The sequence below is a fragment of the Hyperolius riggenbachi genome, chromosome 7 (genome assembly GCF_040937935.1).
Source record: "Hyperolius riggenbachi isolate aHypRig1 chromosome 7, aHypRig1.pri, whole genome shotgun sequence".
NCBI classification, from domain to species: domain Eukaryota; kingdom Metazoa; phylum Chordata; class Amphibia; order Anura; family Hyperoliidae; genus Hyperolius; species Hyperolius riggenbachi.
Genome location: NC_090652.1, coordinates 68,549,002 through 68,621,090, shown reverse-complemented (window position 1 = coordinate 68,621,090; position 72,089 = coordinate 68,549,002). Strand labels below are relative to the sequence as shown.

The 72,089-nt window shown below is 43.7% G+C and overlaps 1 protein-coding gene across 1 annotated transcript; it reads right to left on the bottom strand.

Moving 5' to 3' along the window:
- Positions 1-14,517: 14,517 nt before the first annotated feature.
- Positions 14,518-66,792, bottom strand: LOC137525547 (uncharacterized). The gene is made up of 12 exons (XM_068246676.1): positions 66,735-66,792; positions 62,132-62,415; positions 54,758-55,030; positions 49,978-50,028; positions 49,025-49,072; positions 34,261-34,299; positions 31,008-31,058; positions 26,505-26,521; positions 26,293-26,343; positions 25,922-25,957; positions 23,016-23,051; positions 14,518-15,085 (listed from the first exon to the last, which is right to left on the bottom strand). The coding sequence occupies exons 2-12, from the start codon at positions 62,406-62,408 to the stop codon at positions 15,008-15,010; spliced, it is 957 nt and encodes a 318-aa protein (XP_068102777.1). The 5' UTR covers positions 62,409-62,415; positions 66,735-66,792; the 3' UTR covers positions 14,518-15,007.
- Between the last annotated feature and the right edge of the window lie 5,297 nt (positions 66,793-72,089).

The following is a 72,089-nucleotide window of genomic DNA, read 5'->3' as shown; positions in this document are numbered from 1 at the left end:
AGCCAGACTATATAGCATTGTGTGTACTGTCACTCTGTGTACACCGCTCAGCCAGACTATATAGCATTGTGTGTACTGCCACTCTGTGTACACCGCTCAGCCAGACTATATAGCATTGTGTGTACTGCCACTCTGTGTACACCGCTCAGCCAGACTATATAGCATTGTGTGTACTGCCACTCTGTGTACACCGCTCAGCCAGACTATATAGCATTGCGTACTCTGCCAGTCAGTGTGTATATTGCTGGGATCAGTAATACTCCACTCACCGCCAACCACTATATGAGCTCACCATGAGTTCCTCAGAGACCTCCGCTGTGAGCAGAACTCCCAACAACAGCAACAGCCAACGCCCCACGCAAGCTATAACATCCACTACAGCAGCCAGTGGTCAGCAGCAGCCCTCTCCGGAGGAGAATGTTGTGTCCATCGGTCCGTCGCCAGAACGATTAATGAGGGCTGCCATTGAGGAGATGATGGGGCCTGATGTGGAGGAGGAGGTTGGGCTCAGGCCAGCATCCCAAGTTAATGTTGAGGACGATGAGGGGTCTGTGTCTGGGGATGTTGGGGTCCAATTAGTCAAGTAGTAGGAGCACCAATGTATCAAAGCGGTGTGCCCAGACCCCAACCCCAGTGCCTCTTGGGGTCCTCTGTAGTCAAAGATGCAAGTTTGAGAAAAGGCTATTGAGCCTGAAACAGCGTCTGTCACTGCTTACATGGAATAAAGAGCTTTATACCACTTAGGTGGTGCCGACCCACATTGCATCTTTGGGGATGTTGGGGTGGCAGAGGTGGTGGGTGGGTCAGACTCAGGAGAAGAGTTGTATGATGAGGAAGATGATCGGGACCATCTGTATGTGCCTCAGAGTCCGACCCCGGAAAACATGTTGTATCGTGTGTTTAGGTACTAAAATCTGCGTTCCCACTTCCCAGTACTGCCTGCAGTGCCCGGGTCCACGGATCCATATAATTTTTTGGGCAGCACTATCAAACTGTGGTACTATGAGTGAGTTGCCATGGTCCTTCTGTGCTGCCTGTCACACTCACCGTCTGTCTGCAGATGGATTGTTCAACACAGCTACGCCATCTGACATGTAGTCCTGGACCTTGACCATCTTCTCTAGGCGATTGGTGTTGGAGGATGTGGAACTGCCCGATTGCTGTTCTGTGGGCTGCTGCATGGGTGTCAGAAAATGTTCCCACTCCAAGGACACTGCCAATACCATTCCCTTTTGGGCACTAGCAGCAGCTTGTGTTCTTTGCTGCCCTCCTGGTCCTCCTGGGTTTGCTGAAGTCAGTCTGTCGGCATACAACTGGCTAGAGAAGGAGGAGGATGTCAATCTCCTCTCTAAAGTCTCCATCCTCAAGGGCCTGCTGGAATTGTTCCATTTTTGACCTGTCTGACACTTTCTTCAATCAGTTTTTTAACATTGTGTTTGTATAAACTGGGTATAAACCCAGTAATTGGTGTTGTCCAGATTCCAGAATAATGAATAATAATGAATAGTGAATAATGCGCGGGCCGCGTTCAATGCAGTCTAGCATGAATTGAGCCATGTGTGCCAGAGAGTCCTGCCAGACTCCTCTATCTTCATGTTCTTGTAAGCGTTGTGATTGTTGTGATGCACCATATTCGTCACCAGCATCACTTTCTTCCTCTTCTGCTTTCCTTTCCCGCTAAATTGTGGAAGTCCAACGTGCACCGCTCTGTCCCTCGGCAGTGGGGGCATCCAATTCCTGCTCCAACTCCAGCTGTTCCTCGTCCTGTTCTTTGTCATAGCTGGGACCAGCGTTTCCTGAGGCAGGTTGCCTGATGTTGGTATCATCACGCTGATCGTTTTCATCTTCAGAATCCCCCACTTGCATCATGCCTGCGGTTTCCATCTTCAACATTGATTTCTTCAGTAAACACAGCAGTGGTATTGTAATGCTGACTGTAGAGTTGTCACTGCTCAGTCACGCAACGTGGATTGCTCAAAATTTTGGAGGACTTGGCAGAGATCCAACATGGTGGCCCAATCAGATCCACAGAAGCTTGGTAGCTACTAGCTGCTGGAATGCGCCTCGGCACTGCGCAAAAGCATGCTAGCATGTGCAGCGTAGAATTCCAGCGCGTAGGCAGGGACATCACCCAGCGAGCGATGGTGCGCTAGATTGAAGCGCTCCTGCATCTCTTGGTGAGTCCTTCAGAAGCGGTACTGGACTTTTAACAATGTTTTTTTTTTTTCCTTCAACAGAAGATCTGCCACGTTGGAGTGAGGAGGACGCCGCCGACCCCGACACCAAGCTGAACCCCGGCGAACTCCAAGCAGAGGATCTTCAGGAACCCTCAAGGCTTTGAGCAAGCTGAGGAGGATCAGCAGTCCCGACGAGACCTCTCCTCATATGCGACTGAGTGCAGTGGAGCTCCCCAGAACAACCTCTCAGTTGTCACTTTGTCACTGGTCACTTTGTCACTTTGTCACTTTGTCATTTTGTCACTTTGTCAGTTGTCACTTTGTCACTGGTCACTTTGTCACTTGTCACTTTGTCATTTTGTCACTTGTCACTTTGTCACTTGTCACTTCTCACTTTGTCACTTGTCACTTTGTCATTTTGTCACTTGTCACTTTGTCACTTGTCACTTCTCACTTTGTCACTTGTCACTTTGTCATTTTGTCACTTGTCACTTTGTCATTTTGTCACTTTGTCATTTTGTCACTTTGTCACTTTGTCACTGGTCACTTTGTCACTTGGTCACTTGTCCAGATGATCTCGGTACACCTCCTGAGATTCAAATTCCTGCACACATTGCTCTGGGATTTGGGTGTGATGAATGATGCATCTAACTGGCCACCGGAGGCAATTAAGGCCTTCAAAACATTGAAAGCAGCTTTTTGTTCCGCCCCCATTTTGCGTCATGTTGAGTTGTTGACGTCATGTTCATCCTCGGCCTCGCCTTGCATTTCAGTGCGAGGTGCATTTTCCACAGAAAAAGGTTGTGAATCCGGGCACAACATTTGTGGCTGTTCCATTGACCTTTCACAGGTAGAAGATTGTGGGGGTGGGAATAGCTCCTCCGAATAGCCCATTGTGTCCTGAAAACTACTCATTGCATTGCTTTGCGCAGACATTTTTTTGTCCTCATGCAAGGCCTGAGTTGCACCTGAAAGCGTGGCCTCCTCCTCCTGCGCCTCCTCCTGTTCCATCACGTCTGCTGCTGCTGGGTTAGCGTTGACGCCCGGTCCCTGTTTATTGAACCTCTTATCTTTATTACATTTATGACTGCATGGCGGTAAAAAGCATGCTATCCGCACGCTTCTTGTCCTCATGCAAGGCCTGGGTTGTTGTGTCTCAAAAAGCATGGCCTTCTCCTCCTGCGCCTGCTCCTGTTCCATCACGTGTGCTGCTGCTGCTGGGTTACCGTTACCGGTCCCTTTTCCTGGAACCTCTTCTCTGTATTACATTTATGACTGCATGGCGACAAAAAGCATGTTACCTGTGCAAAGAAACATGACATTTTCCACATTTAAAAGACAGTTTTTCCTTTGAAACTTTACAATCAATTTTCTCAAAAACTATAAGCTCTTTTTCAAATATTTTTTTTCCTCTTGTACCCACTCCCAAGGTGCACATACCCTGCTAATTTGGGGTATGTAGCATGTAAGGAAGCTTTACAAAGCACGAAAGTTCGGGTCCCCATTGACTTCCATTATGTTCGAAGTTCGGGTCGAACACCCGAACATCGCGGCCATGTTCGGCCTGTTCGGCCCGAACCCGAACATTCGCCCAACACTACTCCAGATGCAGCTGATGAAGTGATTTTGGTTATAAAAGGGCACTAGATAAATGTAGCTGAGATATGTAATTTTGTTTATAGAAGGGTGCTGGATATAGCCGAAAAACACAATATTGTTTATGAAAGGATGCCAGCCCAGATGTAGCCAATTAACTGTGATTTTGTTTATAAAAGGGGGCCGGCATTAGCCCCTAAATGGGATTTTGTTTCCAAAAGGGTGCTACATGTAGTCGATAAACTATTTCATTTATAAAAGGGTGCCTGTTTGTAGCCCATGAGGGTGATTGTATTTACAAAAAGCACTGGACGTTACCGCCACTAGAATATAACTCTAATTCTAACCCTAACCTTCCTGTGGCACCTAACCTTAACCCCCATGGTGGGGACTAACCTTAACCCCCATAATGGTGCCAAACCTTTAAACCCCTCCCTGGTGCCTAACCTCAATGCCCCATTGTAAAAGGATTAAGAAGAAATGGGTCACTAGGCAAGATAGCAGTTTTTTCCCTCCACTGACGATTATCTGGCTTTTTTAGTAAAATTTAGTGGGGGCTCCTAGACTCTCTCAAAGCCCCAGACAGCTACCTTGGTTTTCCTTGTGGATGATCCAGCTCAACCCCCCCCCCTCCCCCCATGGTGGTGCCTTACCTTTAACCCCCATAAGGGTACCTAGGCATAACCCCCCCCCCCATGGTGGTACTTAAAGGGGAACTGAAGTAAGAGGTATACGGAGGCTGCCATATTTATTTCCTTTTAATCAATACCAGTTGCCTGGCAGCCCTGCTGGTCTATTTATCTGCAGTAGTATCTGAATAACACCAGAAACAAGCATGCAGCTAGTCTTGTCAGATCTGACTTTAAAGTCTGAAACACCTGATCTGCTGCATGCTTGTTCAGGGCTATGGCTAATAGTATTAGAGGCAGAGGATCAGCAGGGCTGCCAGGCAACTGGTATTGCTTAAAAGGAAATAAACATGGCAGCCTCCATATACCTCTCTCTTCAGTTCCCCTTTAATCTTAATCCCCCATAGTGGTTCCTAACCTTAATCCCCTCCATAGAGGTGCCCAACCTTAACCCTCACCTTAACCCCACCTATGGTGGTGCTTAACCTTAACCACACATGGTGGTGTCTAACCATATCTCTCATGGTGGTGCCGGACCTTTACCATGGTATTCAGTGAGATAGCCACAATTTTTGAAGGATGTAAACAGTATTTTCTGTGACCATTGTAGCCACATTTAATAACAGAAATATAAACGGTATTCAAAATGAGCTCCGTAGGTGTAAAATTGAAAGTGTATAACCGGTAAAGGCATAACAATTAAGCTAATTGACATCAAATTAAAAAAATAATAATAATAATTCCAGCAGCAGTTTTTTTTTTCAGACCACATCCAAATCCTTATTGCAATTCTGCTGCAGCTTCACTGCAGCATGGGTGCCATGTCCAAATCGGAAACAGACATGGCAGTAAGGGGAAATAGTCACTTAGACCATTTTTTTTCTCAGGGCTCGTTTCCACTATAGCGAATCCGCATGCAGGCACCGCATGCGGATTCGCATAGTCAATACAAGTGGATGGGATAGTTTCCACTTGTGCGTCGTGCGGGTGCGTTTTGGTAGTGCGGGGGAAATCTGCATGGCAGAGCCGTCAGATTTCGCGTGCGGCAGGAATGCGGGCGAATCGCCCGCAATGCTTTTAATAGGGAAATCGCATGCGGCTTTGTCATGCGGATTTCCCCGCGATTTTGCGTGCGATTTCGCATGAAATGCAATGGAACTTTGCACAGGCAGTGACATGGTTAAATTCGCCTGGCTCCTTGCCATGCGAAATCACATGCAAAATCGCGGGGAAATCCACATGCGGAAACGCATCCGCATGCGATTTCGTCCGCGGTGGAATCCAGTAGTGTTGGGCGAACATCTAGATGTTCGGGTTCGGGCCGAACAGGCAGAACATGGCCGCGATGTTCGGGTGTTCGACCCGAACTCCGAACATAATGGAAGTCAATGGGGACCCGAACTTTTGTGCTTTGTAAAGCCTCCTTACATACTACATACCCCAAATTTACAGGGTATGTGCACATTGGGAGTGGGTACAAGAGGAAAAATATTTTAGCAAAAAGAGCTTATAGTTTTTGAGAAAATCGATTTTAAAGTTTCAAAGGGAAAACTGTCTTTTAAATGCGGGAAATGTCTGTTTTCTTTGCACAGGTAACATGCTTTTTGTCGGCATGCAGTCATAAATGTAATACATATAAGAGGTTCCAGGAAAAGGGACCGGTAACGCTAACCCAGCAGCAGCACACGTGATGGAACAGGAGGAGGGTGGCGCAGGAGGAGAAGGCCACGCTTTGTGAGACACAACAACCCAGGCCTTGCATGAGGACAAGAAGCGTGCGGATAGCATGCTTTGTACCGCCATGCAGTCATAAATGTAATAAAGATAAGTGGTTCAATAAACAGGGACCACGCGGCAACACTAACCCAGCAGCAGCAGACGTGATGGAACAGGAGGAGGCGCAGGAGGAGAAGGCCACGCTTTGTGAGACACAACAACCCAGGCCTTGAATGAGGACAAGAAGCATGCGGATAGCATGCTTTGTACCGCCATGCAGTCATAAATGTAATAAAGATAAGTGGTTCAATAAACAGGGACCACGCGGCAACGCTAACCCAGCAGCAGCAGACGTGATGGAACAGGAGGAGGCGCAGGAGGAGAAGGCTACGCTTTGTGAGACACAACAACCCAGGCCTTGCATGAGGGCAAGAAGCGTGCGGATAGCTTGCTTTGTACCGCCATGCAGTCATAAATGTAATAAAGATAAGTGGTTTAATAAACAGGGACCACGCGGCAACGCTAACCCAGCAGCAGCAGACGTGATGGAACAGGAGGAGGCGCAGGAGGAGAAGGCCACGCTTTGTGAGACACAACAACCCAGGCCTTGCATGAGGACAAGAAGCATGCGGATAGCATGCTTTGTACCGCCATGCAGTCATAAATGTAATAAAGATAAGAGGTTCCATAAACAGGGACCGGCAACGCTAACCCAGCAGCAGCAGCAGCACACGTGATGGAACAGGAGCAGGCGCAGGAGGAGAAGGCCATGCTTTTTGAGACACAACAACCCAGGCCTTGCATGAGGACAAAAAGCATGCGGATAGCATGCTTTGTACCGCCATGCAGTCATAAATGTAATAAAGATAAGTGGTTCAATAAACAGGGACCACGCGGCAACGCTAACCCAGCAGCAGCAGACGTGATGGAACAGGAGGAGGCGCAGGAGGAGAAGGCCATGCTTTTTGAGACACAACAACCCAGGCCTTGCATGAGGACAAAAAGCGTGCGGATATAGCAGCAATGCTTTTTGCCGCCATGCAGTCATAAATGTAATACAGATGAGAGGTTCAATAAACAGGGACCGGAAACGCTACACCATCCCAGATGTTCATTGGTCATGTTACTTGGTTGGGGTCCTGGAGTGTTGCGTAGTCATTTCCAATCCAGGATTGATTCATTTTAATTTGAGTCAGACGGTCTGCATTTTCTGTGGAGAGGCGGATACGCCGATCTGTGACGATGCCTCCGGCAGCACTGAAACAGCGTTCCGACATAACGCTGGCTGCCGGGCAAGCCAGCACCTCTATTGCGTACATTGCCAGTTCGTGCCAGGTGTCTAGCTTCGATACCCAATAGTTGAAGGGTGCAGATGGATTGTTCGACACAGCTACGTCATCTGACATGTAGTCCTTGACCATCTTCTCCAGGCGATCGGTGTTGGAGGTGGATCTGCACGCTTGCTGTTCAGTGGGCTGCTGCTGCATGGGTGTCAGAAAATTTTCCCACTCCAAGGACACTGCCGATACCATTCCCTTTTGGGCACTAGCTGCGGCTTGCGTTGTTTGCTGCCCTCCTGGTCGTCCTGGGTTTGCGGAAGTCAGTCTGTCAGCGTACAACTGGCTAGAGGAGGGGGAGGATGTCAATCTCCTCTCTAAAGTCTCCACAAGGGCCTGCTGGTATTCTTCCATTTTGACCTGTCTGACTCTTTCTTCAAGCAGTTTTGGAACATTGTGTTTGTACCGTGGATCCAGAAGGGTATAAACCCAGTAATTGGTGTTGTCCAGAATACGCACAATGCGTGGGTCGCATTCAATGCAGTCTAGCATGAATTGAGCCATGTGTGCCAGAGTCCTACCAGAATCCTCATCATCCTCTTGTGAGCGTTGTGATAGTTGTTGTGATGCATCATAGTCGTCACCTTCCTCCTGGTCTGCTTCTGCTGACCATTCGCGCTGAATTGTGGAAGTCCAACGTGCACCGCTCTGGCCCTCGTCAGTGGTGGCATAAAATTCCTGCTCCAACTCCAGCTGTTCCTCCTCCTCTTCTTCGTCATAGCTGCTGGGGCCAGCGTTCCCTGAGGCGGATGGCCTGATGTTGGTACCATCACGCTGATCGTTTTCTCCTTCAGATTCCCCCAGTTGCATCATGACAGCTGTTTCCTTGATTTTCAACATTGACCTCTTCAGTAAACAGAGCAGTGGTATGGTAATGCTGACTTAAGAGTTGTCACTGCTCACAAGCAACGTGGATTGCTCAAAATTTTGGAGGACTTGGCAGAGGTCCAACATGTTGGCCCAATCGGATCCACAGAAGCTTGGCAGCTGTCCGGATGCGCCTCGGTACTGCGCCGTCATGTACTGGACCACTGCACTCTTCTGCTCACAAAAGCGTGCTAGCATGTGCAGCGTAGAATTCCAGCGCGTAGGGACATCACACAGCAAGCGATGGAGGGGGAGATTGAAGCACTCCTGCATCTTGGCGAGTGCCCCCGAAGCAGTACTGGAATTTCTACAATGTTTGGCCACTCGACGCACCTTCAACAGAAGATCGGCCACGCCTGGGTATGTCCTCAGGAACCGCTGAACTACTAGGTTCATCACGTGCGCCAGGCAAGGGATGTGTGTCAGCTTAGCCAACCTTAAAGCGCGAATTAGATTACTCCCATTATCACACACAACCATGCCCGGTTTCAGGTCCAGCGGTGCCAGCCACAAATCCGTCTGTTCCTTTATTCCCTTCCAAATTTCCTCCCCTGTGTGCGGCTTATCCCCAAGGCAGATCAGCTTCAGCAACGCTTGCTGACGCATGCCAACAGCTGTGCTGCACTGCTTCCACGATCCTACTGCTGCTGGGTTAGCGTTTCCGGATGAGGTACAGCTTTGAGATGCGTTGGAGGAGAAGGAGTCAGAGAGGTAGGTGCTGCTGTTGTTATCCAGTGGGAGGGACGGCGGTGCAGCTGTTTGCGGCGTGGGCAACACCCGCGCCGTAGCAGGTGAGGAATCGCTGCCAGGCTCCACAAGGTTCACCCAGTGCGCGGTAAGGGAGATGTATCGACCCTGTCCGAACGCACTCGTCCAAGTGTCAGTGGTGAGGTGAACCTTGCAGGCAACGGCATTCTTCAAGCTTCGGGTTATTTTGCTGACCACGTGCTCATGCAACTCAGGCACTGCAGAGCGCGCAAAGTGGTAGCGGCTGGGAACCACGTAACGTGGGATGGCCACTGACATCATGCCCTTGAAGCTGTTTGTCTCCACCACTCGATATGGCAGCATTTCGCAGGCCAGAAGCTTGGCTATGCTGGCTGTTACTGCCACGGCCCGGGGGTCATTTGCTGGCAATTTCCTCTTGCGCTCAAACATCTCCGACACAGACAACTGAACCGTAGCGCTGCACACGGAAGGGCTGTTGGTTGTTGTGTTTGATGAACACTGGGAGACCTCAAGAGCACTACTCCGGAAAGTGACAGTGTCAGCGTCGTCTGATGTTTGTGAATGTTGTGAACCACGCAATGGCTGGGCTACTGCTGCTGCTGAGGCGGGTCTGGTGGTGAGTCTGGTGAACCCAAGGGAGGCAGTGTTGCTGGTACCCTGTCCTGCCGCGTTTGCCCACAGAGTGGGATGTTTGGATAGCATGTGGCGGCTCATGCTGGTGGTGGAGAGGTTGTTAATACTTTTCCCCCTGCTCAGGCGGGTCTTGCACACCTTGCAAATCGCCATGGTAACATCCTCAGTGCAGTCTTCAAAGAAAGCCCAGACTTTGGAGCACCTGCCTCCTTGCTGGCGATTTCTGTTTGCTCCTCTTTTGCCTCTCACTTGAACTTCAACGCTTGTGGTGCCTGAAATTGCGCGTCACCTACCTTGTGGCACAAGGCGAACTCGTGCAGCAGTGGGTTCTTCAACAGACTCATCTGTGCTGCTGCTACGGCGGCGATGTTCTCGTTCACAAACAAAATCTGGGTCTATGTCCACATTGTCCATACCCTCCTCTTCCATCTCCTCAAACTCGTCATATGTCATTGTGGGGGGCCGCGCCGTGGAGTAGAGCTCCCCAGAACAACCTCTGCGCAGCTCACTCCAACGTCGTCTTCCAGATCTTGTCGGCCGACCTCCTGCAATTGCAACCCCTCCTGCCCAACTTGCTCTGGGATTTGGGTTTCCGAGTCCTTGTATTTCAGTGCGCGGTGCATTTCCCACAGTTAATGGTTGTGAATCCGGGCACAGCATTTCTGGCTGTTCCTACATTGACCTTTGAAAGGTGGAAGTTTGTTGGGCTGGGAATAGCTCCTGCGAATACCCCATTGTGTCCTGAGGTAATTCATCGGACTGGTTATCTGGCAGTTGTGTGCGTGGTGTCGCTGCCGGTTGTGTCAGCTTTGTGCCCACTGGCTCCTTGTAACTGGCTGAGGACTCGGACCTCATGCGTGATGTGCTGGTGCTGCTTAACCCACTGCTGGACGCTTGAGAGGTCATCCAAGTAATTATCTTGTCCTGTTCTTTTGGATTTGTGAGGGTTGTTGTCCTGGACAACATGGGCGGTATTGAGTGGGTTTTCTTGGGTGCTCCCCTGTGGCCTGTACGTGAACCGTCAGGGGAAACACCTCTTCCCTTGCCCCTTCCTCTTTCACCGGATTTCTTCCTCATTTCACTTATCCTTACAGTACACGCTAACTGGCAACAGTACAGTGGCAGTACAGAAATGCTATACAGTACCACTATTCCCAGCAGCGACACAGAGCACAATGCTATACAGTGGCGGGTGAGCGGTGTACCACTATTCCCAGCAGCGACACAGAGCACAATGCTATACAGTGGCGGGTGAGCGGTGTACTACTGTTCCCAGGCCCAGCAGACACAGAGTGGAAGTAAACACAATGCTATATAGTCTGGCTGAGCGGTGTACACAGAGTGGCAGTACACACAATGCTATATAGTCTGGCTGAGCGGTGTACACAGAGTGGCAGTACACACAATGCTATATAGTCTGGCTGAGTGGTGTACACAGAGTGGCAGTACACACAATGCTATATAGTCTGGCTGAGCGGTGTACACAGAGTGGCAGTACACACAATGCTATATAGTCTGGCTGAGCGGTGTACACAGAGTGGCAGTACACACAATGCTATATAGTCTGGCTGAGCGGTGTACACAGAGTGGCAGTACACACAATGATATATAGTCTGGCTGAGCCATGTACACAGAGTGGCAGTACACACAATGCTATATAGTCTGGCTGAGCCGTGTACACAGAGTGTCAGTAAACAATGCTATATATAGCATGGCTGAGCGAGGTACACAGTGGCAGTACACACAATGCTATATAGTCAGGCTGAGCCGTGTACACAGAGTGTCAGTAAACAATGGTATATAGTCTGGCTGAGCGGTGTACACAGAGTGTCAGTAAACAATGGTATATAGTCTGGCTGAGCGGTGTACACAGAGTGGCAGTAAACACAATGCTATATATAGCGTGGCTGAGCGAGGTGCACAGTGGCAGTACACACAATGCTATATAGTCAGGCTAAGCCGTGTACACAGAGTGTCAGAAAACACAATGCTATATATAGCGTGGCTGAGCGAGGTGCACAGTGGCAGTACACACAATGCTATATAGTCAGGCTGAGCCGTGTACACAGAGTGTCAGTAAACAATGGTATATAGTCTGGCTGAGCGGTGTACACAGAGTGTCAGTAAACAATGGTATATAGTCTGGCTGAGCGGTGTACACAGAGTGGCAGTAAACACAATGCTATATATAGCGTGGCTGAGCGAGGTGCACAGTGGCAGTACACACAATGCTATATAGTCAGGCTAAGCCGTGTACACAGAGTGTCAGAAAACACAATGCTATATATAGCGTGGCTGAGCGAGGTGCACAGTGGCAGTACACACAATGCTATATAGTCAGGCTAAGCCGTGTACACAGAGTGTCAGAAAACACAATGCTATATATAGCGTGGCTGAGCGAGGTGCACAGTGGCAGTACACACAATGCTATATAGCCAGGCTAAGCCGTGTACACAGAGTGTCAGAAAACACAATGCTATATATAGCGTGGCTGAGCGAGGTACACAGTGGCAGTAAACAATGCTATATATATATAGTGTGGCTGAGCGAGCGGTGTACTACTGTTCCCAGCAGCGACACACAATGACTGGGGGGGGCCCTGGCTAGCGTGGCTGGAGAGCGAACTACCCTGCCTGCCTATCCAAAGCTAAACCCACAGAGAAATGGCGGAGATATGACGTGGTTCGGGTATTTATTTACCCGAACCACGTGACCGTTCGGCCAATCAGAGCGCGTTCGGGCCCGAACCACGTGACCCGTTCGGCCAATCACAGCGCTAGCCGAACGTTCGGGGAACGTTCGGCCATGCGCTCTTAGTTTGGCCATGTGGCCGAACGGTTTGGCCGAGCACCGTCAGGTGTTCGGCCGAACTCGAACATCACCCGAACAGGGTGATGTTCTGCAGAACCCGAACAGTGGCGAACACTGTTTGCCCAACACTAGAATCCAGGCGATTCCGCACCGCAACAGTGGAAACGAGCCCTCAAGAAAATTTGAATGCAAAAATATGCACATCAGCGCATGTCAAATGTGATAATATTGACATGCATTAGAAGTGCAGCAAACATGAATTAGCAAAAATGGAAATCACTCACATATTTTTGCTATGTGTGAAAGGGGCCTTGTTGAGCTGAAGAGCAACTGAATAGATTTGGCTTGAAGTACCTTAGACTTTAGCCTCATTCCTGCAGTACAGATACTGCCATGAATGGGCACGCCGTGTAAAAGGAGCTGCTTATGTACTGAGGAAAAAAAGAGGTGCATGAGCAGTTCCTTTTACTGGGCATGTGCGGTCTATGAACTTGCGCATGGCCAGAAAAAGTATACTTAATCACGACCATCTCTACACTGCAAGAGTGAGGCTGAAACCTGAGTAGATTAGAGGAATCATTTGTACAGATGCAACACTGGAGAAAACTGGGAGCGTAGGAAGGTAAGTTAATGTAAGGAGGATAGCACCACATTGACCTGAATTGTCAGTTCTGGTTTGCTTTAATACTCCATTCAAGATTTGAGATTAAAAACCATCATATGACTTTGATTTTGTCAAACCTGACCCTATCTTGCAGACATATATCCAATTGTTGCCCCCTATTAATATAATACCTTGGGCTTGATTCACAAAAGCGTGATAACTCAAGTTATCACGCCTAAAAGCTTTGCACATGCAAACTAGGGTGCTAAGTAGTTTGCACTGCAAAGCTGATGCTATTCGCGTGCTACTTTAGCGCCCGTATGTCGTTACACGGTGCGGGCGAACGGCGCTGCGCGCTACGTTCCATTCCCTTGCAAAATCAGCCGCTTTGCATGCAAAGTATGCTTATCACGCTACTTAGCATATGAAGTGGCTAATTTTGCATGCGAAGCGCTGCGCACAAAACTTTACGCACACAGTGCTAAACTTCATGCGTGCAAACTCTTATGTGCATATTAGCGCGTGAAGAGACCATGTTTGCATGAGCTAAAGGGCTTTTCACTGGCATGCTAACACTTAGCACGCTTTTGTGACTCAAGCCCCTGGTGATACTATGTTCTGTTACAGCAGCAGGTTCTGCAGGAAACCAACTGAAATGGTTGACCATATAGTTTAATAATTAGTTATGAACAAATGAGGATATGGGATGACTCCTGGTAGTTGTTGTTCCAAGTGCCAAAGTTCTGTAATGGGAGGTACCAGGAGCCCAATGGTGCAATATGGTTAGGTAAAAAGAGGAAGAGTAGAGTAGTAGAATATACTCACAAGCATGGGTTGCACTCTTGCAACCACCGACCGAGCTTACGGGAGATTAACCGTTCCCGTTTGGTATCCCAGATCTGCTAGGCAGGTACTGGTCAGTCCCTCTCCCTAGATCAGTGATCTGCAAACTTGGCTCTCCAGTTGTTAAGGAACTACAAGTCCCACAATGCATTGCGGGAGTCTGACAGCCGCAGTCATGATTTATAAAGTCAAATGCATTGTGGGACTTGTAGTTCTTTAATAGCTGGAGAGCCAAGTTTGCAGATCACTGCCCTAGATGATTGGACGCAGTAGTGTGTACAAAACACCACCCCAAAGGGTTAAGGAATAACTAACAAGACTTGTGGGAGGCACCCAAAATATCTTATCTTAAAATCAAAAAATATGGGAGTAGTTAGATCTTAAATTCACCGATGAACAAACCGGATGGGTAGAAATAATTTGTGCATCATTCAAATTATTTCTACCCATGTGATTTGTTCATTGGTGGAGGTAAGATCTAACTGCTCCTATATTTTATGGTTTTAAGGTAAGATATTTTTGACCACTCCCACAACTTTTTCTAGTTATTGATGAGCAAATGGACCATTTTCATTTCATTATCACTTTCACACACACAAAAAAAAGAATACTCCCGAAAATATATTGGCGTGAATTTTTTTTTTTTCACCAAATGTGTTAACTACTTATGCTGCACAGACGTAGGTCCTAAATCCTGAAAAGCGGAGGCTCATGCTGCCTAGATGTAGGTCCAAGATAGAAACCGCTGCCACTGATTGTGTGTGCCTGTCGCAACAGTGATCGATGCAAAAGGCCATGTTGTCGCAGAACCCATATAGTGCAGCATTTACCCACAATGCTCACTGTAACAGCTTATAAAAGTGGTTTATGGAAAAATGCACACAGGAGGTTCATTACAGCTTGGTAACCATCGTGTGCATGGTTATAATATTAGTAGGAGGCCCGCAGGTGGAGGTTTTAGCAGTGGAAATTACACTACACAATTAACAAAAGTTATGTAGTAATTTCATTCTAAAGTCCATTCAGCCCTGCCCTCTATTTACAGAACATCTATCATTTATCTCACTATAATGTGACACACAAGATAATGATTAATATAATCAACAAAAGGCCAACGAGTCCTCCAATAATGAAAAACACCATCTGAAAAAGAAAGAAAAGGGACACGAGCTGTGAGATTTTGCTGATTAAAATACATGTAAAAAGAATTTGCATTATCTGTCTTTGGATTGTTAACGATTGATGAATTAGTAATTATCCTGGGTTGATGAAACTGTCATGATAGCTTTAGGCAGCTGATTATGGGCAGTGCCAAGTGTGGAATATCAATATAAGACAACATGTATAAGTAGTGATAAGTATGAATTTTGCACAATCAAAATTTTGCATTGTAATTTGAAATTACAATGCAAAATCGTAATCTGAAATTTTGGGAAAATCCTAGTTAAACATTTCAGCCTATGGGTATTTTTCACCTTATGCATCAGAGCAATTTTCACCTCCCATGCATTCGCCAATAACTTTATCACTAATTATCACAATGAATTTATCTATATCTTGCTTTTTCCACCACCAATTAGGCTTTCTTTAAGGTGGTACATTTTGCTAAGAATTATTTTTTTCTAAATGCATTTTCACAGGAATATTAAGAAAATAATTGAAAAAATTAATTATTTCTCAGTTTTCAGCCATTGTAGCTTTAAAATAATACATGCCACCATAATTAAAACCTATGTATTTTATTTGCCCACTTGTCCCGGTTATTACACCATTTAAATTATGTCCCTTTCGCAATGTATGGCGCCAATATTTTATTTGGAAATAAAGGTGCATTTTTTCAGTTTTGCATCCATCTCAATTTACAAACTTATAATTTAAAAAAAAAAAAATTGTAATATACCCTCTTCACAAGCGTATTAAAAAAGTTCAGACCCTTAGGTAACTATTTATGTTTTGTTTTTGTTTTTTGTTTGTTTTTTTATTGTATTTTTTTCTTCATTAAAAATTTTAATTGGGTAATTGTGGGAGGTAAACAGTTCATTTTAAATGTAATAATGTGTGTTTATTTCATTGAAAAATGTATGTAGAGTTTTACTATTTGGAAACAAGATGGCCACAGTCCCCAAAAATTTTTTTAGTCGTGGAAGCAAACTCTCTCACTTCCAGGTAGCATAAGGAGGATGGGAAACTTTTTTTTATCAGAAAGCCAGCGGTTTCTGATAAGAAGCTGTTGGTCTTTTTACCGGGGACTTAGATCAATAAATGGGAACTATGTTCCCATTCATTGATCTCCAGGCTAATGGGGGACAACACATGTGCATGGAAGCGCACAGCAGCACTACAGCAGCCGCCTGGATGTGACAATCACGTCCTGGTGGCATAAATGGTTAATTACGTTTGAACCATAATTTTGCATAATTTTCATGTAATTTTTTCCTGACTAGTGGTTAATAGCAAAGCCCTCATACATGCTATAATCACCAAAATTGCTAAGGTTATTACTGTTAAAATAAGAATTTTTAATAAATAACTTTTTTGAGAAATTGATTTAAAAATGGAAAGGAAAAATAGCTTTTAACTGTCCTTTTTCTGGTCTTTTTTTAACTTGTCCCCATTGTTCCTCTTATCATTCATAGAAATTTTGGTGATGATAGTATGCTTTGCTACTAACCGCTAAAGTCGACACAAAATTAATTGAATTTCCAAATTGTAACTATGTATAGGTGTAACAGTGGAAATGTACGCAACATTTTGTGTAATCGTTATTAGCAAATTATGATCATCACTGAATAGAAGAATATGCCCCCCCCCCCCCAAAAAAAAAGCCATGCACTTTCAGGTTTAGTATAGTTAAGCACGGGGGGAGGGGGGGCTGGGGGGGTTGGTGTTTGGGGGGAGATTTAGGTGTAGGGTAGATGTGGGGGTTAGTGTTAGTCATTGGCCGAGGAGTTAGTGTTACATGTAGGTAGAGGGAGGGTTAGTGTTAGGGGTAGGTAGGGAAGAGCAAATGTGAGGTTTCGGTTATTCAAGTTAATAGTAGTATCTTGGTGACTTAACCAATATTCTGCTATCGGCAATTATTGTGTTTGCCTCCAACTTAACAAATATCTTTAGTAAATGTACACATCTGCAAAAGCATAGAGCTCAGCAAGAATGATTTTGTAAAATGTGAAATTGTCCTGCAGTGTGTGGGGGGCACAGTCTGTTTACACAAAGTTAACTCACCTAAGCCGCCACTTGCCTTCCGATGCATTCCAAACTGCAATCCATCTCCTCAACTCCCGCGTTCAGAGAGGATTTCCTGGCTTAGAACGCAGAAGTTTAAGGAGATGGAATGTGGCAAGGGACACATCCAAAGGGAAGTGGAAGTTCAGGTAAGATAACCCTTGCTTATGTAGCCTGTGCCCCTCCCACCCAACAAACACATTCACATATACACACAAACACACACACACACACACACACCACACACACCACACACACACACACACACACCACGATTTTGCAAAATAATTCTCGATCTTCCCTAATGCTTAGTCTTTTATTCCATATATTAATTGCAGTCCAGTCAGATCTTTTATGAAATTGACAGCTTAAAGCTATATGGAAATGGAAAGAGGGGGTATTTGGGTGAGTGTTCCCATAATTCAAAAATACATAGGGGCACTGCAGTGCTGGTCACATCTTCACCACTGGTTACATTCAAATAAAGGAATTTACAGTCTTTGCAGCAAACTCACATTGCATCTGTAGTGGAAGGGTAAGCAAGCTAGCTCAATAAAACTGAAAGGCACTTTTTTTTTGTTAAATACCTGTATCTCTAAAATTAAATTAGCGGTTTTAATTAATGTCTGTATACCAATTGTGTATTGGTTTATAATCTGCTTTGAAAACTGCTGTGAACAGTGTATAATGTGTAATGCTGGGAATACACGTTACGTTTTCCGCGTTCGATACTCCGTGCAATCTATAAGGCTCCTTTCACATCTAACAACGCGTGCAGGAGCTGTTTTCCTGCACGCGTTGAGTAGCCTGCGAATGTCGTCGGGAATCTGCGGTGCGACGCTGAGTAGCGGCGGTAGTATCAATTATCCCGACGGGGAAACACCAATTCCCAGCACTAGTTTCAACCCACTTACTGACTTTGTATGACTCTCCAGCAGGTGTACATGCAAAAAAAGCACCCAAAATAGGCATTGGAGATAATTGCTAATTGAATATTGGTAAATCTACTAATTATTCTGCTAGCAGGTGCCATTTAATTATAATAGTAAGATACTAATCATTTTTACTGATATTTTACTATCGCCTAAACAAACACCACTCTCACCTGAACCCTTCCTCTCCCAATCCTAACCAACCCCCTCCCCAACTGATGCTTAACCCCTCCAATCAATTCCTCACCCTAACCAACCTCCCAACCTATGCCTAAAACTCTAGCACCCCCACCAAAAAAACCTGCAATATCGGAGCTGCCTTCACCACAGTTTGGGCTTGATTCACAAAAGAGTGCTAACTGATATCACAGCCATTTCCGTGCGAATTTTCGCATTGCGCGCGATCGCGAATTTTCACGCAAAACAATAATGTTTTTGCGCACAAACGCAAATCTTTTGTGTGAAAACGATTTTTGCATGCAAAAATTCCCATTTGCGCACAAAAACATTATCGATTCGCACGAAAATTCGCGATCGCGCGCAATGCGAAAAATCACGCAAAACAACCATTCTATTAGTTAGCACTCTTTTGTGAATCAAGCCCCTTGTATTTTATCAGGAGCTGACGAGGTTTGCGCACCAGAGGGCCATGTTAATAGCCCTGATAAGCAGCTATAATACGACATTTGGGTGCCTTCTGCGCTCAATAAAATAGCTGGTATCTGGGCTACCCGCCATACAAACAGTGACTAGAAAAAATGCATCTTTCGAATATATGTATTTTATTCTCAAAACTATCAATTAATAATTTGTTTCTGAAGTTACCTCCTTGCAAATGAAAATGGCAAGTGTCTGGTCTATCTAAAAGATACTATTTTGTTTAAACCAGGGAAGCAGTGAAATCATTTTCATAAAAAAGCAAAAAATTGTACTGAAGTGTACATGGCCAGGGCAGGGAGGCTTAAGAGGCTTAAATTACCCATTTCACCACCTTTCGTCACTTCACTCCATGTGGCGCTCCTGTGTGACCTCCGGCTATGAAGGCAGAAGCAGGGATGGTCGTAGTCAGCCAACTTCGCTACGCTGGAACTACACGTAGTTTTACGTAATTACGCTTCGCCAAACTACGGCTTCAAAAGCAAATAATTGTTTCGTATGCATTTCGTAGAATACGCATTAAAATACGCAATTACGCGTAGTGCGTAGCGTAGTACATGCGGACGCTTATGCCATTATGCTTAAAAATGTACGCATGAATTCCTTTTCAAAATGCTTATAACAGTAATTCTTCTATGCATACATTCCCCTTTCCAATGCGTAATTTTGTATGCATACAATCGTACGCGGAAAAATAGACGCAAATAACGCATTTGTAGTTTACTTCGCAATACACATGAGAACTACACGTAGGGGCGTAAATCGTACGCCTAATTTTGAGACTTCGCCTACGAACTATGATGCGTAGATGCAAACTACGATGCGAACATTTGCACTGGCGTAGTTTCTGCTCATCCCTTAATTGATTTTCCCTTTAACATTGGGGTAGTTATTGAGATAGTTTGATTTACCAGAGATGCTCATCCAATATTCGGATATCCAAACTACCCAGATAATCCAAACTTTTTACCCCTATCCAAACTTTGAATCGGATTCCAGATACCTGTGCAAATCCGAATAGCGCTATCCGAGTAAACTCGGATATCTATCTGAAATCTGGAATCCGGTCGGATACTGAGGTCGGATACCTGAATCCGGATACTGTAACTAAGGAGATGACGTCCATGACATCATTGAGCCAATCAGAGGGCTCCCAGCCTAAGCCCTAGCACCCAATCACAGAAGGGAACCCTGGCCAGCCCCTCCTGACCTCATGGAGCCAATCAGAGGGCTCCCAGCCTAAGCCCTAGCACCCAATCACAGAAGGGAACCCTGGCCAGCCCCCACTTTATATTAGGGTGCAGGGATGTTTGTAGTCAGCTAACTTTGCTACGCTGGAAGTACGAGTAGTTTTACGTAATTATGCTTCGCCAAACTACGGCTTCAAAATCAAACATTCGCTTTATATGCATTTCGTAGACTACGTGTTAAAATATGCAATTACGCGTACTGCAAAGCGTATTGTATGTGGACGCTTATGCCCTAATGTGGAAATATTTCCAAATTAATTCCTCTAGAAATGCTTAAACCGAGTACTCTTCTATGCGTACATTCCCCTTTCCAATGCGTAATTTTGTAAGCATACAATAGTACGCGGAAAAATAGCCGTGATTAACGTGTTTGTAGTTTACTTCACAATACATATTTTATCTACGCGTAGCAGGCATAAACTACGCATAGTGGTACTTCGCTACGCGTAAATTCGTAAGCGTAGTTTTGAAACGTCGCCTATGAACTATGATGCGTAGATGCGAACTACGATGCGTAAATTTGCACTGGCGTAGTTTCTGCTCATCCCTGTTAAGGAGGGGTGCCATGATGAGAAATCTCGTCCTTGCTTGTGAATGCTCACTGAGAGACATGCTCCAGTGCTGCTGGCCTAGCAAGTGCTGTATACAGTGATAAACCTAAAGCTTTTCAGTGCTAATCACCTTCACTACACTATTGTTCTATTGTTTATTAGTTAGCTAGCTTGATTTCATTCAGTGACTGTCAGACTCTTTGCTGCAGCAGCTGCTATTAGGTCCTGTGTCTGTGTGTGCTGTGCACAGATACCTGGCCTGCTATTAGCCACAGTATAGGTTAGGGAATAGTATTACAATGTTATTGTGTAGTTAGTACTGCAGTGCTAGTTAGTTGTTAGAGTAGTACTGTGTTAGCTTACTACAGATTACTGCAGTGCTACTGTGCTGAGCATTGTCAGTGTGACAGTTAGACAGTTAGTGTACACTGTCTTCTCCTCTGCTGTCTGTCACTCTGTGCTGGTTTGCTTTAAAGTCCAACCGTCCAACCCCAATTTTAATAAAGTACAAGTACCCCACATCATCTGGCTGAAGCAAGCTGGTGCTTTAAGTGGTTAGACTCAGAGCACCAGAACCCCCTCTACCACTCCTGCCAACACTGAGGCCTGTTCAGGCGGCCAGTCCTCAGTGGCCTCCTTTGCTCCCTACACCGCTTCCCGTGCAAGGAAAAAACTCTGCAAAACCCTGTTGGGTGAGTCTTTCCCTGTTGTTGGCAAGAGGGGGACATGAAGTGGCTGGGAATCACTGTCTGCCTTACCACCCTTTACCACCACCACCACAACCTCCTGGTTCCTCCTGATTGTTAACTATTACTAACTAAGCCGCCTGGTTCACAATTTTTTACAATTTGGTACCAACGCTATGTGCCATGTACAAATGCCACGTCCGGCATGCCCCTGGCACATGTTACATCTGCTGCTGCTGCATTGCCCTGCTCCTGCTGCCTGTGCTGCTCCCACTGCCAGGGTGCTACAGGCCACTGCTGCTGTGCTGACACCACCTATATTTAACCCAAAACACAATTGCTGCTCAAATCTTTTGAGGTGCCTGGGCTGAAAACTGTCATGTCCCACTTGTGCGGTTGGACTTTGGACACGATGTGGGCTGCACGACCGCTGTCTGGAACCTAGTCCTGAATTCCTGATGTTAAAATACAAAAAAAAAATGGCTGTAAATTAACTCCCCACATAATCAGTTAGTGTTTCTCTTAAAAATAAACATGATGTTACATGCCTAATTTACCTTAAAAAACTTTTGGAAGCAATTTAAAGACCACTTCGAGTTTTCTATCCCGATAGCCGAATCAATTTGGATTTCCCGGATAATGGGTTCAGATATCCAATCAGAATCGGATGCCGCAAAGTTCGGATTCGGATATCCGAGTCGGATCCAGATAGCTGGGTATCCGGATCCGAATCCATTCGGATTTTAAAAAGGGGTACCCAAGCATCCCTGTGATTTACCCCCAAGTATTGTGTAAATAACAGGCATTTTACCCCAAGGACTTTAATAGGTACTGGAACTTTTAAATGTGTATTTGCCTTGTGTGGTTATAAAATACAAAGTTTAGACACACTTCTGACTGGGACTACAGCACCCTTCTTGTTTATCTAAGTTTTCCAGCCACCAGAGGGCAGAAGAAGCATGAGATCAGTGTCTTCTCCCTCACTATATACCATAACACAGAATCAGGGCTGGCGCACACCAAGAGCGCTTCTGAGGACTTTTCAAAATGCTAGTATTTTGAAAAGCGCTTGGCTAATGTATTTAAATGGGATGGATCTCTCCAGAGCAATGTGATTTTTTTCACAAATGCAAACGTGGGTCCTGCAGCATATCTGAGGTGATTCAACCTCAATGTCAAGTATAGGAACGTGGAAAATCACTCTAAAAAGTGCTAGAACAGAACGATTTTCCTATCATTTTGTGTTTTGTTGTTGTACAAAAAAATAAAAATTGCTACACCAAAAACACTCCAAAAATCAATAGGTATACCTAGAAAATCTCTAGGTGCATGCCTAGAAAAATCACTTCTAAAAACGTTGAGAGTTTGCGATTACGATAATGCTTTTAGGTGTGCACCAGTCCTCATTGTTTCATGTCTGGAGAGCCCTCTGGTGGGGGACAAATTGGTGGGGAAAATATTAAATTCACCCATTTCAGGTGAGTGTGCCTCTTTATTGTACAGGTATATAAGACAATTTATATCAGGAGTAATGCAATATGTGTATGTGTTCTAGAGTGTTTTTCATATCCACACACGTTCTGTACCTTATCAAGCAAAACTGCTCATCAAAGCATTACAGAGAAAACATGAAACATGAAACCCAGGTAAGTTCCAAGTGGGATTAGTACTACATAAGTTTTTCTCATTATATTGCAGCCACTGTAAAATTCCTTTCAGTAGAGCCAGTCAGGCAAAATTGTTAGATTAAAGCAACAATTATCAGTCTTTACCTTGTCACTAAGTTTTTTACCCCCGATAAATGGTACCTGATAATTAAGGATAAACAAGAAAATATTAATTACTATGGACAAGAATGGTAAATGTTATATAAGATCTTTTTCTAATAAATAATTGACAAATGCATTCTATGCTGCTTAGGAGTATGTGGCTTACTGTAAATGTATTTAGTAATATGCTAATGATTTTGACTGACATGCAGCAGAGAGTGAATTTGATTGGTGCACACAATTTGCATTATATTTGCACGCAATCTGCAATTATGTGCTTCTTATTGACCATATCCAGTCATTTGTTCCCTATACCATATAAATCTGTATATAATGCACAATCATGCAACATCTGTAGAGGATGGGCAGAAATGAATAATTTGGCTTCATCCTCGTCCTCCTCATACTACTTAAACTTCTTGTGATATGTGATTACAGGAGGTAGTTGTGACCTTGTCTATAAGCCTTCACCACACATGTTTTCTTTCCTCACATTTCCCTCCTTAGCGGAATGGTAATTTACCACTTCGGTACCAGCATTTCTGTGCCGTCTTCAGGACCAGAGACTGCTGGTACCAAATAACGTCGCCTCCCGATGAATTGCCGCAGCTCCCACCAATCATGCCACTCCTCCATCCCCGCAGGCCCCTCTATCTGCCATCGCTATGACGGCAGAACTGTGTCAGCAGGTCAGGAGCCACTTTCATTGCCTCCTGACACTGTCTATCAATGGAAGCCAGTAGGATTGGCTTAGAGTAATGACCGACAGCAGGGCGAGTGATCTGGGGTGGGGAGAGATCAGCGTGATCGGTGGTAGTGGTGATAGCGTGTAGCGGGATGATTGAAATCTATTCCCTGGCAGGTATAACAGGACCAAAACAGGGCGTATATTTCAATCATCAAGGCCCAGAAGTGGTTAAATAATTAATGGAAACCTGAACTGAGAATAATATGGAGGCTGCCATATTTTTTTTCCTTTTGAACAATGCCAATTGCCTGGCTTTCCTGGTGATCCTTTGCCTCTAATCCTTTTGAACAATGCCGATTGCCTGGCTGTCCTGGTGATCCCTTGCCATCCAAGTAAATTACGGGCAGCACGGTGGTGTAGTGGTTAGCACTCTTGCCTTGCAGCGCTGGGGCCCAGGTTCAAATCCCAGCCAGGTCAACATCTGCAAGGCGTTTCTGCCTGTGTCTGTGTGGGTGTCCCCGGGCACTCCAGTTTCCTCCCGCATCCCAAAAACTTACAGATAAGTTAATTGGTTTCCCCCTAAATTGACACTAGACTACAATAAATACACTACACAATACATACATAGACAAACAACTATGGTGGGGATTAGATTGTGAGCTCCTCTGAGGGACAGTTAGTGACAGGGCAATATATTCTCCGTACAGTGCTGCGGAAGATGTTGGCGCTATATAAATAATAATAATCCAAGCAATTTTCACCTTTCAGCTCTCCTTACATTCATTTGCCTATAACATTATCATTACTTATCACAATGAAATGAACTATATCTTGTTTTTTTCGAAACCAATTAGGCTTTCTTTAGGTGGGACATTATGCTAAAAATTATTTTATTCTAAATGTGTTTTAATGGGAAAATAGGACAACACTTGGAAAAATTTTTTTTTTCAGGTTTTGGCCATTATAGGTTTTTAAATAATGCATGCTACCATAATTAAAATCCATGTAACTTATTTGCCCATTTGTCCTGATTATTACACCATTTAAATTATGTCCCTATCACGATGTTTGGCGCCAATATTTTATGTGGAAATAAAGGTGCATTTTTTCAGTTTTGCGTCCATTCCCAATTACAGGCGTCCATCCCCAAGTAACAGTGTTATACCCTCTTGACATAAATATTTAAAGAGTTCAGTCCCTAAGGTAACTATTTATGTTTTTTTTATTGTAATTTCTCTTGTTTATTCAATTCTTACAAAAAAAAATTAGTAACAATTGGGAAGTGTGGGAGGTAATGAGTTAATTTAAAATGTAAAAATATATTTATTTGTATATAAAAATCTTTTTGACTGTAGTTTTACCATTTGGCCACAAGGTGGCCACAGTAATTTTTTATGGTCCTGCAAGCGTAGTAAGTACGCTTACAGGAAGTGTAGTGTGGATGGGAAACTTTTTTTTACACAATGATCTCACAGCTTCTTCTGGAAGCAGCCGATCATTGCTGCGGGGACTTAGATCAAGAATGGGAACTGTGTTCCCGTTCATTGATCTCCGGCCGAACGAGCGGTGGTGTGCACGAGCACGGGAGCACGCGCATGTGCGAGCGGGAGCGCGGACAGTGGTGGTAGCAGCGGGGGTGCGTATATCTACACCCCGGGTGGGGAAATGACGTTAAAAGGGGCGTAGATATACTGTACCTGGGCGGCAAAGTGGTTAAAGCATCACCTATATTGACAGCTATGGGAATGATGATCATTAGCAGCGGCTAGGTATATTTAGTGAATCATACCTGACTATAATTCTACAAGAAGTATATCTATAAGAACTGATGCGGTTTTTAAAGGAAGTCACAACAAATAGGCATTTGATTTAGCTGTATCTGTAAGCAAGGCTGGATTTATACTATTTCTGCCCTCAGGCCAAGTATGTTGGGGGTCCACTTCCATGTGCAGCAATGCTCATTCCCTTTTATGTGTAGCCCCCTCTACCATGTGTAACATTCATGTACTACAGCCCCTTTCTTTAATGAACAGCTTCCTTAGGCATCTGCTTCCCTTTTTCATGTGTTGCTCCCCATATGCAGCCTTCTCTTCCATAGGTAGCAGCCCCTATTTCATGTTCAGGTGCACCCTTGGGCTACAGCCACCCAAGGCCCAGGCCTTTGTGGCCTTTCCAGAAATATGGTTCTGTCTGAAAGCGTTTAATGTATTTTTCTACTTACTCTGTATCTAGAGGTCTTTTGTTTTTTTTTCTGAGCCTGGAAAAAAAAAGAGAAAAGTAATTTACTTTTTTAATAAAAATATTTCTGTGAAGGTCCCTATTTCAATAAAGTAGTTAGAAAAGGACCCTTTCTGTTGTGGAAGACACTTCCGCATCACCCCTGCCAAATAACTTTTTCTGTCTTAATTACAGCTTAAGAATTCTAAATAGTCCTGAAGAAGTTATTTGGAAAAAGTGATGAGACATCTTCTAGAACACAAAAAGTCTCCATTTGAAGCTACCTTATTTTAATATGGATAACAAAAATATTCACAATGCTAACACCGTATGGTTCAGTTCATTTTAACCTCGTATCTTATGGCCTTCACTTACCTCTAAGTTGCCTTCAACAACAGGAATGTCACTTTGTAGGGGAATTCGCACCTTTAAAAAAAATAATCATACATTTTCAGGTGAACATTCATAAAACCTTAGAACTAAACAGAGGTAGAATTGCTGTTTGGAAGCAGGGTAACATGCATTAGGCTACACGAGAATGCTGGTTGCACTAATTGCACTGGAAGATATTTTGGAGGAGATCTTACCAGTTGCTCTGGTATTTCTGGAATGAAGAATGAGAGAGAGAATACGTAAGAAGCACATCTAATGAATATATTATATAATAGTATAAATATACGATAACAGTAAATGGTGGTATAACATTCTACATAGTATTTATCCAGGAGACCTGCTTATCCAGGAGTTGTTCACAAGAGTCTGCAGAGAAGCTGGCAAGTTCGGATTTACCATAAGGCAATGTAGGCACGTGCCTACAGGCGCCTGATGATGGAAAGGCAGCTCACTCCTCTAGAGTCTCCCTTCCTCCTTACCTATTCAGAGTCCCGAGCAGAGAGTAAATGAGAGGTTACTCACCCAGCTCTTGGCATTCCACTGACAAGATGTCCCTTCAGTTGGGGGCACCTCTAGCTACATAATATCGAGGGTATCTCAGGCTACCTAATGCTAAGGGACACCTGTAGCAAGAGAAAAGTGACAGCTGAGACAGCCAGCACACTTGTGGGGATTTTCGGTGGGTGTTTGTAAGTTCATGGAGGGCAAAGTGTAGGGTGCCAGAAGATCTGTGCCTATAGGCTCCTGTGATGTAAATCCGGGCCTGGAAGCTGGCCATCTATAAATCTGCTTTTGCAATGGCATTGTTTAACCATAAAAGTAGTGATATCTGTACAGTAAAACCTTGGATTAAGAGTAACTTGATATGAGAGTGCTTTGCAATACAAGCAAACATGTTTCTGAATTTTTCACTTGATATACAAGCAACGTCTTGATATAGAAGCAAAAAACATATATGGGCATCACAACGTCACCACAACTGAGCCAATGGTTCTTCTCACTTGGTTGCTGTGGGGTTGTAATTAATCTGAGTGCAGGAACTGCACAATTACACATTTCCACAAAATTCTCAAAAGCAGGCAAAAGCAAACATCATTGGATACATTCCTTGATAAAGCCACACAAAAAAGGTTGGTATGAGCCAACAGATGCCAATGATTCTGTCCAGTGGAGTAGCTAAGGAGCTATGGGCCCCGATGCAAGTTTTACATTGAGGCCCCCCAAGAACTCTATACATAACAATTCATACAGCGCACCAAGACCTGCCAAAGGCAACTACAGTGTCAGAGGTGCAAGAAGGGGATGAGGAGCACTTTGGTAATGATTATCACTATTCAAAGTATCTAGAGAAGGGATTATTACAAGCACAGGACCAATAGAGAGCTAATACTGAAGTTGAGGGAGGACCCCTCTGGGCCCCTCTGGCTCAAGGGCCCCGATGCGGTTGCAACCTCTGCATCCTCTATTACTACACCCATGATTCTGTCAGTTATAGTGAAAGTCTTGCTTAAATTTTTATCTTTATTTTATACATTGCTTTGTATTAAATATTAATTTATAACCAACCAATTATCTGGGTTTCATTCATCTTTATGGGGAAATTTGCTTTGATATAAGAGTGCTTTGGATTACAAGCATGTTTCCGGAACAAATTATGCTCGCAAACCAAGGTTCCACTGTATTTCTGTGCACCCTGGCAGCAAGAAAAATGTAATATTTATTGTAAGGCATTGGGCATAAGCCAAACAGTTAGAAGCAGGAAATGTGGGCACTATAGGCACCTTAAAAGTTTTGGCACCACCATAGTTGCCACCATAAACTAATATCGTCTATAGGGGGACATTTTGGCACCTGAAGTGCCTGATATAGTAGTTGGCAGTAGGAGTCCGGAGAGTGACGAGTTGAGGGAGGCCGGGCAGCGGGCGTGAGGTCAGAGAAAGGGCGGAAGTACCACAAGGGTACTTCCGCTGAACCGCCCGCTGCCCGGCCTCCCTCAACTCGTCACTCTCCGGACTCCTCCTCCTCACTCCACAGTGCCGCCCACTGCCAGGCCATCCACTACAGGTACTTTGCTTAAACTTTTGAATGGGGAAGCGGGCAGAGGGGGGAGCGCTAGCGGAGGGGGTGGGGGGAATTTCCGACCCCCCCCGCGATCGGGGCATGCTCCCCCCTTATGCCTGCGACCCCATATGGCCCCCAAAAGCTGGATGTTCGGAAAGTTCGGGGTTCGGCCCGAACATGCCGAACATCTCGGCCATGTTCGGCGAACTTTCCCGAACCCGAACATCCAGGTGTTCGCCCATCACTAACTGCCAGGAGTTCCTCAGAGTTTCTTGTGGGAGGGGTTTCACCACAATAACATTCATACAGCACCCCCTGATGGTCTGTTTGTGAAAAGGAATAGATTTCTCATGTAAAAGGGGGTATCAGCTACTGATTGGGATAAAGTTCAATTTTTGGTCAGAGTTTCTCTTTAAGGTTAGGCATAAAGTGTTTTCTTAGGGATAAATATTGAAGGGGTTAGACATCAGAGTGGGAGTTTAAGGTTAGACATCAAAGGGGGGGTTATGGTTAGGCATCTGCAGGGGGGGGGGATGGATAGGGTTAGGCATCGGAGGTGGTTATGGTTAGGCATTGGTAGAGGGAAGGATCTGTGTAAGAATAATGTTGGGTTTAGTTGTAATGAAATATCAGTAACATTTACAGATATTTTACGATCTGAATTAGCACTGCAAAATAGTAGAATATTGGTTAATTTACCAATATTCGAATAGCTTTTTTTTTTCCAGCGCCCAAATTTCTAGGTGCCCTTTTTTTGCATGTATGCAATCAAGTTTGCCTTCATGTGCTTATAGAAAGTGATATAAAAAGTTGAAAAATGTGGGGGCAGAGAGCAATATACTAGAGGTTTCTTAGGTTGGCATAGACAGTTGCACTAATTAAATAATCCCTGCTTGGTGAGGGGCCTGTGGCAGAGCAGTTGCAGAGCAGTGAGGGTTCACTAAATAAGAAGAAGACAGAAGAGAATCTTTGACCTTGCAAAGTAAATATAAGTTCTGATACTCAACCGCTTACAGCCCGCAGTAATTGAAATCTACGCACCATTTGTGGCTGTTAATTCCTGCCAGGGCAAGGATTTCCATTACCGTGCTCACATAGATCTGAAGTTACCACTAATCTTGCCTCTCTCACATCACCACAGGCCCCTCTCTCTGCCGACGCTATGACAGTAGAGCTGGTCAGGCTCCTTACCCCGTAATCACTGTGAGCCAATCATCAATCTCATTGGTCACATTGATCACAGGGTTAGGAGCTAATGAAATCAGCTCCCGAGTCCTGACCGGCTCACAGAGCTCTGCCGCCATGAGCCTGCAGCGACGGGTAAACGGCATGAATGGCAAGAGCAGTGGGTCTGTGCCTCCTGTATTTTACCATACATATCAATGAGAACATGACAGTAAACACCTACTCTGCTATTTGTTTTATTTTTGACTGCTCAGTCTTCTTATAATCAGCCCTGATAAAATCCCCGACTGAGCATTCAGTCTAGCTTTGCCCCGGAATGATTATAGTGGAGTCAGTCTTCTGTGATGTCTTTTCAAGCCCAAGCCCACCCCCTTCTGGCTCTGCTTTCCTGCTACAAGGATACATAGCAAGAAATCAGAGCCACTACTACTCAGCTAGAATCACTCTGAATGCTCAGTCAGAGATTTTATCAAAGTTGACTGAGCAATGAAGGTTGAAACAAAGAGCAGACTAGATGTTTACTGTCATGTTTCCATTAATATATAAGGAAAAATGCATGAGGGTGCTTCATTTCTGGTTCTCTTTAAAGGGAACCTAAACTGAGAAGGATATGGATTTTTCCTTTTAAAATAATACCAGTTGCCTGAATCACCTGCTGATCCTGTGTCTCTAATACTTTTAGCCACAGCCCCTGAACAAGCATGCAGATCAGGTGCTCTGACTGAAGTCAGACTGGATTAGCTACATGCTTGTTTCAGGGTGTGATTCAGCCACTATTGCAGTCACAGAGATCAGCTGGACTGCCAGGCAACTGGTATTGTTTAACAGGAAACATCCATATCACTCTCAGTTAAGGTTCCCTTTAAGGGCCCAGAGACTGCTGGTACGGAAGTAGTTAAAGTGTACCTGAAGTAATATATGACATAATGAGATAAAAAAGATTCATATAGAACTAGCCATAGTAAGAAAATCTCTGACATTTCTTTTTGATTTCCAGAAGAGTTAAAAAAAGGGGAAAACAAACAAAAAACGAACAAAAACTTGAGACTTATTTCTGTGTTACTATTTATATGTTTATCATCAGTACTACACTTACACTTAATTATCTGATAAGTTTATTTTTACTCCAGGTTTGCTTTAAAGCACACTTGAAGTAAGAGGGATATGCAGGCTGCCATATTTATTTTCTTTTAAACAGTGCAGGGAGCCTGGCTGTCTGTCTTGTTAATCCTTTGCCTTATCCTTCGTGGCATATACCCTGACCAAGCATGCAGATCAGATGTTTGTGATTGAAGATCGACTGTATAAGTCACATGCTTATTTCACATGTGTGATTCAGACACTACCGATGCCAAAAAGATCAGCAGGACTGCCAGGCAACTGGTATTGCTTAAAAGGAAATAAATATGACAGCCTCCATATCCCTCTAAAATCCAGAGAAGAAATTTTACCTTCATGATCGAGGTGACGCTCTGAAGGGATTAGACTACGATTAGAGTGCTCTGAAATAACACAGAAAAAAAAACTACAATTAAAATGCACAAATGTTTTTAGGTATACTATCACATACTACATTTACTGCATAAACCTTGGTACTAGTTGATAAGAAGCGTGACAAGCAGGGCTGCTCAAATCCGGAACTGGGAGATACCCAGATAGTAGCTTTCCGTATATCTCTCCGTAAACCTGTGCGGGGGAGTCAATCTTACCTCTCTGACATCTTCTCCGTCCGCCCCTCGGCGCCTCCCACGGTGCGGTCCAACCCGGAAGGAGGAAGTGTTTGTAATCACGTGACCGCCGCTTAGACCGCATCGTGGGAGGCGCCGAGGGACGGACTGAAGAAGACGTCAGACAGGTAAGATTGATCCCCTGGCCCCCTTCCCCCCCCCCCCCACACACAGGTAACTGGGAGATATCTGGATAGAACTATCCGGATGTCTCCAGGTTCCGGATTTGAGCAGCAGTGGTGACAAGACTCTAGTGATGAGCGTAATGACTAAATTACGATTACACAAAATGTCATGTAATTCGCAAAATAACAAGTACGGCCAAAATTGAAAATTGTAATTTTGCAAAATTACACCCATTTTTGCGTGTATGCGTAATTCCACTAATCTTTGTAATGTCCGTAACTGAAACAAATCGGAATTTTGTACTTAATGGGGAAATTCTTTCATTCTCGAAATTGTGTTCCGGTCCAGAGCCTCCAGATACATTTAAAGTGACAGCACATGCAGGGACCTTTGTATTATCAGATATTGCAAGGCCCAAAAACCAAGTGTCTCAGCATGCATGACCGCTAAGTGCACCTTGGCAAAGAGCACCTGTCTTATAAGTGGCTGCAGGTCTCCTGATACATTTAAAGCGACAGCACGTGCAGTGACCTTTGCATGATCAGTAATTGCAATCAGTAATTACAATCAGTGAGTGACTTTTCTAAATTTAGTAATTACTTACATTTTCATAATTACTATTAAAAACAAAATTGAGTACATTTTTCGAAATTAAATGGGCAGATTGGCAAAAAATTGTAAAACTTTAAATATGTGCACACACATACAAATAAGAAGTACGTTTTTTCCAGAGTAAAATGAGCCATAAATTACTTTTCTCCTATGTTGCTGTCACTTACAGTAGGTAGTAGAAATCTGACAGAAGCGACAGGTTTTGGACAAGGCCATCTCTTTATAGAGGATTCTCAGGGATATATTTATTTTCAAAAGCACTTAGTGAATGGCAGTTGCTCTGCTCAACTGCCAAAAGACTGTGTAGCGAGCAGGGAAGCTGGCAGCATCATTCTTTAAATCCTTTTTAGGGAATATCCTTTTTAGGAATTTATGGCTCAATTTACTCTGAAAAAGACGTACTTCTTATTGGTTTTTGTCTGCACATATTTAAAAACAGTTTCTACTTCCTGATTCATGGAAGCAGACATATTGTTAACAGCCTATACTATCAGATGGACTTATCTGCTTATCTGCCATAGGCAGTCAAGGAGGGGATCAAATTACAACTTATGATTAGACACAAATGAGGGGGAATTAAACAGGCTAAACTCTCTAAATACATACAGGGTGCATTTCTCTGTTTTCCACTTTAATTTGAAAGTTGGAGTTCCACAATTGTCCAGTGCCCACCATAGCCACAGTTTAACAGCCCCCGCTATTGCCCTAATTCTTCTGCTGCTAAATTTGAAAGTTGGGGTTCCACTATAGAATGACTGCAATTTCTACCGTGGCCTATGGTGGCACCCAAATTATCAGGCACAATTTGATCTGGTCTGCCTTCTGCTTTTAATGACCATGAACCATTCTGTATAATCTAATGTCTGTAGGTATAAGCGTCTGCCTTTTCCTCACATTTACACTGTTATGTCTATAAGTCCAGCAAACGAAAAACAAGTTCCATATAGATTATGGATCAGTAAAAATTATCTGTAAAATAAACAGCTTCTTGCATGAAATGATTTAAAGAACAACGATCAAAGAAATTGTTCTTCTGTAAACTCCACATACATATTGAGTTATAGCCAGCAACACTAGACAGCTTTTCAGAAATCTCTCATCACAGCCTGTGTGAAAAAATGCCTTGTTTATCAGCTGTTTGTAACAGTTTGTGTTGGCATCAGGCTAAAGACTATAGCTATACTGTGTAGACAGGTTCCATTTCTCTGTCACTATTCACAGAGAAATGGGTTACTGCCCTGCACCCGCACGCACGCACGCACGCACGCACGCACGCACACACACACACACACACACACACACACACACACACACTGCTTTATCACATATTATATAAGAACAGCTGAGGGATTTGTCAGCTAGAGAGAAGGATCTGAAGAGAAGGACCTGTACTGTATTCCTGATTTTGCATGCTTCCCCCCTTACACTCACAATGAGCTCTTCCTGTCTGCAAACTGTTTACTTTACACTGTGAGGCAGAGAGAGATACACACACAGGATCAGACACAGAGCTGCAGCTGTTGATTATTTACACACCTATTTGTAGCTATATTTCTGCTAACATTCTGAACACTTCACAGTATTACAGCCAGTGAAGATTGTTTCTGTATGCTGGATGTGCTGGTCACAGTCCTCCATAGTAATGCCCACAGTAAAAACTGTTCACTGTAAATGTCATATTTTCTTCACATAAAACATGAAAAGATGAAGAAAAGCCTTTGCATTGCTATTTGTTAGTAATTGCTGGATATATACAGTATGTTGCATTTATAATTTTAGTTAACTTTGATAGTTGTCCTTTAAGATGGGCTACAAGATGCTAATTAATTTGTCTTGTTAGAAATTAATTTAATGTAATTAGCTTGGATCGGGACAGTCAAATGCACTCCCCAGAAATATGGACTGGTCCATTTACAAGTTGCATACAATTTGCATAAAATGTAGATAGTTGTCCTTTAAGATGGGCTACAAGATGCTAATTAATTTGTCTTGTTAGAAATTAATTTAATGTAATTAGCTTGGATCGGGACAGTCAAATGCACTCCCCAGAAATATAGACTGGTCCATTTACAAGTTGCATACAATTTGCATAAAATGTAAAAGCAAGCTTAAATGAATGGTAATATTAATTTGTTTTTAGTTAGCCAATAAACGGTATCATCCTGATTTAAAACTTCTTGCTTTTAATTAGTTTTTGTAATTCTGACTGGTAAAGATTTTTTTTCCAAGATGTTATTACCTGAGCTATAGGCACTGGAGGATCTGATACTTTCCAAATCTGAAAGAAAAATCAGACAATTTCACATTTTACGGTTATTTTATTACTGTATTACTAAATGGATCTATTACTAAATAGAACTAAATGGAAAATGCAGTGGTATATTTATTTGGGGTGAAGGAGAAGCCCTGAACTCAGGGATTCTCCATCTCCTTACCACTACCCCCCCCCCCCCCACACACACACACACGTTAATCCTGACTCCACACTCTTCAGAGCTCCCCTGAGTAGCCTAAAATGACTGGCAGTGATGAGTGAAAATGCCAATATTCTTTGTGCTTTAATTTTCACGAAAATAATGTCAAATCAGATTCTCGAGCAAAAATGCGATTGAAAATAAGTTTTGTTAGTTTTCACACATTTTTGTGGTAAAAATATAGTTTCCACACTTTTGCTATAAAAATATTGGGTTTTTTTATGTTTTTGCACTTTTCACGGTAAAATATTGATTTTTCATGTTTTCTCAAACACCCCTACCCCCACAAAAACCTGAACATACAAGCTATTTTTACAAATATTTTCCCAAAATTAAAAATAGTATGTGCAATGTAAAAATTACTTTGTCAAAAATTTGCAAACAACACTATGGGCTCGATTCACAACGCGGTGCTAACCCAGTTAGAGACTTTAGGCATGATAACCATTGCACCACTCTGGTGAAAAGCAAGTTTAGGGGCTCGATTCACAAAGCGGTGCAAAGTGTTAGCACCATGGTGAAAAGGCCCTTATCACGCCTAAAGTCACTTTAGGCATGATAAGAAGAAACTCGCGCGAAGTTGCCGCAGCGTCCCCGCTTCGCGCGAAGCTCCCATTAAGCCCTATGGGACTTTGCGCGCGCTCTCACGCGCGAACGCGCGAACGCGCGTTCGCGCGGTAACTTCGCGCGAAGAGCAGGAAAAAGCGGTGATAACTCAGTGGTGAAAAGGTCATCACGCCTAAAGTCTTTTAGGCGTGATAACTGGGTTATCACCGCTTTGTGAATCGAGGCCTAGGTGTGATAAGTTTAGGCATGCTAAGTTTAGGAGTGATAAGTTTAGGCATGCTAAGTTTAGATAAGTTTAGATCGCTTGCAAAGTCCCGCACGCAAAGCAGCGCCATTAAACTTTATACGAAGTGCACCAGACTTTGCTAGCGTAAAACTTTTGATCAGCTGTGCACTGCGGTGCTAACGCAGTTGGCGCTTAAACTTATCGGGCTTGATTCACAAAGCGGTGATAACCCAGTTATCACGCCTAAAAGACTTTAGGCGTGATGACCTTTTCACCACTGAGTTATCACCGCTTTTTCCTGCTCTTCGCGCAAAGTTACTGCGCGAACGCGCGTTCGCGCGTACGTGCGTGAGAGCGCGCGCAAAGTCCCATAGGGTTTAATGGGAGCTTCGCGCGAAGCGTCGGGTGCTGCGCGCGCACTTACGCGCGTACGCGCGGTAACTTCGCGCGAGTTTCTTCTTATCACGCCTAAAGTGAGTTTAGGCGTGATAAGGGGCTTTTCACTGGCGTGCAAACACTTTGCACCACTTTGTGAATCAAGCCCCTCATGCCTAAACTTATCACACCTAAACTTATCATGCCTAAACTTATCACACCTGGGGCTCGATTCACCAAGCGGTGCAAAGTGTTAGCACCGTGGTGAAAAGGCCCTTATCACGCCTAAAGTCACTTTAGGCATGATAAGAAGAAACTCGCGCGAAGTTGCCGCGCGCAAAGTTTTGCGCGCGCAACCGCGCGCGTGCGCGCGCAGCGTCCCCGCTTCGCGCGAAGCTCCCATTAAGCCCTATGGGACTTTGCGCGCGCTCTCACGCGCGAACGCGCGAACGCGCGTTCGCGCGGTAACTTCGCGCGAAGAGCAGGAAAAAGCGGTGATAACTCAGTGGTGAAAAGGTCATCACGCCTAAAGTCTTTTAGGCGTGATAACTGGGTTATCACCGCTTTGTGAATCGAGCCCCTGGGGCCTGATTCACAAAGCGGTGCTAACAGTTAGCACGCTGGTGAAAAGCCCTTTATCATGCCTAAACTCAGTTTAGGCATGATAAGTTCGGTGTGATAAGTTTAGGCATGATAAGTTTTGGTGTGATAAGTTTAGGCGTGATAAGTTTAAGCGCCAACTGGGTTAGCACCGCAATGCACAGCTGATCAAAAGTTTTGCGCTAGCAAAGTCTGGTGCACTTCGCATAGAGCTTAATGGCGCTGCTTTGCGTGCGGGACTTTGCAAGCGATCTAAACTTATCTAAACTTAGCATGCCTAAACTTATCACGCCTAAACTGGCTTTTCACCAGCGTGGTGCAATGGTTATCATGCCTAAAGTCTCTAACTGAGTTATCACCGCTTTGCGAATCGAGCCCCTAGGGCTCGATTCACAAAGCGGTGATAACCCAGTTATCACGCCTAAAAGACTTTGGGCTCGATTCACAAAGCGGTGCTAACCCAGTTAGAGACTTTAGGCATGATAACCATTGCACCACGCCGGTGAACAGCCAGTTTAGGTGTGATAAGTTTAGGCGTGATAAGTTTAGGTGTGATAAGTTTAGGCATGCTAAGTTTAGATAAGTTTAGTTCGCTTGCAAAGTCCCACACGCAAAGCAGCGCCATTAAACTTTGGGCTCGATTCATCAAGCGGTGATAACCCAGTTATCACGCCTAAAAGACTTTAGGCGTGATGACCTTTTCACCACTGAGTTTTCACCGCTTTTTCCTGCTCTTCGCGCGAAGTTACCGTGCGAACGCGCGTTCGCGCGTTCGCGCGTGAGAGCGCGCGCAAAGTCCCATAGGGCTTAATGGGAGCTTCGCGCGAAGCGGGGACGCTGCGCGCGCACGCGCGCGGTTGCGCGCGCAAAACTTTGCGCGCGGCAACTTCGCGCGAGTTTCTTCTTATCATGCCTAAAGTGACTTTAGGCGTGATAAGGGCCTTTTCACCACGGTGCTAACACTTTGAACCGCTTTGTGAATCGAGCCCTTTATGCGAAGTGCACCAGACTTTGCTAGCGCAAAACTTTTGATCAGCTGTGCACTGCGGTGCTAACGCAGTTGGTGCTTAAACTTATCACACCTAAACTTATCATGCCTAAACTTATCACACCTAAACTTATCATGCCTAAACTGAGTTTAGGCATGATAAAGGGCTTTTCACCAGCGTGCTAACTGTTAGCACCGCTTTGTGAATCAGGCCCTTTAGGCGTGATGACCTTTTCACCACTGAGTTATCACCGATTTTTCCTGCTCTTCGCGCGAAGTTACCGCGCGTACGCGCGTAAGAGCGCGCGCAGTACGCGCGGCAACTTCGCGCGAGTTTCTTCTTATCATGCCTAAAGTGACTTTAGGCGTGATAAGGGCCTTTTCACCATGGTGCTAACACTTTGCACCGCTTTGTGAATCGAGCCCCTAAACTTATCGGGCCTGATTCACAAAGCGGTGCTAACAGTTAGCACGCTGGTGAAAAGCCCTTTATCATGCCTAAACTCAGTTTAGGCATGATAAGTTTAGGTGTGATAAGTTTAGGTGTGATAAGTTTAGGCATGATAAGTTTAGGTGTGATAAGTTTAGGCATGCTAAGTTTAAGCGCCAACTGCGTTAGCACCGCAGTGCACAGCTGATCAAAAGTTTTACGCTAGCAAAGACTGGTGCACTTTGTATAAAGTTTAATGGCGCTGCTTTGCGTGCGGGACTTTGCAAGCGATCTAAACTTATCTAAACTTAGCATGCCTAAACTTATCACACCTAAACTTATCACACCTAAACTTATCACGCCTAAACTGGCTTTTCACCAGCATGGTGCAATGGTTATCATGCCTAAAGTCTTTTAGGCATGCTAACTGGGTTAGCACCGCTTTGTGAATCGAGTCCATCATGCCTAAACTGAGTTTAGGGGCTCGATTCACAAAGCGATGATAACCCAGTTAAAGACTTTAGGCGTGATAACCATTTTTATCATGCCTAAACTCAGTTTAGGCATGATAAGTTTAGGCATGATAAGTTTAGGCATGCTAAGTTTAGATAAGTTTAGATCGCACGCAAAGTCCCGCACGCAAAGCAGCGCCATTAAACTCTATGCAAAGTGCACCAGACTTTGCTAGCGCAAAACTTTTGATCAGCTGTGCACTGCGGTGCTAGCCCAGTTGGTACTTAAACTTATTACACCTAAAAACTTATCACACCTAAACTTATCATGCCTAAACAGAGTTTAGGCATGATAAAGGACTTTTCACCACGGTGCTAACTGTTAGCACCGCTTTGTGAATCAGGCCCCAGGCATGATAAAGGGATTTTCACCAGGGTGCTAACTGTTAGCACCGCTTTGTGAATCAAGCCCTATGAGCCTGATTCACAAAGCGGTGCTAACAGTTAGCACCCTGGTGAAAAGCCCTTTATCATGCCTAAACTCAGTTTAGGCATGATAAGTTTAGGTGTGATAAGTTTAGGTGTGATAAGTTTAGGCATGATAAGTTTAGGTGTGATAAGTTTAGGCATGATAAGTTTAAGCGCCAACTGCGTTAGCACCGCAGTGCACAGCTGATCAAACGTTTTACGCTAGCAAAGACTGGTGCACTTCGTATAAAGTTGAATGGCGCTGCTTTGCGTGCGGGACTTTGCAAGCGATCTAAACTTATCTAAACTTAGCATGCCTAAACTTATCACACCTAAACTTATCATGCCTAAACTTATCACACCTAAACTGGCTTTTCACCAGAGTGGTGCAATGGTTATCATGCCTAAAGTCTCTAACTGGGTTAGCACCGCTTTGTGAATCGAGCCCCATGGGCTCGATTCACAAAGCGGTGCTAACCCAGTTAGAGACTTGGGGCTCGATTCACCAAGCGGTGCAAAGTGTTAGCACCGTGGTGAAAAGGCCCTTATCACGCCTAAAGTCACTTTAGGCATGATAAGAAGAAACTCGCGCAAAGTTGCCGCGCGTACGCGCGTACGCGCGTACGCGCGTGAGAGCGCGCGCAACACCCGACGCTTCGCGCGAAGCTCCCATTAAGCCCTATGGGACTTTGCGCGCGCTAACTTCGCGCGAAGAGCAGGAAAAATCGGTGATAACTCAGTGGTGAAAAGGTCATCACGCCTAAAGTCTTTTAGGCGTGATAACTGGGTTATCACCGCTTTGTGAATCGAGGCCCTTGGGCTCGATTCACAAAGCGGTGATAACCCAGTTATCACGCCTAAAAGACTTTAGGCGTGATGACCTTTTCACCACTGAGTTATCACCGCTTTTTCCTGCTCTTCGCGCGAAGTTACCGCGCGAACGCGCGTTCGCGCGTTCGCGCGTGAGAGCGCGCGCAAAGTCCCATAGGGCTTAATGGGAGCTTCGCACGAAGCGGGGGACGCTGCGCGCGCACGCGCGCGGTTGCGCGCGCAAAACTTTGCGCGCGGCAACTTCGCGCGAGTTTCTTCTTATCATGCCTAAAGTGACTTTAGGCGTGATAAGGGCCTTTTCACCACGGTGCTAACACTTTGCACCGCTTGGTGAATCGAGCCCCAGGTGTGATAAGTTTAGGTGTGATAAGTTTAGGTGTGATAAGTTTAGGCATGCTAAGTTTAGATAAGTGTAGATAGCGTGCAAAGTCCCGCACGCAAAGCAGCACCATTAAACTCTATGCAAAGTGCACCAGACTTTGCTAGCGCAAAACATTTGATCAGCTGTGCACTGCGGTGCTAACGCAGTTGGTGCTTAAACTTAGCATGCCTAAACTTATCACACCTAAACTTATCATGCCTAAACTTATCACACCTAAACTTATCACACCTAAACTTATCATGCCTAAACTGAGTTTAGGCATGATAAAGGGCTTTTCACCAGCGTGCTAACTGTTAGCACCGCTTTGTGAATCAGGCCCGATAAGTTTAGGGGCTCGATTCACAAAGCGGTGCAAAGTGTTAGCACCATGGTGAAAAGGCCCTTATCACGCCTAAAGTCACTTATCATGCCTAAACTTATCACACCTAAACTTATCATGCCTAAACTTATCACACCTAAACTTATCACACCTAAACTTATCATGCCTAAACTGAGTTTAGGCATGATAAAGGGCTTTTCACCAGGGTGCTAACTGTTAGCACCGCTTTGTGAATCAGGCCCTATGTGTCGATGCACGGCATTTCCACTTTTGTTGCTTGTCTCATTTTCCCAGAGGCTGTTTTTTCCTCGCATCAACCTCCTCCCTGTTGGGATTTAGTGGATTTCAGAATGGATGTACTGTTATTGTAAAGTTTATAGTGTCTACATTTGTTATATCAGGTTGGCAGAGGCACCCAAAAAGGTCCTTAAAAGATTGCACTCTTGGTAATGAGGCTAGTCCTTCTAGATGGAACATACTAAAAACATAACCTCCCAACAAAGTCATAAACAGTAATAACAGGTGGGTGGAGGCACCAAAAAATTTATAAAACCATCTGAAAACAGTTTAAATATGAGAGCTAAGGCTGGCTTATCTCTCCTGTAGTATTCAAAATGCCACTACAGCAGGAAGCTTCGGAAGTCTTTGGGAACCAAAGTGCTCCCCAAGATGGGCTGCTCCGTACTGCTCTTTCGTGCACTCGCGCATGCACAGTACAGAGCAGCTCATCTTTGGGAGCTCTTGGGCTCCTGAAGACTTCTGAAGCCTCCCGTGGTGGGAGATTTGAATGTAGGAGCCAGCAGTAGAGAGGACCAGGAAAGGAATGAGGAGGCTCTATAGAACCCAGAGCCTTCCGTCTTAAGTATCTGTTTTGTTTTTTTTGTTTTTATTTCTGGCTATTTTAATTTCTTACTTCAGACTCACTTTAACCACTTCCCGACCGCCTAACGCACAGCGGCGGCCGGGAGGTGGAGCCCTGAAGGACCGGCTCACCCACAGAGGCGGCGGTCCTTCTAAGGGCATGGGCGGAGCGATCGCGTCATCCGTGACGCGATCCTCCACCGGCGCCTGTCACCGCTCGCCCGCCGCAACATCCCGTCGGCTATACGGAAGCGCCGGCGGGATGTTAACCCCGCGATCGCCGCATACAAAGTGTATAATACACTTTGTAATGTTTACAAAGTGTATTATACAGGCTGCCTCCTGCCCTGGTGGTCCCAGTGTCCGAGGGACCACCAGGGCAGGCTGCAGCCACCCTAGTCTGCACCCAAGCACACTGATTTCTCCCCCCCCCTGCCCCAGATCGCCCACAGCACCCATCAGACCCCCCCTGCCCACCCCCCAGACCCCTGTTTGCACCCAATCACCCCCCTAATCACCCATCAATCACTCCCTGTCACTATCTGTCAACGCTATTTTTTTTTTATCCCCCCCCCTGCTGCCTGCCCCCTCCTGATCACCCCCCACCCCTCAGATTCTCCCCAGACCCCCCCCCCCAGACCACCCCCCCTGTTTACTGTATGCATCTATCCCCCTGATCACCTGTCAATCACTTGTCAATCACCTGTCAATCACCTGTCAATCACTTGTCAATCACCCGTCAATCACCCCCTGTCACTGCCACCCATCAATCAGCCCCTAACCTGCCCCTTGCGGGCAATCTGATCACCCCCCCACACCAATAGATCGCCCACAGATCTGACATCAGATCACCTCCCAAATCCATTGTTTACATCTATTCTCTCCTCTAAACACCCACTAATTACCCATTAATCACCCCCTATCACCACCTGTCGCTTTTACCTATCAGATCAGACCCTAATCTGCCCCTTGCGGGCACCCAATCACCCGCCCACACGCTCAGATTGCTCTCTGACCCCCCCTTATCAATTCACCAGTGCATTAATTACATCTGTTCTTCCCTGTAATAACCCACTGATCACCTGTCAATCACCTGCCAATCACCTATCACCCATCAATCACCCCCTGTCACCCCCTGTCACTGCCACCCATCAATCAGCCCCTAACCTGCCCCTTGCGGGCAATCTGATCACCCACCCACACCATTAGACCGCCCGCAAACCCGCCGTCAGATTACCAGATTACCTCCCAAATGTATCGTTTACATCTGTTATCTTCTCTAAACACCCACTAATTACTAGTGTTGGGCGAACAGTGTTCGCCACTGTTCGGGTTCTGCAGAACATCACCCTGTTCGGGTGATGTTCGAGTTCAGCCGAACACCTGATGGTGTTCGGCCTTTTAAGTTCGGGTTCGCCCCGAACTACTGAATGGCCGCCGAACAGGGCCGAACAGGGCCCCTGTTCGGCCGAACAGGGCCCTGTTCGCCCGAACATGCCGCAATACGGCCCCCCTATGGGGTCACAGGCATAAGGGGGGAGCATGCCCCGATCGCGGGGGGGGTCGGAAATTCCCCCCACCCCCTCCGCTAGCGCTCCCCCCTCTGCCCGCTTCCCCATAAAAAAAGTTTAAGGCAAGTTAAATAGTACTTGGTGGCTGGCCTGGCACTGGCAGTGGAGTGAGGAGGAGGTGGAGTCCAAGTAGCAGAGTGACGCGTTGAGGCCGGGCAGCGGGCGGTTCAGCGGTAGTACCCTTGTGGTACTTCCGCCCTTTCTCTGACCTCACGTCCTCTACGTGATGACGCATACGAGGGTACGCGTGACGCGTACCCTCGTATGAAGAGGACGTGAGGTCAGAGAAAGGGCGGAAGTACCACAAGGGTACTACCGCTGAACCGCCCGCTGCCCGGCCTCAACGCGTCACTCTGCTACTCGGACTCCTCCTCCTCCTCACTCCACTGCCAGTGCCAGGCCAGCCACCAAGTACTATTTAACTTGCCTTAAACTTTTTTTATGGGGAAGCGGGCAGAGGGGGGAGCACTAGCGGAGAAGGTGGGGGAAATTTCCAACCCCCCCCCCCCCGCGATCGGGGCATGCTCCCCCCTTATGCCTGCGACCCCATAGGGCCCCCAAAATGGGCATGTTCGGGGGTCCCATTGACTTCCATTGAGTTCGGCGTTCGGGCCGAACATGCCGAACATCTGGCCCATGTTCGGCCTGTTCGGCCCGAACCCGAACATCCAGGTGTTCGCCCAACACTACTAATTACCCATCAATCACCCATCAATCACCCCCTATCACCACCTGTCACTGTTACCTATCAGATCAGACCCTAATCTGCCCCTTGCGGGCACCCAATCACCCGCCCACACGCTCAGATTGCCCTCAGACCCCCCCCTCCTTATCAATTCGCCAGTGCATTAATTACATCTGTCCTTCCCTGTAATAACCCACTTATCACCTGTCAATCACCTGCCAATCACCTATCATCCATCAATCACCCCCTGTCACTGCCACCCAAAAATCAGCCCCTAACCTGCCCCTTGCGGGCAATCTGATCACCCACCCACACCAATAGATCGCCCACAGATCCGACATCAGATCACCACCCAAGCGCAGCGTTTACATCTATTCTCTCCTCTAAACACCCACTAATTACCCATCAATCACCCCCTATCACCACCTGTCACCGTTACCCATCAGATCAGACCCTAATCTGCCCCTTGCGGGCACCCAATCACCCGCCTACACGCTCAGATTGCCCTCAGACCCCCCCTTATCAATTTGCCAGTGCAATATTTACATCTGTCCTTCCCTGTAATAACCCACTGATCACCTGTCAATCACCTGCCAATCACCTATCACCCATCAATCACCCCCTGTCACTGTCACCCATCAATCACCCCCTGTCACTGCCACCCATCAATCACCCGCTGTCACTGCCACCCATCAATCAGCCCCTAACCTGCCCCTTGCGGGCAAACTGATCACCCACCCACACCAATAGATCGCCCGCAGATCCGACATCAGATCACCACCCAAGCGCAGTGTTTCCATCTATTCTCTACCCTAAACACCCACTAATTACCCATCAATCACCCCCTGTCACTGCTACCTATCAGATTAGACCCCTATCTGCCCCTAGGGCACTCAATCACCCGCCCACACCCTCAGAATGCCCTCAGACCCCAGCCCTGATCACCTCGCCAGTGCATTGCTTGCATCTATTCCCCCCTCTAATCACACCTTGAGACACCCATCAATCACCTCCTGTCACCCCCTAGCACACCTACCCATCAGATCAGGCCCCAATTTGCCCCGTGTGGGCTCCTGATCACTCGGCCAAACCCTCAGATCCCCCTCAGACCCCCTTCCGATCACCTCCCCAGTGCATTGATTGCATCTATTTCCCCTCTAACCACCCCCTGAGACACCCATCAATCACCTCCTGTCACCCCCCTAGCACTCCTATCCATCAGATCAGGCCCAATACAACCTGTCATCTAAAAGGCCACCCTGCTTATGACCGGTTCCACAAAATTCGCCCCCTCATAGACCACCTGTCATCAAAATTTGCAGATGCTTATACCCCTGAACAGTCATTTTGAGACATTTGGTTTCCAGACTACTCACGGTTTTGGGCCTGTAAAATGCCAGGGCGGTATAGGAACCCCACAAGTGACCCCATTTTAGAAAAAAAGACACCCCAAGGTATTCTGTTAGGTGTATGACGAGTTCATAGAAGATTTTATTTTTTGTCAAAAGTTAGCGGAAATTAATTTTTATTGGTTTTTTTTTCACAAAGTGTCATTTTTCACTAACTTGTGACAAAAAATAAAATCTTCTATGAACTCGCCATACACCTAACGGAATACCTTGGGGTGTCTTCTTTCTAAAATGGGGTCACTTGTGGGGTTCCTATACTGCCCTGGCATTTTAGGGGCCCTAAACCGCGAGGAGTAGTCTAGAAAACAAATGCTTCAAAATGATCTGTGAATAGGACGTTGGGCCCCTTAGCGCACCTAGGCTGCAAAAAAGTGTCACACATGTGATACCGCCGTACTCAGGAAAAGTAGTATAATGTGTTTTGGGGTGTATTTTTACACATACCCATGCTGGGTGGGAGAAATTTCTATGTAAATGGACAATTGTGTGTAAAAAAATCAAACAATTGTCATTTACAGAGATATTTCTCCCACTTAGCATGGGTATGTGTAAAAATACACCCCAAAACGCATTATACTACTTCTCCTGAGTACGGCGGTACCACATGTGTGGCACTTTTTTACACTCTAAGTACGCTAAGGGGCCCAAAGTCCAATGAGTACCTTTAGGATTTCACAGGTCATTTTGCGACATTTGGTTTCAAGACTACTCCTCACGGTTTAGGGCCCCTAAAATGCCAGGGCAGTATAGGAACCCCACAAATGACCCCATTCTAGAAAGAAGACACCCAAAGGTATTCCGTACGGAGTATGGTGAGTTCATAGAAGATTTTATTTTTTGTCACAAGTTAGCGGAAAATGACACTTTGTGAAAAAAAAACTATTAAAATCAATTTCCGCTAACTTGTGACAAAAAAATAAAAACTTCTATGAACTCACCATACTCCTAACGGAATACCTTGGGGTGTCTTCTTTCTAAAATGGGGTCATTAGTGGGGTTCCTATACTGCCCTGGCATTTTAGGGGCCCTAAACCGCGAGGAGTAGTCTTGAAACAAAAATGACCTGTGAAATCCTAAAGGTACTCATTGGACTTTGGGCCCCTTAGTGCAGTTAGGGTGCAAAAAAGTGCCACACATGTGGTATCGCCGTACTCGGGAGAAGGAGTATAATGTGTTTTGGGGTGTATTTTTACACATACCCATGCTGGGTGGGAGAAATACCTCTGTAAATGACAATCTTTTGATTTTTTTACACACAATTGTCCATTTACAGAGGTATTTCTCCCACCCAGCATGGGTATGTGTAAAAATACACCCCAAAACACATTGTACTACTTCTCCCGAGTATGGCGATACCACATGTGTGGCACTTTTTTGCACCCTAACTGCGCTAAAGGGCCCAAAGTTCAATGAGTACCTTTAGGATTTCACAGGTCATTTTGAGAAATTTCGTTTCAAGACTACTCCTCACGGTTTAGGGCCCCTAAAATGCCAGGGCAGTATAGGAACCCCACAAATGACCCCATTTTAGAAAGAAGACACCCCAAGGTATTCCGTTAGTAGTATGGCGAGTTCATAGAAGATTTTATTTTTTGTCACAAGTTAGCGGAAATTGATTTTAATTGTGTTTTTTCACAAAGTGTCATTTTCCGCTAACTTTTGACAAAAAATAAAATCTTCTATGAACTCACCATACTCCTAACAGAATATCTTGGGGTGTCTTCTTTCTAAAATGGGGTCATTTGTGGGGTTCCTATACTGCCCTGGCATTTTAGGGGCCCTAAACCGTGAGGAGTAGTCTTGAAACGAAATTTCTCAAAATGACCTGTGAAATCCTAAAGGTACTCATTGGACTTTGGGCCCTTTAGCGCAGTTAGGGTGCAAAAAAGTGCCACACGTGGTATCGCCGTACTCAGGAGAAGTAGTATAATGTGTTTTGTGGTGTATTTTTACACATACCCATGCTGAGTGGGAGAAAGATCTCTGTAAATGGACAATTGTGTGTAAAAAAAATTAACAAATTGTCATTTACAGAGATATTTCTCCCACCCAGCATGGGTATGTGTAAAAATACACCCCAAAACACATTATACTACTTCTCCTGAGTACGACAATACCACATGTGTGGCACTTTTTTGCAGCCTAACTGCGCTAAGGGGTCCAAAGTCCAATGAGCACCTTTAGGCTTTACAGGGGTGCTTACAATTTAGCACCCCCCAAAATGTCAGGACAGTAAACAAACCCCACAAATGACCCCATTTTGGAAAGTAGACCCTTCAAGGTATTCAGAGAGGGGCATGGTGAGTCCGTGGCAGATTTCATTTTTTTTTTGTCGCAAGTTAGAAGAAATGGAAACTTTTTTTTTTTTTTTCTCACAAAGTGTCATTTTCCGCTTACTTGTGACAAAAAATAATATCTTCTATGAACTCACTATGCCTCTCAGTGAATACTTTGGGATGTCTTCTTTCCAAAATGGGGTCATTTGGGGGGTATTTATACTATCCTGGAATTCTAGCCCCTCATGAAACATGACAGGGGGTCAGAAAAGTCAGAGATGCTTGAAAATGGGAAAATTCACTTTTTGCACCATAGTTTGTAAACCCTATAACTTTTACCCAAACCAATAAATATACACTGAATGGGTTTTTTTTAATCAAAAACATGTTTGTCCACATTTTTCGCGCTGCATGTATACAGAAATTTTACTTTATTTGAAAAATGTCAGCACAGAAAGTTAAAAAAATCATTTTTTTGCCAAAATTCATGTCTTTTTTGATGAAAATAATAAAAAGTAAAAATCGCAGGAGCAATCAAATAGCACCAAAAGAAAGCTTTATTAGTGACAAGAAAAGGAGCCAAAATTTATTTAGGTGGTAGGTTGTATGAGCGAGCAATAAACCGTGAAAGCTGCAGTGGTCTGAATGGAAAAAAAGTGGCCGGTCCTTAAAGAGAACCTGTACTGAGTAAAAATATTTAAAATAAACACATGAGGTAACTTCAAATGAACATTGCATAGTTACCTTGCCATCAGTTCCTCTCAGAAGCGCTCCATTTTCTTCTGACAATAATCCCATCCAGTTCTGACAATATTTTGTCAGATCTGAAATATATCAGTTGCTGTCAGTAAAATAGCAGTTGCTGTCAGTTATAGCTGAGAGGAAATCTGATGTACCAGGCAATGTCCATGTTTCCCTATGGCTCAAGTGGGCGATGTTACAGTTTAACTGTGTGCTGACCAGAAAGCTGTTATGGGTAATGGCTATTTTCAAAATGGAGGACGGAAAATTCCCTTGATCATAGTGAACAAATAGGACGCAGGACAGGAGAAAGACACTGAGGAGTAGACTACATGGATGGTAAGTATGACTTGTGTATGCCTATTTTGACTTTTATTTTCAGTACAGGTTTTCTTTAAGGGGTAGAAAGCCCTAGGTCCTCAAGTGGTTAAGCAAAACTCAGTTGTGAAATTGTGTTCTGCCTAGCAAGACTAACTTAATTACCTTGAGTGTGGACTTTGAGGCTCTTCTTTGAGCCAAACAGAGGCAGGAATTCCTTCATAAACCTGGTTGGTTACATTATTTTGCAACCTGTAAACTGTAAGTACATTTCCTTATCCTATATATCCCAGTATCCTTGCATATTACCCTATTGTCTCCTGCAGTTATTGCTGCCTCCCTTATGTTTTCTTGGTCCACAGAGGTCCTTGGTCCACCCTCCTCCACATTTTTATATGGGGGGTTAAGAAGAGTGGGCACCCCTCCCCCAAAAAAATAAAATAAAAAAAAATAAAAAAAAATCTGCTGGATCTGTGATTTTCAGAAAAATTCCTGGTTACATCACATGTTTACATGTTCTGGAAAACACTTAAAGATAAGATAAGGAGGAGAGGAAGGAAAGAAATAAAGGGAAGGTAAAGAAAAAAGATAGGGAAAGAAAATCGCATACATGGCACTTGCCACCCCGTAACTTTGGTGCAGGGTGATCCGAATGATGGCTCTGCTCACCCTGCTGCCGGTGAACTTCCAGGCAGCATTAATTACTATTCCCCCTCCAAGTCATAGCTACTGCGCGGGTCACACCCTATAGCATTAGTGCTATAGCGGTGCCCAATTCAGGCACTATGTGGTGCATGCCGTGCGCTAAGAAGCCCTGCCTAGAGGAAATCAGAGGAAAGACCAAGTCATACACCCTATAAAATGGCAAATATAAAGTGTTGCTAAATAGTTTATTCCCGGTAAATTTCTGCTTCAAATGCTTTTCTGTGGGAAGAGAAAGAGCAACAATGCTCTTAGTTAAAATTTAAAGGGAAGGAAATTAAGAAAAGCTGACTTCTCTCATCTGTACTCTTGACCTTTATTCACGTACCTCCCTGCCGGTAGCCAGAAGACTTGAAGGATACTGAGCTTTTGTAACCTGCAGATGTAAACATAAAAGCATGTAGTCAGACGTTACATCCACATACAATGCATGGTAGAATGTATAGACCTTACAAACAAATAAAAAAAAAAAAAAAAAAAACAGACGATGGAAAAAAACTGAAATCATTGATATTTTTACTTTCTTTTTTTATTGGTTGAAAAATGCGCATGTGCGCAGTACAGACGGCCGTTGTGGCGGGAGGTGGGGCCAGGGAGCAGGGCGGCCCGGTGCACGCGTGCTCACGGTGGGTGCGGCGGGCGGGCGCGCTGACTGGCGGCGGTAATTTCTCTACCTAGAGCCCGTTTTTAAACGGGCCTAGGTAGACTAGTAAACACATAATATCAAATGGTACCTATTACTATTTTAATTGTAGAGGTCCACCTACTTACCTCAAGTTTGGTTTCTAAAAAGAATTGTCTTGTTTAGCAAATATATGCCCAAGGGTAGCACTCGTATTGATTTGTATTGAGTTGTACAGTAGCGACAAAATTCAAAGTGTCACCAAAGTCCTTTTTGCATAAAAAATTACATTTTGCAAGTTAGAAGGTGTGATGGAGCAGACCCTTCCAACACCCTTCTTTCACCCCCGGGTGGCGCTGTTACACTGACACGGCCTCACGGATCCCGGTCACATGTCATAACGTGATAGGAACCGAGTAGACGTGTTGGGGCTACATAGATGCCGCCAATCCAGCCGTCTAGACAGGAAACTATGAAAGCTCCCTGTTGCCCACTCTGCATACCCTGCTGAGTCTGCCAGGCTGGGAAGGCACACTTCCCCAGCGGCAGGAAAAATTCAGCTCTGCAGCCAAATAAAAGGTTAAACAACCCCATGCTGAGAGGGCAGCTTTGATGTTCTACTTTAATTACACTACAGAGAATCCTTCCGAACATCCTACCTTGGCTTCGTGATTCAGATTCGGAATATGAATCATGACGGGCTCGGGAATCTACAGATGAAAAAAGAACATGGCATTTATAGTCAGTATGTGGAAAATCCACTACAGGATCCTCACTACAGGGACACTGCAGTAAAAGGATTTTTATTAACCTTTTATACTATGCCAATTGCCTGGCTTTCCTGCTGATTAAACCCAGAACAAATATGAACATCAGATGTTTCTGACTGGATTAACGACATGCTTGTTTCACATGTGGTCAAGGCTGGATTTATGCCCCTAGGGCCAAGTATGTTGTGTCTCCCCTTTCTTGCACAGCAGTGCCCCTCCCACTCCATGTGCAGCCCCCTCTTCCATGTGCATCCACGTACTGCAGCCCCCTCCCATTCCATGCAAAGCCCCTTCTTCCATGTGTATCATCCATGTACAGCAACCCCTTTGTTACATGAACAGCTCCTTTGAGCATCAGTTTCCCTTTTTCGTATGTTGCTCCATTTCCAGCCTGCTCTTTCATATTTAGCAACCTCTCTTTTATGTCCAAATGCCCCCTGAGGCTGCAGCTGCCCAAGGCCCGGGCCTTTGTAGCCTTTCCAGAAATCCCGCCCTGGGTGTGAGATGCAGACAATACCGCAGACAAAGAGTCCAGCAGGGCTTCTAGGCAACTAGTATTTATGAAATATATATATATATATATATATATATATATATATATATCCTACTAATATAATAAATGGGATAGTTCGGATGTTTGGATGTTTGGATATTTGGATGTTTGTTACTCGATCACGCAAAAATGGCTGAACGGATTTGAATGAAATTTGGCACACACATAGTACATTACCTGGAATAAAGTATAGGATACTTTTTATTCCCATAACCAAAAAGAGACAAATACAAATTTCACTGGAAAATGTAAACTGCAGACATTCTTACACTGTGGAGGTGTGTTTAGCTTCTAAGGGTAGAATGGTTAATTTGCATATATTCAGCGGTGATGCACTGGGAGACATCTCAAGCTCACTCCAACCTCTTTCTGTTGTAAGAAAGCAAACTTTTGTTTTTCTTAACATCTTAGTAAGGGGGCTTTTAGAACCATTGTAGTCCCTTACACACTCCAATGAGTTCAGGGTCACCATGAGCTTGCTGGTTAGTCTGTACCTCTCGGTGTTACAAGCCCTACTGCATAGAGCCAAATTAATCCATGCCATGTACTGATTAGGATCAAACAATCCAGAACAGTCTGTATGCATGTTGGATTATTATGGCTCTGTACAAATTAACAAATTGACACATCATTTCATACCAGCAGTTTTGGAGGTGTGTTTAGCTTTTAAGGGTAACAATGGTTAATTTGCATATATTCGGCAGTGATGAACTGGGAGACATCTCAAGCTCACTCCAACCTGAATTATCGCAAATTCTTTCTGTGTTAAGAAAGCAAACTTTTGTTTTTCTTACACTATTAATGATAGGATTCTCAAACTTTGCACAGTTGGTCGATTTTCAAGGGAAATATTTCTGCCATTCTTGCACTGTTAATGGCACAAGCCTCAAACCTGGTATAGTTGATCATTGGGTGACTGGGGTTCAATGTCAGAAAAGGGGGGGAGCCACAAATAGACAATCAGATTTGTTTCATTCCAATGCAAATTTTTGTGTGTTAGGGTTAGGAAAGTGGGCACAGCCAACACCAGCCAAATACATAAGCGGGCAACGCAGGGTCATAAGTGGGCGGAGAAAAATACAAATTTTACTGGGAAAATGTAAACAGCAGCCATTCTTACACTGTTAATGGTAGGGTTCTCAAACTTTGCACAGTTGGTTACTGGGTGACTGGGATTAATATTCAGAAAAGTGGGTGGAGTCTACAAAAAACAACCAAAAATTACCTATTGATTTTTCAGGGGAATATTTCATTGCTGCCATTCTTGCACTGTTAATGGCACAAGACTCAAACTTGGTACAGTTGACCAAATTGCGTGACTGGGGTTTAAATTTATATAAGGGGGTGGAGCCCCAAACAGCCAATCTGATTTGTTTCATTTTAATGCAGGTTATTGATGCCAAAGACCACCAAGCTCACAAACTTGGTCATTGAGTAATTGAGTAATTGTGTTTAAGGGTTAGGGCTAGGAAAAGTGGGCGCAGCCAACACCAGCCAAATACATAATCGGGCAATGCCGGGTTATCAGTAGGCGGAGACAAATACAAATTTCACTGAGAAAATGTAAACTGCAGCCATTCTTACACTATTAATAGTAGGGTTCTAAAACTTTGCACAGTTGGTCACTGGGTGACTGGGATTAATATTCAGAAAAGTGGGTGGAGCCTACAAAAACCAATAACAATTCACCTATTGATTTTCAAGGCAAATATTTAATTGCTGCCATTTTTGCACTGTTAATGGCACAAGCCTCAAACCTGGTACAATTTATCATTGGGTGACTGGGGTTAAATATTTAGAAAAGGGGTGGGGCCACAAACAGCGAATCAGATGTGTTTCATTTCAATGAAAATTATTCATGCCAAAGACCACAAATCTCACAAACTTGGTCATTGACTATTGACAATTGTGTGTTAGGGTTAGAAAAAGTGGCCACAGCCAACAGCAGCCAAATACATATCCGGGAAACATTTGGACATCAGTGGGTGGAGAAAAATACAAATTTCACTGCTAGAATGTAAACTGAAATTTGGCACACACATAGTACATTACCTGGAATAAAGTATAGGATACTTTTTATTCCCATAATCAAAAAGGGGGCAGAGACAAATACAAATTTCACTGGAAAATGTAACAGAAAATGTAAACTGCAGCCATTCTTACACTGTTACACTGGAGGTGTGTTTAGCTTCTAAGGGCACAATGGTTAATTTGCATATATTCAGGAGACATCTCAAGCTCACTCCAACCTGAATTATCGCAAATTCTTTCTGTCTTAAGAAAGCAAACTTTTGTTTTTCTTAACATCTTAGTAAGGGGGCTTTTAGAACCATTGTAGTCCCTTACACACTCCAATGAGTTCTGAGTCACCATGAGCTTGCTGGTTAGTCTGTACCTCTCGGTGTTACAAGCCCTACTGCATAGAGCCAAATTAATCCATGCTATGCACTGATGAGGAGCAAACAATCCAAAACAGGCTGTATGCATGTTGGTTTATTATGGCTCTGTACAAATTAGCAAGATGACACATCATTGCATTCCAGCAGCTCTGGAGGTGTGTTTAGCTTTTAAGGGTAACAATGGTTAATTTGAATATATTCAACAGTGATGTACTGGGCGACATTTTAAGCTCACTCCAACCTGAATTATCGCGAATTCTTTCTGTTTTAAGAAAGCAAACTTTTGTTGTTCTTACTCTGTCAGTGGCAGGGTTCTTAAATTTTGCACAGTTGGTCACTGGGTGACTGGGATTAATTTTCAGAAAAGTGGGTGGAGCCTACAAAAGCTAATTCAAATTCACCTATTGATTTTCAAAGGAGTGAAGCCACAGCCAATTCGATTTATTTCATTTCAATGCCAATTATTGATGCCAAAGACCACAAAGCTCACAAACTAGGTCATCCTTGAGTAATTGTGTGTTAGGATTAGAAAAAGTGGGTAGAGCTAACACTAGCCAATTACATACCCGGGCAACGCCGGGCGACTAGCTAGTATATATATATATATATATATATATATCAGCCTTCATATCACTCTCACTGCAGCGTCCCGTTAATAAACAAAAGACAACATTTCCAAATATCTATAGAGTCTGCAACAAAACTCTTCACAATTCGAAACAAACAAACAAATAAAAAACAACCACATCAGGGATGAGCAGAAACTACGCCAGTGCGAATTTACGCATCGTAGTTCGCATCTACGCATCGTAGTTAGTAGGTGAAGTTTCAAAACTATGCTTACGAATCTATGAGTAGCGAAGTACCGTTACGTGTAGCTTACACCCACTATGCGTAGTTAACATGTGTATTGCGTAGTGAACTAAGAATGCGTCACTTGCATCTAATTTTCCGCGTGCTATTGTTTGCTTACAAATTTACGCATTGGAAAGGGGAATGTAGGCATAGAAGAGTTCCCAGTATAAGCATTACAGAGGAATTAATGCATAAAATGTTCTGCATACGGCATCAGCATCCACATAAACTACGCTTCGTACTACGCGTAATTGCGTATTTGAATGCGTACTCTACGAAATGCACACAAAACGAATATTTGATTTTCGAAGCCGTAGTTTGACGAATCGTAATTGCCTAACACTATGCGTAGTTCCAGCATAGCGAAGTTGGCTGACTACGACCATCCCTGAATCACATCAACATAAACAGCTCAGTAAACTAAACACAAAATTTAAATAGTTTTAGTAATTACCGGTAGGTCTGAAAATAAAGATAAGTGAAACTGACGAAATCCCTTTTATGTTAGAAGTCAGAAATGCAACCTTTTGCCGAAAGGCTTGAAAAAGGACAACAGCCCAAATTAGTGGACTGACTGTAGCTGTCATTCAACATTTTCCTGCTGTCACAATTTTATTTGTGTTTGTACACATTTAAAATGAATCAAGGAAGTCAAGTGGTTTTGCTGAGGTGGTACAGATATCAACTTTTGTTGGTTATTGTCTCTGTAAATAGGTATAATGTAAGTGAACATTTTTCTAGGACAACAACATATGAGCCGCTGATGAATTGCTGATGTGACTGGTTTCTAGTTGCCATGTTCTCAGCTTTACAAGGGCAACTGGTAAATATTGGTGGAAAATGTATGCTCAAAATAAAGTACCTGCATTGATGCCCGATGAGTCCTCCATTAGGTTCCTCAGCCTGTACACCTTGTTGTGCATTGAGTCGTGGGCATCTTGCAGTGCCGGTGAAGTGGGAGATGGACACCATCTCGGATCGGTGCCAACCAGATTTGCAGCTTGTTTCTCAGACTTACTGATGAGAATCAGGTCACTGGCACATTGCTCAATGAGAGGTTGTTCCATCAATAGTCTCCTCTTGGTGCCATCACTACTGTCTTCCAAGTCGTCCACCAACACAACAACACTTTCTCCTAAACACATGGACAATGTCATTAACTAACATTCTATCTATGTATAGATTTACATGCTCAAAGTGTTATGAAACTCAGCATTTCTACTACAAAAAAATGTAGCAGAACAACATTCAAACAGTTCAGCACAGCACTTTGTTCTTCAGTGGAAAGCCCCTTGCTTTAGTGGGCATCTTCTGGCCCCACCAGAAAAGGTGATAATATTATCTTTTGGTTATATTCCTTTGTCTGCTACATTCTTAGCTGTGCTGAAAATGAGTTATCTCTGCTGTAGAAGCAGAGAGCTGAGAAGTGATCGATCACTAGATAGATTTTATTTTTAATTTCAATACAGAAGTTATGCAAGAAAATGCAATGGCAGCTTTCATAGTAGATAAACTGTACTCTGGGAACTTGTAATTTGTAAACCAACAGTATTACATGTGCACAAAAGCAAATATGGTAACTGTATGGATAATAAAAAGAAGAAACTAATTTTTATTGAATGTTATGTCAGAGTTGTATCCGACTTCAAGGAAATGTTATTATATTTACTCATATTATGTGATTCTTGGCACCATTTTAGGTTATGCAACGCACTACTACTACTATATCGATTGATATACAGTATGTATTGTTTGTAAATACTAAAGCCTTAAATCAAAATTGATTGTGAAAAAAGACAAGGAAAACAGCTATACCAACCAGATCAGTAAACAAATTCTACACTGTATAATCACACCTCTAAGTGTGCCATGTTGCACATATAAAGAAACACACACAAAAAGCGCTCTAATTATCAATTATTTCGAGAAGCTAAGGTCTTATCCAGGACAGGTCTCACCTGGATTTGGTGCAGCTATCATTAGATGTCCAGCAAGTAAGCGCATGTGTCCCACTTATGATCAGTTGTGGACCAGGCTATCTGATCACCCTGTGGTCGTCCAAAGAGCTGTGGGGTGTTGCAGGGCAGGCCCCGATGATATCCAGCAGCTCCTTGGGTATCATGCAGCCGCTTGCGCTGTCCTCAGCTGGCAGCAGAGAGGTAAGCTCACGTGATGTATTGCGCCTATTACTTCCGGGTCACACTGCTACCAAGCGGTACAACGGAATAGTAGGGAATAGATTATAGCCAAAGGATTAAAATAGTTAAAATATTTATTGTAGTAGATTGTCTGCTACAATAAATATTTTAACTTTTTTAATCCTTTGGCCATAATCTATTCTCTACTATTCCGCTGTACCGCTTGGTAGCAGTGTGACCCGGAAGTAACAGTCGCAATGCATCACATGCGCTTACTGTTCTGCCCCAGCTGAGGACGGTGGCGAGCGGCTGCGTGCCACCTGAGGAGCTGCTGGATACCATCGGGGCCTGCCCTACAACACCCCACAGTGCTTTGGACGACCACAGAGAGATCGGATAGCCTGGTCCACGGCTGACCATAAGTGGGACACATGTGCTTACTGGCTGGGCATCTTCTGACAGCCGCACCAAATCCATGTGAGACCTGTCCTGGATAGGACCTTAGCTTCTCAAAATATTTGATAATCAGAGCGCTTTTTGTGTGTTTTTCTTGAATTGGTCTAGTGGATATATCAAGCAGCCTGATAACAAGCTGGTTTGGACTGATTGCACCAAGGGATTTTTTCCAAATCCATCCTGTATTTTGAATGTTGCACATATTGCTTTTCAATGCCTTCTCCTTCCCCTGAACAATGGTTCAGCTTGCAGGATGCAGTTTATGTGTAGCCCTATTCACATATATGGAGGGGAGTCTAATTGTACTACATGCCATTGTAACCAGCGCATACAGAATTATAGGTGTTCAACATTTAGGGAATCTCTCTTTGTCTTATGCTAGAAAGGATACACTGTGACATGGCTGAAGACATACCAGTGCAGAGAGATGAGTAACTTGTACAATGCTTTGCCTGTGCATGTTTGGGGGTATATCGGAGACTTAGGGCACATTTGGCACGCTAACCTGGGGAGGGGGCTCCCTGTTACTGGGGGAACATCTGGCTATATAAAGTGGTTAGGGGGATACCTAATACTGGCAGCGCATCTGGCTAGCTATACTGGGGGGGGGGGAGCTATCTAATACTGGATACATATTTGCCTACCTATACTGGGGCTAAGCGGAGCTACCTAAAACTAGGGGCACATCTGAGGATCTTAATTGAGGTACAGGCTACCTAATCCTGAAAGCACATCTGGCAGGTTACCTAATCCTGGAAGCACATCTGGCAGGCTACCTAATCCTGGACGCACATCTGGCAGGCTACCTAATCCTGGAAGCACATCTGGCTACCTATTTCTGTGGTGGGGGGCAACTTACTTTGATTAACATGTTTTTTTTCTTTTTAACCTGGGATTGAGAGAGTTCCTGAAGTGCTGCTAAATAGTGATGTATACATTTCACTTGCTTACCTCTTTTGTTTACGGTATCAAATGCCTTTCACTCTTAACCGATGCCAAATCTGATGGCAGAATGAACCATGAGGGGAGGGGGAATTCCATCACACTACATGTGTTATCCCTGTGTGTGAGAAAGCCCTCAGCAGCTGCAGCTGCCTGTGTCCTGTGTCTTTGACTGAGCTGTCTGCAGAGAGCAGAGGAAATGTTTCAATAGAGCTAAATCCAGGGCTGTATTTAGGGTTTGGGCTCCCCTAGGCACCCCAAACCTATGGTGCCCCCCCCCCCCCCGGGAGGGAACTGGCGCGCTGCGTCGAAAAAATGGGCATGGCCAAAGAATGCCGTGGGCGTGTCCATAACCTACAGTGGGTGTGGCCAATTCAAATTTCCTAGTAAGAGTGAAGCCCAGAGTCGGTGGGGGCCATGTTTTCTCCCCGGGTATGAGTAAAGTGACCCTAAAAAAGCAAGTAGGAAATGTTCCCCCAAAAAAACACACATTAGCCAGTGTTCTCTCGCACAAAATAGTGGTAGGTATTAGAATGTGAGCGCCCCTGAGAAAAGTCAGTAACATGACTATGTTCTCTGCAAAGTGCTGCAGAAGATGCCAGCAGAGCTGTGGAGTTGGAGTTGGAGTCGAGGATGCTATATAACTACATAATAATATGGTAGGACATTAGACTATGGCAGGATTAGATTGTAAGCTCCTCAGAGGATAGTCAGTGACATGACTACATACTCTGTAAAGTACTGCTGAAGATGGCAGTATGATATAGTACAGTAGTATGGCAGCATGGTGGCGTAGTGGTTAGCGCTCTCGCATTGCAGCGCTGGGTTCCCGGTTTGAATCCCAGCCAGGTCAACATCTGCAAGGAGTTTGTATGTTCTCCCTTTGTCTGTGTGGGTTTCCTTCAGACACTCTGGTTTCCTCCCACATCCCAATACCATACGATACAGATAAGTTAATTGACTTCCCCCTAAAAATTGGCCCTAGACTACGATACATACATACACATATGACTATGGTAGGGATTAGATTGTGAGCCCCCCTGTGGGACAGTTAGTGACAAGACAATACATACTCTGTACAGCGCTGCGTAATATGTTGGCGCTAAATAATTAGTATCAGTATAAAGTAGCCAGGTCTATAGGTGTCCCCAATATAGACATACTATAGGTGTCCCCAGTATAGATAGCCAAGTCTATAGGTATCCCCAGTTTAGGTAGTAGTCAGGGGCATAACTAGAAATCACTGGGCCCCCTTGCAAAAATTTGGATGGGGCCCCCCCATAGGTGCCAAATAATCGTAATGGGGCAGCGTTTCACTATAAAATATTTGTAATGGGGCAGCATTTCACCATAAAATCGTAATGCAGCAATATTTCACCATAAAATAATCGCAATGTGGGCAACATTTCACCATAAAATAATCGCAATGAGTGCAACATTTCACCAGAAAATAAATGCAATGAGTGCAACATTTCAGCAGAAAATAAATGCAATGAGTGCAACATTCCAGCAGAAAATAAACGCAATGAGTACAACATTTCAGCAACATGCACCAGATAATAATCATACAGTGGGCAGCATTTCACCAGAGAATAATCACAATGAGTGCAGCATTTCACCAGAGAATAAATGCAATGAGTGCAGCATTTCACCAGAGAATAATCGCAATGAGTGCATCATTTTACCAGATAATAATCGTACAGTGGGCAGCATTTTACCACAAAATAATTGCACCCTGGCTAACATTTCACCAGAAAATAATCGCACCCTGGGCAGCATTTCATTACAAAATAATCGTACAGTGGGCAGCATTTCACCAGAAAATAATCGCAACGTTTAGGTAGTAGGTATATAGGTGTCCCCCAGTTTAGGAAAAAAGTATATAGGTGTCCCCTCAGTTTAGGTAGTATATACATATATATATATATATATATATATAGATAGATAGATAGATAGATAGATAGACAGACAGACAGACAGACAGACAGACAGACAGACAGACAGACAGACAGACAGACAGACAGACAGACAGATAGATAGATAGATAGATAGATAGATAGATAGATAGATAGATAGATATGTGTGTCTCCCAGTTTAGGAAGTCAGTATGTAGGTGTCCCCCAGTTTAGGTAGTAGGTGTCTCCCAGTTTAGGTAATAGGCATATAGGTGTCCCCCAGTTTAGGAAGTAGATATATAAGTGTCCCCCAGTTTAGGTAGTATTTATATAGGTGTCCCCCAGTTTAGGTAATAGGTATGTAGGTGTCCTCCAGTTTAGGTAGTAGGTATATAGGTGTCCCCCAGTTTAGGTAGTAGGTATATAGGTGTCCCCCAGTTTAGGTAGTAGGTATATAGGTGTCCCCCAGTTTAGGTAGTAGGTATATAGGTGTCCCCCAGTTTAGGAAGTAGATATATAGCTGTCCCCCAGTTTAGGTAATAGGTATATAAGTGTCCCCCAGTTTAGGTAGTATTTATATAGGTGTCCCCCAGTTTAGGTAATAGGTATGTAGGTGTCCTCCAGTTTAGGTAGTAGGTATATAGGTGTCCCCCAGTTTAGGTAGTAGGTATATAGGTGTCCCCCAGTTTAGGTAGTAGGTATATAGGTGTCCCCCAGTTTAGGAAGTAGATATATAGCTGTCCCCAGTTTAGGTAATAGGTATATAGGTGTCCCCCAGTTAGGTAATAGGTATATAGGTGTCCCCCAGTTTAGGAAAAAAGTATATAGGTGTCCCCTCAGTTTAGGTAGTATATACATATATATATATATATATATATATATAGATAGATAGATAGATAGATAGATAGACAGACAGACAGACAGACAGACAGACAGACAGACAGACAGACAGACAGACAGACAGACAGACAGATAGATAGATAGATAGATAGATAGATAGATAGATAGATAGATAGATATGTGTGTCTCCCAGTTTAGGAAGTCAGTATGTAGGTGTCCCCCAGTTTAGGTAGTAGGTGTCTCCCAGTTTAGGTAATAGGCATATAGGTGTCCCCCAGTTTAGGAAGTAGATATATAAGTGTCCCCCAGTTTAGGTAGTATTTATATAGGTGTCCCCCAGTTTAGGTAATAGGTATGTAGGTGTCCTCCAGTTTAGGTAGTAGGTATATAGGTGTCCCCCAGTTTAGGTAGTAGGTATATAGGTGTCCCCCAGTTTAGGTAGTAGGTATATAGGTGTCCCCCAGTTTAGGTAGTAGGTATATAGGTGTCCCCCAGTTTAGGAAGTAGATATATAGCTGTCCCCCAGTTTAGGTAATAGGTATATAAGTGTCCCCCAGTTTAGGTAGTATTTATATAGGTGTCCCCCAGTTTAGGTAATAGGTATGTAGGTGTCCTCCAGTTTAGGTAGTAGGTATATAGGTGTCCCCCAGTTTAGGTAGTAGGTATATAGGTGTCCCCCAGTTTAGGTAGTAGGTATATAGGTGTCCCCCAGTTTAGGAAGTAGATATATAGCTGTCCCCAGTTTAGGTAATAGGTATATAGGTGTCCCCCAGTTAGGTAATAGGTATATAGGTGTCTCCCAGTTAGGTAATAGGTATATAGGTGTCCCCCAGTTTAGGTAGTAGGTATATAGGTGTCCCCCAGTTTAGGTAGTAGGTATATAGATGTCCCCCAGTTTAGGAAGTGGATATATAGCTGTCCCCCAGTTTAGGTAGTAGGTATATAGGTGTCCCCCAGTTAGGTAGGAGATATATAAGTGTCCCCCATTTTAGGTAGCCTGGAAGGTGGACCAGGCACAGAGTAGCGGGGAAGCAGGGGGGAGGTCCCCCCCTCCCTTACCTGTAGCTCCCGCTCCCCCTTCCAGTCAGTGCACTGTGCAGCCACGAGTCCAGGGGCAGCGGCCAGAGAACATCTCAACTCTTCTTCCCGGCGCGCGAGGGAATCTCATCTCTGCATGCCGCTGCCTGGTCTGGTGACGTCACTGCTCAGACCAGCTAGCGGCATGCAGAGTCTCCCTCCAGCGTCGGGAAATTTCCCTGGCCGTCTGCTACCACTCTGCTGGAGGGGGGGAGCAGGTTCCCCTCATTGTGTGCGCGCTCTCAGCCGGCACCCATATCCCCCCCCCCGAGATGGCCGACCCCCCCCCCCCCCCGAGGGGCCGCCCGTGGCACGGATGCCTCTTAAGAGATACGGCCCTGGCTAAATCCTACACACAATGGGCTTGATTCACAAAGCTGTGCTGACTCATAGCACAGATGTAATAGCGTTTTGCATGCGCTATAACATGTGTAACTTTTTTGCAGGCAAAGACGAATTTCCGCATGCAATTGCAAATTTTTGCGCTCTATGCAAATTTTTATGCGTAAAAAATTGCATTTGCGCGTGGAAATTTGTGTTTGCATGTGAAAACCATTAGCGTAACAATCAAGCCCAATGAATTCAAAGTTTTGCCTCTGATATTTAACATGAAAAGTAGGAAAATGTTTACACAGCTACTTAGACATTATATGTACATTGTCATTTTAGAACACTTGGGTATTGATAGTGTTCCTTTAATACTGGGTGCACATTTGCTACCTATACTGGGGTGGGAAAAATTCTGGGTGGAGGCACACTTTGGAATCTCCAGCTCTAGTGCTAGAGAACCTTGTCCTGTACATAAAGCTAAAACAGTTCATTATTATTATTATTATTATTATTATTATTATTATTATTATTGTTTTCTTTAGACTTGTTATTTGTTACCCAGCTCCTCAGACAGGTCCCTTAACTCATCATTGTAGAGGGAATTAGGGACATTTGCAATGTTCAGGGAGCCTCTCTTCTTAGTGTGGTACAAGATGGCGAAAGTGCACTGAGTGATAGCATTGGTAAATAGGCGAGGATCGTCAGTGATGTACACATTGAGGACATATTCCACCAGACTCTGGAACATGGGGGAGCGCAGCAAGTTAATCAGCCACGTGCAATTTTCTTTTCCATCTCTTGAGAAGATCCCAACTGTGAGTCTGTGGCCAGACATCTTCCCCCTGCAAGAAGACTTGTAATAATTCACTTGTGCATTACATTATGAGACATTCCACAGTACATGGTTATCACTTCTTGTCCTTACTAAGCAGAAGGATGAACACAACATCCTCTGTGGGTTAGAGGTGTGAAGACTTATTCAAGAGGCTGTGGAGAACCATACAGAGCATCATTTTAAGGGACTTCAACTAAAATCTCTCTTTTTTTCTATTAATTTTATTGTTTTTTTTTTTGGGGGGGGGGGGGGGTTACAATAAAAATGTCTATTTTATTTTTATTTTATCCCTACCCCCAGATCCAATCCCTGAGATTGCCTCTCATAGGCATCAGCCTGTGAGAGGGATCTCTTTCCATGCCACCCGAGGGGACAGCTCAGTGACAGAGCTGTCCTCCGTACAGCGCTGTAGTAGATCGCAGCGCTTTACAAGGAAATAAACTGTTTTTTTTTTTAAATTTGTGACAGCCTGCTGCCTGTGATCGTGGGGTAGCAGGCTGATCGCTGCTGCCACCTCTCTCCCCCTGCAGGGAACAGGCACTGAACGAGTGCTAGTTCCCTGCAAATCTTGCACATTGCGAAATGACGCAATTCTGCATTAGATGGTCTTGAAGGAGCCCCTCTGTGGCTGCAATCCTGCGTTAGGCAGTTGCAGAGTGGTTAAAAGGCATTTTATTGACAAGTTTGAACATTTTAATTAGGAGAAAACTCAGGTGAAAAATTTAATTACATATGGCCCCTGGGCTCAAAATTCACATAGCCAGCGGCAAACACAACATCCTAAAACGAGATTGTTGTTGGTACAACATATCCAACAGACATGTGGGTTAAGCCCCTGTGCCGGCATCAAGGCCAATCTCCTAGAGGGTCCCTAAGCTAATGGTGCATCCGAATCCTACACATACAATGGACATATCCATGATTGGAAACATTCATGCAAGCTTGATTCCCCTGTGCCTCTGCACACCAAACAATAAAGACGAAACTAAAAAAAAATAGAATATTGTGCAAAACGTATTTATTTCAACTAAAAAGGTGAAACTAATACTGCATATGAAATAGACCCATTTATTATACGCAAAGCCTTTATTTGTTATAATTTTGATGATCATGGATTATGGGGGTTTATAAGAACCCCAAAACTAAAATCTCAGACCATTAGAATAATGTGAAAATGTTCTATATTTTAGGCTCAAAGTGTCAGACTCTAATCAATGAATTAATCCAAAACACCTGCAAAGGGTTCCTATTTCATATATTAGTTTCACCTTTTAAGTTGAATTTCTGAAATAAATGGACTTTTGAACAACATTCTAATTTTTTGAGTTTCACCTTTACATAACAAAAAATTGTTGGTCACTGAACCAGACTGATAACCATCATATTAGGGGCCTCACAGATCGCCAGCTGCTAACACAACAGAAAAAAAAAAAAAAAAAAAAAAAAAAAGATTGTTGGTGTCACATACCCAACAGACATGTAAATTAAGCACCTTTGACAGTGTCAAAGTCAACTTCCAAGAGGGGCCCATAAGCTAAGTGTGGATGCATCTGCATCCTGCATCCTACACATCCATTGGACGTATCCAGGATTGGAAACATGTCTGATATATTTAAAGTGGGGGTCACACACTTGTTTATAATACCACACTAGCTAAGGGGAGGGGACATAGAGGCCAATTAAGGGCACAGTATATGATGGGGAGGAGATACACAGCATTCTCACTCAGTAGGCGGGTGCCAATGGAGGCACTGCAGCATGTAAACTGAGGAGGTGTTGATATTTGGGCCTAAAGGAATCTTTTTGTGACTGTTGTCTGTAATTAGAGGGCAAGGTATTGCAGCCCAGGAATAAACAGCTATTGCCCAATTAAACAACAAGGTGCCTCAAGTAGAAGATCCTTAATGGAAACATGTAAGTAATAGAAGCAAAGATATTGAGCTCCTTGTGCAAAGCCCCCTTTCATCTGGGCTTTGTCGACCCCTTGAGTATCATAGGGATGGTGATAGTGGCCACCTTTAACCAGTCCCCCATGTTGAAATTAATAGGCAGGATGGAGGAGTTGATTTCTATTAAATCTTAAATGTGTCCTTTTTAGTTTTTAGTTTTTGGTTTTTATTAACAAGATTTTTTATTCCGAATGAAAAAGATAATGAAAATCATTGAACCAGAAAAAACAAGAAAAAACTGGAACATTGGGACTTTTTAAAATATAAAATATATTCTTAAACAAGGGTGTTCCACCCTTATGTTCAATCATGAGTTGATATACTGGCTAACCTAGCTTTAATAAGTTAGCTAAATGGCCACAAGATGGCACTGTTTTAGACTGTAAGATTTTCTTCAGCCAAAAGGGTGGAAGTTAGTAATTTGGCCACAAGATGGCATTAACCCTCATCACAGGTTTTAGTCATCAGATAGGGCCGGGACATCAGTGTTCCAGACGGCCACTGATGACGTCATAATAAGGAAGTAGTGGAAGCCTAGGCACCCATAGACTACACAATAGAGCTAGCCCTCAGTATAAAAGACGTCAGCGCCCTAGTGACGTCAGCCCCTGATGAGTCCATTGGACGAAACGCGTCGGGCGTGACCAGGAGCGTTGACGTCACTGGGATCTGGAAGGTCAGGAGACAGGCTGCCACGAGGAGCGGGGAAGTTCGGGACGCCGACACCGCCAGCAGAGAAGCTTTATTGCCAGGCTGCAATGCCTGAAATGCCTGTTATCTTCCTACACAAGTGAGTGCGCTGATATTGCGCAGGCCATAACTTTTAGCCCAACGGTTTTATGCTATGTGTGTTCTTATATGTTTTTCATGTGGAACTTGTCATTAAATATGGATCATCCAATTGTGAACTAAACTATCGTGGAAGTGTCATTGGAGTTGGCCGCTCTATAGGCTAAGCGCTAGACCCACCTGGACTGTGAGGTGGTGTCAATCTGGTGAGCTGCTAGTGTGGAGGGGCTGTAGAGACCACGAGTGATGCACAATTGAGCACTTATGCACGTGTGGGGAACTGTACTTTGCGATTCACAGTAATGCACTATGTGCGATTGTTTTTTCTATGTTTAAATTGTAGAAAAGAAGAGGAGCGCTGTCACAGCACTATAGACTGATGTCTGATATAGGACAGCAGTCCCGGACGTCAGGTCTTCTTCTGGGTCCTGCTGACAGCCTTTGAAGGATCACCGGCCCATCAAAGGCACCCACATCATCTGGAGCATACAATACGCTCTCAGTGACATGGGTATGTTCGTGCGCGCCCGTGCATGTGCAGAAGATTGAGTAATTTGACTGGGTCGCTGATCCTTCTCCTGGGTTCCTTCAGGACCCAGGAGAAGACTGGAGCTGTGGCGAGGAACACAAGGGGCTGAAAGAAGCTACAGGTGAGTAAAGTTATTTTGTATTTTAAGCCACCTTTAAGTCAGAATAATATATATATATATAAATATATATGTGTGTGTGTGTGTGTGTATATATATATATATATATATATATATATATATACATATATATATATACATATATATATATATATATATATATATATATATATATATATATATATATATATATATATATATATATATATATATATATACATATACATATATATATATATATATATATACATTCTTTTTTTTTAAAGAAATATTTGGCCTTGTCATGACCTGGTTAAAAACTAAGAAGCAATGCTGCTTGAGTAGACTGATATAATATTTTAAACAAGGTCAGGCGATGCAGCTGTTGGAAAGTTGTACAGGTCTGCAATAGAAAACCTAATGAAAAATCGAGAAAATAAAGGTAAAATCAGCTGGATGTTTTATAAAAGTTGTTGGTAGATAAATGGCACATTTTACTATTTGCATTCACTGTTTATACACAAGATTACATTATTTGTCTTCTAGAATGATAAGGCCATCTTGTCTTTAAACTTTGCTCTCCAATAGACTGTTGACTTTTACAGACATTACAAGTAAACATTTGTCTGTGAATAAAATCAGTCATCAAATAACTTTTGCCTAAAAAAAGACGATAAAGCAGGATTTATTGACAAAACATGCGTATTAAGCTAATATCTCTGATCAAGAGGATGTTGCATATGGCTAAACTTACATTCTAGGTAGAGTAAAACTACTACCTTCTCAGTGGCATAACTAAGAAGCTATGGGCCTAAGTTTTCAATGTTTTTATATACTCAGATATAACATTTTATAGTGTATTCCTGGATAATGTTTGAACCTGTTTGACTATCAATCCGTGCTTCCGTATTCCCTATAAAACACAAGCAATCCCCCCTCCATGGTCCATCATACAACCTTACCTTGTCCTCCTGCTTGGTGTGTGTGTTGGTGTGACGAGAATGGAGATGTGATCTTTGATCTCTCCACTAACACACCCGGACAATGCAGGAAGAGAAGCATGGAATATTTCCTCCCTCGCTCTAGGTGTGGTGATAAACTGCCGCTAAGAACTGAAACGTAATTACTTTATGATGCTCATTAACGTAATGAAAGCAAATGTTTGGAGTGTAACTTCAATATTTCTCCATGGCAATTGTCTGGCAATGCACTACATACAGGGCTTATTCAGGAACAAGCAGGCAGATAAGGGATGCAGCTTTGCATGTTTTTCAGTCTGGCAGGGCAGCTCTTGTATGCATAAGTATATGGCGGGGGCTTTGCTTGTGCCACATTGCATCTGTTTTCTGAAATAACTTCAAGGGCTGGATTGGTACATTCCAGAATCCAAGGCCCGCTGTCACCCCCCCCCCCCCCCCACACACCATTCTGTCCAATAAGCCAAATAATAATCAATTATTTGAAGGGGCTTACCTCCATTGTGCTGATCTTCTTCCCGTTCAACAAAAAAGCCGTGCATGCTCTGTCTATTAGGGATGGTCGGAAATTACGATTTTCAGTTTTTCTAATTTCCATTTTTCCGATTTTTGTTTTTCCGGTTTTCTATTTTACATTTTTCCGATTTCCTAGGAGTATTTTATTAGTAGTTTTTTTTTTTTTTTTTTGCATCAGAGAATGCAAAAAAAAAAATAAAAAAAAAAATTGGAAAAATGGAAATCGGAAAATGAAAATTGGAAACATGGAAATCGGAAAAAAAAATTGGAAAAATGGAAATAGGAAAAATAGAAATCGGAAAAATGGAAAATCATTCTTGTGATTGGTCTAAAATGAACATTTTGCAGAAAGATTCTACATTCTCTGATTGGTCCAATGCTTCCGAGTTCTGTGATTGGGCTAAAATTACCAAGTTGCGGTAAATTGCATTTCTGTGGAATTCCGATCTCTGATTTCCCTTTTCCAATTTCTGAAAGCCGATTGGAAATGCCAAAATTTTAACTCCGCAGAATCAAAATGAGTATCCCTACTCTCCACTTGCACTCTCTGTAATTTTGCACTACTGCCTGGGTTGCGGGTATTTCCGAAGCATGAATAAGGCCTCATTCCTATTGCGTTCCAAATGCGTGGCCGTTCACGTAAGGCGATTTTTAATGCATTTTTTTTTTTATTCCTGGAGATTTCTGAGCGCTGGGTGTTTTTGCTAAGCATTTTTGTAAGCGGTTTTTCAGAGCGTTTTTTTTTATTCCATCCCTGACGTCAATCAGGAAGTGAACTCTTTGATCCGGTAAAGAATAGATACAATGTCTTTAGTCTTAAAAACGCGAACGCAATCAATGCACAAAGCGATTTTGTGAGCATTTTGTTTTTTTCCTATACCTTCCATTCAGCGCAAATCACCCTGAAAATGGTCCATGCAGCGCTTTAGTCAGCGGAAAGCAAATGGTACGACCCAATGAGAACTATCTAATTGGAAAGCGTTGTGTAAACGCTTCTAGAGCAATTCTGAAAAATCGCCTGCACTTACATTTTCCGAAAAACGCCTCTAATGTGAACGAGCCCTTACTCATTGATCGCAGCTATACAGTCGTGTTCAAAATTGTTCAACCCCCACTGAAATTGAGTGTTTCGGCCAGTTTGAAATTGATTTTGATCATTTCAGTAATCTTGTTTACAATTAAATCAAAGAGGCATTTGTAAGTCAGATAAATATAACATAATATTTATAATGAAATAACCACAAATGTCTTTTCTGTGCTCACATTATTATAAGTTTTATTCAACCCCCAAGTGACATTCATTCTTAGTACTTAGTACAGCATCCTTTTCCAGTTATAACAGCTTTTAAACATGAAGCGTAGCTTGTCACAAGTGTCTTGCAGCGGTCTACGGGTATCTTAGCCCATTCTTCATGGGCAAAAGCCTCCAGTTCAGTCACATTCTTAGGCTTGCGCACTGCAACTGCTTTCTTTAAGTCCCACCAGAGGTTCTCAATTGGATTTAAGTCTGGTGACTGTGATGGCCACTCCAAAATGTTCCAGCCTTTAATCTGCAACCATGCTCTAGTGGACTTGGAGGTATGCTTGGGATCATTGTCCTATTGAAAGGTCCAACATCTCCCAAGCCTCAGGTTTGTGACAGACTGCATCACATTTTTATCCAATATCTCCTGGTACTGAAGAGAATGCATGATACCTTGCACACGCTGAAGCTTCCCTGTACCTGCAGAAGCAAAACAGCCCCAAAGCATGATTGACCCCCCGCCATGCTTCACAGTAGGCAAGGTGTTCTTTTCTCCATAGGTTTTGTTCTTCCTCCTCCAAACATAGCGTTGATCCATGGGCCCAAACAGTTCTAATTTTGTTTCATCAGTCCACAGAACACTATCCCAAAACTTTTGTGGTTTTTCCACATGACTTGTGGCATACTTCAGTCGACTCTTCTTATTCTTTGGAGACAGCAAGTGGGTGCGCTTGGGAGTTCTGGCATGGAGGCCTTCATTACGCAGTGTGTGCCTCATTGTCTGAGCTGAAACTTCAGTACCCGCATCTGACAAATCTTTTTTCAGTTCCTCAGCAGTCACACGAGGGCTTTTCTCCACTTTGCGCTTCAGGTAGCGCACAGCAGTCAAAGTCAGCATCTTCTTTCTGCCACGACCAGGTAGCATTTCAACAGTGCCCGTTGCCTTGAATTTGTGAATGATGCTTCCTATGGTGTCTCTTGGTATGTTTAACATCTTTGCAATCTTCTTATAACCATTGTTCTGTGAAGGGAAATCACCTCTTCTCTTGTCTTCCTGGATCATGTTTGTAAACACACCAGTAAATGTCTAGAAGGAGCTGAGTATCACAGTCATTTTAAATCTGCCTAATTGCTGCTTATTATGCTTGATTGCTGCTCATTAACATCCACAGGTGTTTTCAATACCTGACCGAAAACACTTGAGTGAACCTCTGTTCTTAAGAGTGGTAGTCTTTAAGGAGTTGAATAATTGTGTCAATGAATAAATCACACAAAAAAAACATTTAATACTGTATTACAAAAACAATTGATGTCATTTTAGTTGCATTTGGTTCTTTAAAAAGTCCTTGTAAGATTTCATTCTGAACACAATTACAAATGTACACTAAATTCCCTAAAACCATTTACAGCACTGGAGGTTGAATAGTTTTGGAAACCACAATATGTATTACAGCTATAGCTGTGATCACTAAGTCTGGCCTATGACGGGGCCCAAATTACATATCTCTGCCCATTGCCCAACCTCCTTCTTGGCAGGCAGTACAATCCACGTCCTCTCAGGCAAGGGCACACATTAAAATCCACATGTGATTTGCGAAATTGTGGAACTGCGTTTGCCTCTAATGTACTGTATCTCAATGGCATTGAATTCTATTAGTGATTTTGTGTTTGTATTTGTGAATTTTCTGCATTTAAATTGAACCAGAGGTGTGAGTGATATGAAGACTATTTATTGCCTTTTAATCAATACCGGTTGCCTGGTTGTCCCACTGATCCTCTGCCTCCAATACTTTTAGCTATAGACCCTAAACAAGCAAGCAGCAGATCAGGTGTTTCTGACAGATCTGACAAGATTAGCTGCATGCTTGTTTCTGGTGTTATTCAAACACTACCGCAGCCAAACAGATCAGCAGGGCTGCCAGGCAACTAGTATTGTTTAAAAGGAAATAAATATGGCAGCTTCCATATCACTCTCACCTCGAGTTTAAAATTTGGATAGTAGTTCTGTTTTTTTTTTTTCATGTGCAATATACCATTTGTCTTTTAATGCAAATCCATGGAATCTCAGAAAAAATGCATTAAAAAATTGCATGCCATTTTAATAAAATGGATTTTAATGTAAATTCACTTTATTAGTTTTCATGGAGAAATTACAATGTCATGTTTTGCATACAAATGCATATATTAAAAACAAATCTAACAAACTTGCATGATTGTTTATTTAACAAATTATACAAAATCCCACATTAAAAATTTTGCATGCAGAAAATCACTTTTTTTTCTTCAAAAAGTATGTATGAATGGCCCCCAAGTCATGCAAGGACCATAGTGACACCATATAGAGATGGGAGGGAGAGTTCCAATTGCAATTACAGCCCTTACTGACTAACTTCCTACAGTGTAAGCTTATTGAAGGAGGGTGTGGCTATATGCACTAAAAAGAAGGTTCTGGACTTTTCTACACTGACTGACAACATATAAATATTTAAAAGATATTTGTACTTAAGAACAGTTCAGGTATTTTTTGCTAAATGTTTTGAACACTCAGGGAACTGTGATCACAAGGGATTTCTCTGCAGAGGAAGCTCAGAGATCTATCATCTCAGGGAATTCTCGCCACATGGGGAACTAAACCTTATAAATAATGTTGTATATACTGAAGTCCTGCTGGTTACATCAGCCCACCAGGTGAGTCGATAGCATACTGTGTACTGGGAGAGTCAAGCCAGTGTCTTTTGTCCATCCATTATTTATTTATGTTAAAGGGATCTTTTTCTTGAGGTTTTTTTATTTTTTTATTTAGTTATGATGCTTATTTCTCAAAATCTGTCCAAATGTATTTTATTTCAGTTTTATTTTATTTAAGTGTATTGCATTGGTCTTTTTCATAATTATGTTAAGTTGTTGTGATTTTTTATTTTTTTTATTTAAAGGACCACTACAGCAAAAAAAAAAAAAAAAAAAAGTTAATATCTGACAGAATCAACTAGTCCATCTCGTAGTGGGTCATTTTTTTATTTTTAAAAGCTTTTCCTGAAAAGCAGTTCCTAAATCTAACTGCCAAAATAGTGTGCATGGGCGTGGGGAGGCTGCCTGGCATCTTACTATTTTGGTAATTGAGGTGCCTTCCAAGAAAACAAAGAAAACTTTGGATATTGTAAAAAAGCCTTTATAAGACCCAGAAGGAATATATGATTTTAAACCAAAACATCAGCCCTTGTAAACTTAAATTTTAAAATTAAAAAGCCAATATGAAACAATACAAAACATCTTCAGCCAAAGTTTGGATACGTTAGAAATTATTTTAAGTAAAAAACTCCTAAAAAAGGCCTTGCTTAACCACCTTAGCGGTATGGACGAGCTCAGCTCGTCCAGTACCGCCAGAGGGTGCCGCTCAGACCCTGCTGGGCCGATTTTGATCAAATAAAGAGCAGCACACGCAGCCGGCACTTTGCCAGCCACGTGTGCTGCCCGATCGCCGCCGCTCTGCGGGGTCCCCCCAGCCGCCTGAGCCCTGCGCAGCCGTAACAAATAGTTCCGGCCAGCGCTAAGGGCTGGATCGGAGGCGGCTGACGTCAGGA

Bases quoted from the DNA above. Each gene is read 5' to 3' on its own strand.
- LOC137525547 (XM_068246676.1), bottom strand. From the start codon at position 62,408: ATGTCTGGCCACAGACTCACAGTTGGGATCTTCTCAAGAGATGGAAAA. The intron at 23,052-25,921 runs GTAAGTAGAAAA...CTTAATTATCAG, and splicing joins AAAAGACCTCTAGATACAGA to GTACCATTTATCGGGGGTAA. The intron at 15,086-23,015 runs GTAAAGACTGAT...TTTCTTTTTCAG, and splicing joins GTAAAAAACTTAGTGACAAG to ATGGTGTTTTTCATTATTGG.